The sequence below is a fragment of the Oncorhynchus mykiss genome, chromosome 18 (genome assembly GCF_013265735.2).
Source record: "Oncorhynchus mykiss isolate Arlee chromosome 18, USDA_OmykA_1.1, whole genome shotgun sequence".
NCBI classification, from domain to species: Eukaryota; Metazoa; Chordata; class Actinopteri; order Salmoniformes; family Salmonidae; genus Oncorhynchus; species Oncorhynchus mykiss.
In genome coordinates this window covers 41,613,849-41,674,796 of record NC_048582.1, presented here as the reverse complement: position 1 = coordinate 41,674,796, position 60,948 = coordinate 41,613,849, and the positions used below count along the sequence as shown (strand labels likewise).

The following is a 60,948-nucleotide window of genomic DNA, read 5'->3' as shown; positions in this document are numbered from 1 at the left end:
ACCTAAATGACTAATGATGATAAATACAATCCACCTGTGTGTAATCAAGTCTCCGTATAAATGCACCTGCACTGTGATAGTCTCAGAGGTCCGTTAAAAGCGCAGAGAGCATCATGAAGAACAAGGAACACACCAGGCAGGTCCGAGATACTGTTGTGAAGAAGTTTAAAGCCGGATTTGGATACAAAAAGATTTCCCAAGCTTTAAACATCCCAAGGAGCACTGTGCAAGCGATAATATTGAAATGGAAGGAGTATCAGACCACTGCAAATCTACCAAGACCTGGCCGTCCCTCTAAACTTTCAGCTCATACAAGGAGAAGACTGATCAGAGATGCAGCCAAGAGGCCCATGATCACTCTGGATGAACTGCAGAGATCTACAGCTGAGGTGGGAGACTCTGTCCATAGGACAACAATCAGTCGTATATTGCACAAATCTGGCCTTTATGGAAGAGTGGCAAGAAGAAAGCCATTTCTTAAAGATATCCATGGAGTGTTGTTTAAAGTTTGCCACAAGCCACCTGGGAGACACACCAAACATGTGGAAGAAGGTGCTCTGGTCAGATGAAACCAAAATGTAACTTTTTGGCAACAATGCAAAACGTTATGTTTGGCGTAAAAGCAACACAGTTGAACACACCATCCCCACTGTCAAACATGGTGGTGGCAGCATCATGGTTTGGGCCTGCTTTTCTTCAGCAGGGACAGGGAAGATGGTTAAAATTGATGGGAAGATGGATGGAGCCAAATACAGGACCATTCTGGAAGAAAACCTGATGGAGTCTGCAAAAGACCTGAGACTGGGACGGAGATTTGTCTTCCAACAAGACAATGATCCAAAACATAAAGCAAAATCTACAATGGAATGGTTCAAAAATAAACATATCCAGGTGTTAGAATGGCCAAGTCAAAGTCCAGACCTGAATCCAATCGAGAATCTGTGGAAAGAACTGAAAACTGCTGTTCACAAATGCTCTCCATCCAACCTCACTGAGCTCGAGCTGTTTTGCAAGGAGGAATGGGAAAAAATGTCAGTCTCTCGATGTGCAAAACTGATAGAGACATACCCCAAGCGACTTACAGCTGTAATCGCAGCAAAAGGTGGCGCTACAAAGTATTAACTTAAGGGGGCTGAATAATTTTGCACGCCCAATTTTTCAGTTTTTGATTTGTTAAAAAAGTTTGAAATGTCTAATAAATGTTGTTACACTTCATGATTGTGTCCCACTTGTTGTTGATTCTTCACAAAAAAATACAGTTTTATATCTTTGTTTGAAGCCTGAAATGTGGCAAAAGGTCGCAAAGTTCAAGGGGGCCGAATACTTTCGCAAGGCACTGTATGCGGAGCACTTGTTGGCTGCTTTTCCTTCACTCTGCAGTCCAACTCATCCCAAACCATCTCAATTGGGTTGAGGTTGGGTAATTGTGGAGGACAAGTCATCTGATGCAGCACTCCACCACTCTCCTTCTTGGTCAAATATTCCTTACACAGCCTGGTGGTGTGTTGGGTCATTGTCCTGTTGAAAAACAAATTATAGTTCCACTAAGCGCAGAATGCTGTGCTAGCCATGCTGCTTAAGTGTGCCTTGAATTCTAAATTAACCACTGACAGTGTCACTAACAAAGCACCCCCACACATCACACCTCTTCCTCCATGCTTCACAGTTGGAACCACACCTGTGGAGATCATCCGTTCACCTACTCTGCGTCTCACAAAGACACGGTGGTCGGAACCAAAAATCTCACATTTGGACTAATCAGACCAAAAGACAGATTTCCACTGGTCTAATGTCCATTGCTCATGTTTCTTGGCCCAAGCAAGTCTCTTCTTCTTATTGATGTCCTTTAGTATTTGTTTCTTTGCAGCAATTCGACCCTGAAGGCCTGATTCCCGCAGTCTCCTCTGAACAGTTGATGTTGAGATGTGTCTGTTACTTGAACTATTTGGGCTGCAATTTCTGAAGCTGGTAACTCTAATGATCATCTGCAGCAGAAGTAACTCTGAATCTTACTTTTCTGTGGCGGTCCTCAAGCCAGTTTCATCATAGCGCTTGATGGTTTTGGCGACTGCACTTGAAGAAACTTTAAAAGTTCTTGAAATTTTACGGATCAACTGACCTTCATATCTTAAAGTAATGATAGACTGTCATTTCTCTTTGCTTATTTGAACTGTTCTTGCCATAACATGGATTTGGTCTTTTACCAAATAGGGCTATATTCTGTATGCCACCCATACCTTGTCACAACACAACTGATTGGCTCAAAGGCATTAAGAAGGAAAGAAATTCCACAAATGTACTTTTAACAAGGCATACCTGTTAACTGAAATGCATTCCAGGTGACTACCTCATGAAGCTGGTTTCTAATGCCAAGAGTGTGCAAAGCTGTCATCAAGACAAAGTGTTGCTACTTTGAAGAATCTCAAATATAAAATATATTTTGATTTGATTAACACTTTTTTGGTTACTACATGATTCCATATGTGTTATTTCATAGTTCAGGTGATTTTCTACGATGTAGAAAATAGTATAAATAAATAAAAACCCAGGAATGAGTAGGTGTGTCCAAATGTTTGACTGGTACTGTATATATATATATTTAGCTGGCCCCACCTGCCCTGAATAACGGGTCGCCACTGGTCTTAATTTGTAATCCGTCATGGACTGTAGCCTCTGCCACATCACATGCGGTGGGCGTCGGAGCCTGTTTAAAATGATTCCACTTTATTCCTATATTGTCCTTTTGCTCGTTTGACTCTGCGGAGGTCATAGCTGGCATTCTTGTACTTATTCCTGTCTTCGACCGTAGCATCAAGGTTGTCTATGATAGCTTTGTGTGCGGTAGCCCTGCTCTTTAGTTTAGCGCCAACCTCGGTGTTAATCCAGGGTTTTTGATTGGGGAAGCAGAGAAACCTCACCGTGGGTAAAACGTCACCGATGCATTTTCTAATGAAACAGCCATATGTATTGGACTGAACATGGATCCAAGTTGTGGCTATTTGGGCTATTCATATTAACAGATGATGATATAGCCCAACGTGTTCAGTCGATTGTCGAACTTTATTAGCCTATCATTATATCACATCACAATTTTATTAGTACAATTGTCGTTATAGTCTTGATCTGTATTGGTAGATTATTGCAAAATGTACAGACCTTTCCCATAATTGAATAGAAACTACATTTTTTAATGCACAATAATTAGTTAATAAAACAATAGGCCTATTTGATTTTACATGACAAAAACCCAACGCAGGCGCAGAATTTCGTCACAGAGTGTGGGAGTGGTTGTCCCTGGTGCTGAAAAAACTGGCATGTGCGGGAGGATTTTACAGCATCGCCACATAGCAAGAGCGTGCCATTGTTATTATACCTCAGTGGAGCCGATCCTGCGACAAACAGAGGACCGTGTCAGCCAAGAACTATTTCTCAAGACGTAAGATAATATTTTATTTTCGGAGCACCTTTGCTGGATAGTGGATCCAGAATTACATGTAGCTTAAACTAACAATACTTAACGTTGATGTATTTTTTTTATAGCCTGTAAAAGTAATGTTAGTATTAACCCTTTTAACAATTTCCCAATAGGAATAAGAAAGAAACAACATACAATAGCCTATCACCTAATTTTGTCCATTACGCTGGCAAGGCCAGATAGCTTGTTTACATAAAAATATATAAATGCACACAATTAAAAAACGGGTAACTTCCGAATTGAATGTCAATGCTGTCTATATAATGTTTTGCCATGTTTTATTGTATGTAAATCCTTGGCACATCATCTCAGATATATTTAGGACTGCATGACCCAGTTTCTGGAATAGTCTCCATCGTTCGCACAGATGACATGCCGTCCAAAAAAGGGGATGTCATTAGAGTCTATATTTACACGATTAAAGAATAGATAGATGTCCGAATCGAAATCGCCAGTCATTTCTCAAGCCCCAATGGGCGTCAACCACTGCACCATCATAGGCATCAATGATGCTTTTATAGGTCTACGTCGTATGGTGAATTTTCTCTGTAGCCGAATGGGTGTGGTATTGAAGACCGTTGATGCTCTTAATCAGTATTCGACAGATCTACACAAAAGCATGACCTAATGGATAAGAACGATTGGTTCAAAGGGAATTTTTAAATCAGTTTTGTAGAGCATATTGATACTGTGACCTTTATCCACTGAAGACCGTTGATGCTCTTAATCAGTATTCGACAGATCTACACAAAAGCATGACCTAATGGATAAGAACGATTGGTTCAAAGGGAATTTTTAAATCAGTTTTGTAGAGCATCTTGATACTGTGACCTTTATCCACGGATAGACAATCATTCTTACCCCATTTAATATGTCATAACCTACTGACAGGGTGGGGTCATTTGTACCCTAAATGTTGATTTCATGCTACAGTAATTGCATTTTAACAACAGAATCTTGTCCATTTTCACTATGTGCAATTTACATCATTTTGAGTGTTCCATTTTTTTTTTTTACCACAGCCAGACTTGTGAGAGAAGTGTGTGGCCGTGTTATTATCATTTGGTTTAGGAAATTCACATTCACACATGGGGAACCTATAATTATGTGGTCACAATTAACTTAGTAATGTTCAAAAAAGTATTACGCATATATCACACACACATTTCAAGATTAGATCCAATTACGAGGAATCCCGAATCAGGTTATGTTCACAAATATGCGACTCCACGGTATTGCACTCTAGGCCTAGCATTTCCATGTCAGGTTTTAGAACAAAGAACACAATCACCAGAAAACTTATGTAACGTAGTTTGCTTCAGTTTGCCAACACTTAGGTCCAAATGAGCAACAAGGATTGACCTAAATCTGCATCTCAAGAAAAAGCTACTTAAATCCTGTGCCCATTTGTTCTTATGTAATGGCATAGACTTATCTTAGCCAGTCAAGCCAAAACGTTCAGGTTATCTCCTACCCATGGCGTCTACAGTATAGGGTCCCTTTGGGATTAATGAAAAAATATCAGGGAGCCATTCAAAATTATAGGGACATAGTACTGGGTTACTAAGTGGAGTTGAAATATGTGTAGAGACTAAGATGAGAGCCTTATGTATGTCTAATCTATTTCAAGCTATGACCCAAAATCACATTTTCATTTGGCCTCATTCCTCTTTTACATTCAGATAAAAATGCTGGTGAAATCAAACAGCGAGTATGACTCCTTCCTCTACTGGAGACAGCCCATCTCCGCCCCGGACCTGTCCGAGCTGGAAGACCTGGGTGTGACCAAAAGCAAGCCAACCAAGAAGAGCAAGAAGGCCACCAAGAAACAGAATGCCGCCCTAGCCAAGCAAAGGAAGCAGCAAGAGGCCGAATTGTTAGAGTACACCACCTTCAACTACTGGAGAGAGCCTATCCCCAGCATCGACCTCCTCGACTTCAACCTGCTTCTGTGAGGACCATCCCATCTCAGCCTCCCAGTCATAAGAACCTCCCTCTCCTCACACTCACCTTATCTGAATAACCATGGCTTTTGTCAAGTTTCTGGTCCACCCAAAAAGAAGTACTGAATCTGTATTAGTCTGTACTGTGTTTTTTTTGTGTATAACCTCTTAATAATACTGACAGGATTAGGGGTAGATGTTTTAACTTGCAGGTGACTGGCACTGTGAATGACAGTATAGCCACTTCTGCTTAGGTTTACTCCATACACGGGCTACATGACTCGTTTGGCTAATGTCAACGAACATAACTAGGTAGAAATGGCAACAAGGTCAGCCTTTAAATAAATATAAATAGTTCCATTGCATACTGACTGCAAGGCTTCTGTCTCACATTAAGGACTTACACATTCATAATTTGTGAGGTAACTTGAGTATGCTACATCATATTTTTGAACACTAACAAATGCAAAGTGCTGCCTCATTTGAACTTAGTGAAAATTCTTTCCCTTGACCTAATACAACCTCGAAGGGTAGTGCCAACCTGAGCCTTGGGAGTGTTTGCGTGTAGTATGTATAAGTAAGAGAATGTAAAGCAAAGCACCTCCACACAGAACAGATATTGTACAAGCACTTAGGGAGCCACAAACATGACTGTCTTTTGCGCTTTGTATTGGTTGCCTTGTGATTTGTTTCAGACACTGAACTGACTGACTGAATTTTATTTATTAAGTATGCTGCTTTCAGGCTGCCCTGAGTAGGCCTCAACTGAGTGCAATGGCTGAGGGTAAATGTTAGATTCCACAATGCAAGTTGTGCAAATGCAGAGCTGGCCAACTGTTTTCTTTATTTTCTGCATAGACTACTGCACTGTCCGATGTTTAGTTTGAATGTCAAGGAAAGAATGGAAATGTTTAATGAAAATAGGGAAAATACGTGTTTTTAATTGTCAAGACTGATGTTGCAAAGTGTTCCTGAAAGTACGGAAGCTCTAACTGGACACTTGTAATCATAAAGCTAACTTTTTGTGAGATTGTACAAGGAGCAGTAAATTCCCAAATGTGACTCATCATACTTTGTCTTGACTTTTCTGAAATAAAGGAAGATATCCTGTGCATTCAATCCACTTTGTTTACTGTGAGAAATAATCTCAAACTGAAGGGCTTAAACATGCAGCATTTGTTTGAAGCGATATCTCACCATGAATCACTATTAGCTTCTTTTGAAATAAATGGAGAAATGAACGTCACATTTCACTTACAAAACATGTCGTAGGTTCGAGATGTCTCGTCAAACCGGCTTCAGTGTAGAAACGGCCATGCACCCTGTAGGCATAAAATGTACAGTTTATGTGAATGGGAGGTGTTGTTAAAAAATAAAGTGAGGTCAATCTTCTAGAAGCTTCTTATAAACACCAACAGCCAGAGTAGGCTATGGACTCCTGTTTTGTCCTTCGACACCCAATAAAATATATAGTTTACTTATCCAAAACGAATAGCTTTTCCAGGATTCTTATTGGACTAATCCTTCCAACAGCTTCCTTTGGGGGATTTGGTATACAACAATGCTACAGGTTTCATACAATAGTAGCCTCTGTGAATGAAAAGATCTGCCTATGACAGTACATTACTCTGGGACCATTACACTTTGATTAAAATACCTAGGTGCATTGCACATTAGTATTCATTGTAGCCTATTTACTTACACTGACACATCGGACAGAAATTGGTCAAATATTTAAGGTTTTTATTAATTGGATTTACATTGTTCAGTTTCACAGTAGTTACTGTATAAGCGTAGATATTAACATACCAGTATTTAGTTAATTGCATTGGTTTACTGCATTTGTACAATGAATCATAAAGGAATAGCCGACAGCTATTTCACAGTAGCAATTATTGCGAACAGTGACATTGGAACATCACTTGCATGTCTCGAGTCCAGGTTTCCCAGCCAGTAGACAGACCAGACCTGCTAACCACTGGTCCAATAAGGGTTAACCATTTTGGGGGATCTTAAAAGGCCTACCTAGGCAAGTGTCATTACACCACAGAGTTTCCAAACCCAGATGCACAACATCTAGAGACTTCTGGGAACGCTTGCGAAACAGACCAGACCCTGGTTTGAGAAGTCAATGAGAGAAGTGGAAAAGTATTCCTTCTCAAAATCTAAAGGCAGAACCTAGATTCAAGCCAATGTCTTAAGTAGTTGAACATGTTATTACTCCAACCTCGTGAAGGTGACACTTATTTTTTTAAACAACTTTATATCAAAGGAGTGCCTTTGATTTGACGGCCTGCACACGGCCTGCACAGTTCAGCGCGAGACGACCATTCGACCTGATGACGTGTTTCTACGCATTGCTAGCCAACATCGCCATGGGGGGGGGGGGGAGGCTGACCTCTAGGGGGGCACACCCCACAGTTTGGGGACCACTGACCTAGGCTACTAGCAGCTAGTATAAAAAACAGCCTATTAGATCACAAAATTGGGATATTAATCAGACAGAAACTATGCCAAACATCTGAGTAAGTATCCTGGCAAATAAAACAGAAATCCGTTAGAAATAGGCCTAGCTGCCTGCGAATAAAGAGAGCTGCTCAAAGTGCACAGGACCGAATTTTCCCTCGCAAACATACTTTAAAACACTATGTATTATAGCTTGGTGAAGGGATACAGGTCTCATCATGAGCGCTGATATATACTGAACAAACATAAACGCAACATGCAACAATTTCAAAGATTTTACAGAGTTACAGTTCATATGAGGAAATCAGTCAATTGAAAAAAATAAAAATAAGGCCCTAATCTATGGATTTCACGATTGGGAATAGAGATACGCATCAGTTGGTCACAGATACCTTTTTAAAAAAAATGGGCCTCAGGATCTCATTCTGGTTATTTCTGTGCATTCAACTTGGAATAGACCAAATGCAATTGTGTTCATTGTCCATAGCTTATGCCTGCCCATACCATAACCCAAACTGGTACAGACCTATATCTATCCTACCCTGCCTTTCTAAGGTCTTCGAAAGCTAAGTTAACAAACAGATCACCGACCATTTCGATTCCCACCGTACCTTCTCCGCTATGCAATCTGGTTTCAGAGCTGGTCATGGGTGCACCTCAGCCACGCTCAAGTTCCTAAATGATATCATAACTGCCATCGATAAGAGACAATACTGTGCAGCTGTATTCATCGACCTGGCCAAGGCTTTCGACTCTGTCAATCACCACATTCTTATCGGCAGACTCAACAGTCTTGGTTTCTCAAATGACAGAGTTCAATGTGTCAAATTGGAGGGCCTGTTGTCCAGACCTCTGGCAGTCTCTATGGGGGTGCCACAGGGTTTAATCCTCGGGACGATTATTTTCTCTGTATACATCAATGATGTTGCTCTTGCTGCTGGTGATTCTCTGATCCACCTCTACGCAGACGACACCATTCTGTATACTTCTGGCCCTTCTTTGGACACTGTGTTAACTAACCTCCAGACGAGCTTCAATTCCAAACAACTCTCTTTCAACAGCTCTTAAATGCAAGAAAAACTAAATGCATGCTCTTCAACCGATCGCTGCCCTCACCTGCCCGCCCGTCCAGCAACTCTGGACGGTTCTGACTTAGAATATGTGGACAACTACAAATACCTAGGTGTCTGGTTAGACTGTAAACTCTCCTTCCAGACTCACATTAAGCATCTCCAATTCAAAATTAAATCTAGAATCGGCTTCCTATTTCGCAACAAAGCATCCTTCACTCATGCTGCCAAACATACCCTCGCAAAACTTACTATCCTATCGATCCTTGACTTCTGCGATGTAATTTACAAAATAGCCTCCAACACTCTACTCAGCAAATTGGATGCAGTCTATCACAGTGCCATCTATTTGGTCACCAAAGCCCCTTATACTACCCACCACTGCGACCTGTATGCTCTCGTTGGCTGGGCCTCGCTTCAAACCCACTGGCTCCAGGTCATCTATTCGTTTTTGCTAGGTAAACCCCGCCTTATCTCAGCTTAATGGTCACCATAGCAGCACCCACCCGTAGCACGCGCTCCAGCAGGTATATCTCGCTGGTCACCCCCAATGCCAATTCTTCTTTTGGCTGCTGCCAATGACTGGAACGAACTGTAAAAATCACTGAAGCTGGAGACACATCTCCCTCAATAGCTTTAAGCACCAGCTGTCAGAGCAGCTCACTGCACCTGTACATAGCCCATCCAACTACCATCCCCATACTGTTATTTTGCTCCTTTGCACCCCAGTATCAAATCAAACCCTTCGTACATTTTTTTATTTATTTATTTTACCTTTATTTAACTAGGCAAGTCAGTTAAGAACAAATTCTTATTTTCAATGACGGCCTAGGAACAATGGGTTAACTGCCTGTTCAGGGGCAGAACGACAGATTTGTACCTTGTCAGCTCGGGGGTTTGAACTTGCAACCTTCCGGTTACTAGTCCAACTCTCTAACCACTAGGCTACCCTGCCGCCCCGACAATCAGTACATCAGCTGATATCTCAAAGTGCTGTACAGAAACCCCGCCTAAAACCCCAAACAGCAAGCAATGCAGGTGTAGAAGCACGGTGGCTAGGAAAAACTCTCTAGAAAGGCCAAAACCTAGGAAGAAACCTAGAGAGGAACCAGGCTATGAGGGGTGGCCAGTCCTCTTCTGGCTGTGCCGGGTGAAGATTATAACAGAACATGGCCAAGATGTTCAAATGTTCATAAATGACCAGCATGGTCAAATAATAATAATCACAGGCAGAACAGTTGAAACTGGAGCAGCAGCACGGCCAGGTGGACTGGGGACAGCAAGGAGTCATCATGCCAGGTATTCCTGAGGCATGGTCCTAGGGCTCAGGTCCTCTGAGAGAGGAAGAATTAGAGAGAGCATACTTAAATTCACACAGGACACCAGATAAGACAGGAGAAGTACTCCAAATATAACAAACTGACCCTAGCCCCCCAACACATAAACTACTGCAGCATAAATACTGGAGGCTGAGACAGAAGGGGTCAGGAGACACTCTGGCCCCATCCGATGATACCCCCGGACAGGGCCTAACAGGAAGGATATAACCCCACCCACTTTGCCAAAGCACAGCCCCCACACCACTAGAGGGATATCTTCAACCACCAACTTACCATCCTGAGACAAGGCCGAGTATAGCCCACAAAGATCTCCGCCACGGCACAACCCAATGGGGGACGCAAACCCAGACAGGAAGATCACATCAGTGACTCAACCCACTCAAGTGACGCACCCCTCCTAGGGACGGTATGAAAGAGCCCTAGTAAGCCAGTGACTCAGCCCCTGTAATAGGGTTAGAGGCAGAGAATCCTAGTGGAAAGAGGGGAACCGGCCAGGCAGAGACAGCAAGGGCGGTTCGTTGCTCCAGAGCCTTTCTGTTCACCTTCACACTCCTGGGCCAGACTACACTCAATCATATGACCCACTGAAGAGATGAGTCTTCAGTAAAGACTTAAAGGTTGAGACCGAGTTTGCGTCTCTCACATGGGTAGGCAGACCATTCCATAAAAATTGAGCTCTATAGGAGAAAGCCCTGCCTCCAGCTGTTTGCTTAGAAATTCTAGGGACAATTAGGAGGCCTGCGTCTTGTGACCGTAGCGTCACAGTATCTCTACTTGCACACTCATCTTCTGCACATCTATCACTCCAGTGTTTAATTGCTATTTTGTAATTATTTTGTCACTATGGCTTATTTATTGTCTTACCTCCCTTATCCTACCTCATTTGCACACACTGTATATATACTTTTTCTATTGTATTATTGACTGTATGTTTGTTTATTCCATGTATAACTCTGTATTGTTGTTTGTATTGCACTGCTTTGTTTTATCTTGGCCAGATCGCAGTTGTAAACGAGAATTTGTTCTCAACTAGCCTACCTGGTTAAATAAAGGTGAAATAAAAAAAATAAATAAATAACCCCACCGCCAGCATGGGGCACTCTGTTCACAAGGTTGACATCAAAAAACACGTGGTCCGCAGTTGTGAGAACGGTTGGACATACTGACAAATTCTCTGAAACGACGGAGGCGGCTTATGGTAGAGAAATTAACATTAAATGATCTGGCAACAGTTCTGGCTGACATTTCTGCAGTCAGCATGCCAATTGCACGCTCCCTCAAAATTTGAGACATTGTGGTATTGTTTTGTGTGACAAAACGGAACATTTTAGAGTGGCCTTTTATTGTCCCCAGCACAAGGTGCACATGTGTAATGATCATGCTGTTTAATCAGCTTGTTGATATACCACACTTGTCAGATGGATGGATTATCATGGCAAAGGAGAAAGGCTCACTAACAAGGATCTAAACAAATTTGTGCACAACATTTGAGAGAAATAAGCTGTTTGTGCACATGGAAAATGTCTGGGATCTTTTATTTCAGCTCATGAAACATGGGACAAACACTTCACAAGTTGCGTTCATATTTTTTTACAGCGTAAATTCAATATCGCCTTTTTACCGTAATGGGTTAATTGGCCATTGAAGGGCTTGCTACTTTTTCATTCGCCCGCCCACAAGAGGGTTCAAAAAGCTCGATTTCCACCTCCGGTGTCGAGTTGCCGCCATCTTTGTATCCGTTTTAATACAAAAATATAATTTATTTTCATTATCTAAGGTGAGGAGAACATTCAAAATAATTGGGTAAAGTCAAGGAACTTATGTCTGCAGCCTAAGAGCATTCATTTGAAGCCGTATTGAGGTAAGAACTACACAACGTTAGCTTGCGTCCATTCGGGATTCCGCCTCCAGCTAGCTAGCGTTAGCTGTTATTAAAGTTAGCCAGGCATTAGCTAACTATCTTAGATCTGGCTAGTTACGAGACCGAGTAACACGGCAAGGTGGTAGTTTCGAAGCTGGGACATTGTGCGAAAGTCCACATTAATCACGCGCACTAAACAGTGTGTGGAACTTTCCCATTTCTTAAGTGTGTTCATACTTTAAGTGTCGTTAAAGTAGCTAGTATGTGAAGTTATTGCTTGCGAACCTTAGCTAACTAGCTACATGGTTGGTTAGATAACAAACCTGGCGCCATCAGGCTCATATGATATTGTATAATTACTCGCACGGTAAAGGTGATGGCATATCTTTGACAAAAAGCAATTATGAATTAATCGATCGTTTAAAATCAGAAAAATTGCGCGAAACCATTTGATGAAGCGTGCGAGAAAGAATGCTGTTAACCGGATGTGGAAGTAGTTTTTTTCTCTTCGTGTAAAATAGGAATTTCTCTTGACTTCCCCCGGAAAACCAACAACTTAATATCAAAGAGTTTCCTGTCATGTATTTAAATGTCGTTGTTCGTGGTTGTTAAATAATGTAGGTGAATGATTTAACGGAGAATGTAACACATGGCCGCCTCTTGTTCGTTTTCACCACCGAGGCGTATAAGATGGCTACTCATCGTCTCCATCTCCACGCTTTTGCTATGAAGAGAGCCTCCTGTTATAGTGGGCTTTCACGATGTAGTAATAGTAAACCAACCAGCTAGCTACAATGTAACGACAACCAAAAAAGTGCACATCAAGCTATTCACATTTTACTTTGTGTCCAACAACACACTGCGTGATTGTTTACGGATGCATACCTCCGATCAACGCGATTTTCAACAGTATAACTAGCCCATTCTTCCCTGTTATGAAAAACTACCATCACTCATACCAGCATTGAGCGATACCAAAGGGTTTCGAGTGATGTACGTTTGATCTGTAGCATAACCACTAACTTCGTTACTTTACAACATTAATTGTGTTGTGCTCAAATGGGACATCTGATAAGCATATATCCGGGATTGGCTCGACTCATTCGCCTAAATAGCACGAGTCTGCAGCAACAACAAAAGCCCGTTTCTTCTCCAGAGATGTGTAGCCTAGACACTCTACAGAACGAAAGCGCGCCCCTCTGCTGCCGTGTTTTTTGTTGTTGGTCTATTTCACGATCGATATCTTGCATTACTTGCATTACTAACGCCAAGATGTTAATCAAACCACATTTTATTTGTCACATGCTTTGTTAACAACAGGTGTAGACAAACAGTGAGATGATTAGGGCCCTTCCCAACAACGCAGAGAGAAAAATAGCAACACGATGAATAAATGCACAATGAGTAACGAGATCACTTGGCTATATACATGTGGTACCATGTACATATAGGTAGGGGTAAAGTGACTAGGAAACCGGATAGATGCTAAACAGTAGCCGCAGCATATGTGATGAGTCAAAGTTGTAAGTTCCATTACGATTATAATACTTCCATGGTGATTTCTGTTTAACAAAATTGATCTAGCATAGCTAATAACACAACTTTATGTATGTAATATCTGAAATGGGATTAACACACTTATAGCTATGTTAAGTTGTAAATATATGCTCAGGGCAGAGTCCTCTCATTTGATTAAGTTAGCCAAAAATGCACGAGTACCCTAACCCATTATTGAGTTTCAAAAGTTGGCTTAAAAGTACATACTTTCTTAAGTGGGGCCCTGTGTTTTGGTAAATCATGTCATATGACCTGGATTTTAACCTTTTATTTGAAGTCTTTTTTCAGAAATGAGATTTGGACAAAAAATGATAGCAATTCTCTGAGAATGGTGCTGGACCATCTGACATAAAAATAAACGGGGACAGTTTTATGAGAAAAGGTTCAAATCAAGTTAATGTGACACGATTAACCAAAATACAGGAACCTATTTATGTGTACACTACATGAGCTGTAACAGGTAGGCAGGCCTACATTGTGTGAACGGGTAACTTCACAACCGCCTAATACTGTTTAACAGCAGACATAAGTCAGGCTACCACCTCAGTGAAAACATACTGCAACAGTTGCATACATGTACAGTCACAGGGCCAAATACTGCAACCTTTGTAATTGTGTTGTCTCAGATGTCGCTGGTGGATTTGGGGAAGCGGCTCCTTGAGGCTGCACGGAAAGGCCAGGATGATGAAGTCAGGACACTCATGGCCAATGGGGCTCCCTTCACCACAGACTGGGTAATGATTCCTGTCTTACCTTCTCTGTCTGGGCAATTTTCATTATCTGCTTCAGTTTAACTAGTTTTACCCACCCCAGGGTTTTAGCTGGTTTGTGTGGTCTAAATGTAAAACATTGTCTGAAGTGTCAGTCCGGTTCAACTGTATGGTGTTTTGACTCTTTATCCCTCTTTCTCTTTGGCACTCTGAGCAGCTGGGCACATCTCCGTTGCACCTGGCCGCCCAACACGGGCACTATTCCACTGCCGAGGTGCTGCTCAGGGCAGGCGTCAGCAGGGATGCCCGAACCAAAGTGGACAGGACCCCTCTGCACATGGCTGCTTCAGAGGGCCACAATGTCATCGTGGATCTATTAGTCAGGGTACACGTGTCTCTTTATTTTCTAAGGTTTTAGCTGTTTGTGTCTGTTTGGGGTCTGACCTGGCCAATTCCTAATATAGTGCACTGCTTTTGACCAGAGGCCATTTTCAGATGCAGAGTCCTGCTCTTTCTCTGACCAACATTTCTTAAATTTAACTACACTAGAAAAAGTGGATACATGTGTGAAGAAAGCAGTAAAACTGCCAAGTCTGCCAGCTGTCTTATCCTGTCCCTGTCATTTCTCCTGGGTCACACTCTACAGAGTGGCGCAGACATTAATGCCAAGGACATGCTGAAGATGACTGCTCTCCACTGGGCCGCCCAGAATGGCCACCAAAGGGTAGCGGAGACGCTCGTGAAACATGGCGCCGATGTTCACGCTCTCAGTAAATTTGATAAGACGCCGTTTGACATCGCAGGAGACATCCAGAATGCAGACCTTATGCTCCTACTACAGGTGAGACCTTAAGTTGCATGTGGAGTCTAGTTGAGAGAAGGTTTCCGCGCACTATTCTAGACCAAAAAAGACAAATGAACCTAAGTACTTGCTCCTGGCAGTCTCCCGTGTGTGTGTGTGTGTGTATCTATCGTTCTGTCTCTCTGATAGTGTTGTTGACAATGTTTGTCTATAGGAGGGAATGCAGAACCAGGTGAACATGAACGCAGAGGCTGGCATGACGGGGAGCTCGGCCCAGCCTCAGTTTATCATCCAGGGCATCCCAGGGCTCCCGGGGGGTGTGGTCAACCTGGCAGACCTCCTCAACAACATCAACTCGGGTAGCTACTCGGGTAGCTACTTCTACACACACAGACACCAAACCTCCTTCAGTTAGGCTAGGGTTCATACTATTTGAAATGACTGGTCTTCTGATGAAGGGTTTGTGGATGTTAAAAACACAGGAGGTTGGTGGCACTTAATTGTGCAGGACAGGCTCGCGGTAATGACTGGCGTGGAATGGTATCAAATAAATTCGTGTTTAATACCATTCCATTTGCTCCAGCCATTATTATGAGCCGTCCTACCCTCAGTAGCCTCCGCTGGTTATGGAAAGAAAAGGCCAGCCAGTCAGGTAAAAATGACCTGCTTTCTCCAGTTAACGGCTACATCTTTTCAAGCATCCCCCCGCCTCAGAGAGAAGTGCCCCACTCTTTGTTGTTTCCTCTAGTCTAGTGCCTAGTCCCTGGCCTTTATCACTCTGATCTCATAAACTGATAGGGTCTGTTGATGCTTTGTGGTCCCACACAATGAGGTAGTGACCACAATGTGAGATATGTGGGAATCAAAGGTCATGCAGAAAAGAAACATTGATTCTCACCGATCAGATGGAAATACTTTCTCACAGCTTGAATTCCTTTGTGCTTTACCTTGTTACTTCTGTATGTAATGCTTATTTAAATGAGAAGATTGAGCCCACATGTTGACTGCCACAAAGTACAGTCCAGAATATGTACAGTACCAGTCAAAATTTTGAACACACCTACTCATTCCTTGGTTTTCTTTTACACACACACAAATGGTGTATAGGTATTTTATAGAAAAGACAAGTATGCAATTCTTATATAAACATAAGAGCAGATGGATTCGAAAAGACCCAGAGTTATAGGTACAAACTAAATAATACAAAATAAAACCTACAGAAAGAGGATACCCCCCCCCCCACCCCGGGCAAGCACATGCTGCCCAAGGGTAGATTAAAACATCACAAGTGAGAGTGCATTAAAATGTACACATTCACAGTGCCAAATGGTCCAAGTAAGAGACGAGAGACTGCCAGATTTGATCAAATGTTAATTTATTGCTCAGAATATCTGTAGTGTAGTGTTTGCCAAATCGCTGAGCCATAATTTGGTAGAGGGAACTTCCATCCATAATTATGTCAAATTCTGGCAAATTAGGTGGCCCAAACTGTTGCATATACACTGACTCTGCGTGCAATGAACGCAAGAGAAATTACACAAATTCACCTGGTTAATATTGCCTGCTAACCTGGATTTCTTTTAGCTAACTATGCAGGTTTAAAAATATATACTTCTGTGTATTTATTTTAAGAAAGGCATTGATGTTTATGGTTAGGTACACATTGGCGCAACGATACGCACCGCATCGATTATATGCAACACAGGACACACTAGATAAACTAGTAATATCATCAACCATGTGTAGTTAACTAGTGATTTTGATTGATTGTTAAGTTTAATGCTAGCTAGCAACTTACCTTGGCTTACTGCATTCGCGTAACAGGCAGGCTCCTCGTGGAGTGCAATGTAATCAGGTGGTTAGAGCGTTGGACTAGTTAACTGTAAGGTTGCAAGATTGAATCCCTGAGCTGACAAGGTAAAAATCTGTCATTCTGCCCCTGAACAAGGCAGTTAACCCACTGTTCCTAGGCCGCCATTGAAAATAAGAATGCGTTCTTAACTGACTTGCCTAGTTAAATAAAGATTAAATAAAGGTGTTAAAAAAAAATCTATATTTTTTAATCGGTGTCCAAAAATACTGATTTCCGATTACGAAAACTTGAAATCGGCCCTAATTAATCGGCCATTCCGATTAATCGGTCGACCTCTAGTGTATATACTCCAAGCGATCTTCCCAGTCTGCCACAGAAATGTCAGTCCATAGCTCTTCCTCCCATTTTGCCTTAATGGCATCTGTAGAAGGTGCGCTAACAGATTGAAAAGCATCATAGAGATCAGTTTGCCTGAGGTGAGACACATTTGTATGCATCCGTCAAACATGGAAGGTTTAGCGTTTCCAAATGTCGGAAGATGTTTTCTAACAGTCTCTAATCTGTAAGTATCTGGAAAAAAAGTTACTAGGAAGATTATAGGTTTCCCTCAGCAAATCAAAGGAGGCAACGTTCCCTTCTATATATAGATCCCCTATGGTATTGATCCCGAGCTCTCCCCATCGCTTAAAGGGGTTGTCAAGGTTAGAGGGGGCAAAGGAGGGATTCCTGACAATAGGAAGCAGGAATGATATTGGTTTAAGGTCAAAATGGACCTTTCTTTGCTTCCAGATGCAGACTGTGCTATGTATAATAGGATTGTTACTATAAAGTGACCTCTCCAAATTCACTGGGGACAAAATCGCTGTGCCAATAGAGAAGGGTTGGCAATCCTCATATTCCAGAGTTTAAATTTTTGTACTATTTTCTACATTGTAGAATAATAGTAAAGACATCAAAACTATGAAATAACACATGGAATCATGTAGTAACCAAATGTAGTAAACAAATCAAAATATATTTGAGATTCTTTAAAGTAGTCACCCTTTGCCTTGATGACAGCTTTACACACTTGGCATTCTCTCAACCACCTTCATGAGGTAGTCACCTGGAATTCAATGAACAGTTGTGCCTTGTTAAAAGTTAATTTGTGGAATTTCTTTCCTTGCGATGTGACAAAGTAGGGGAGGGAGGTATACAGAAGATGGCCCTATTTAGCAAAAGACCAATTCCATATTATGGCACGAACGGCTCAAATAAGCAAAGAAATACTACAGTCCATTACTTAGACATGAAGATCAAGTCAATCCGGAAAATTTAATGAACTTCAAGTGCAGTCGCAAAAACATCAAGCGCTATGATGAAACTGGCTCTCATGATGACTGCCATAGGAAAGGAAGACCCTGAGTTACCTCTGCTTCAGAGGATAAGTTCATTAGAGTTACTAGCCTCAGATTACAGCCCAAATAAATGCTTTACAGTAACAGACAAGTAACAAGACACATATCAACATCAACTGTTCAGAGGAGACTGTGAATCAAGCCTTTATGATCAAATTGCTGCAAAGAAACCACTACTAAAGGACACCAATAAGAAGAAAAGACTTGCTTGGGCCAAGAAACACGAGCAATGGACATTAGAGTGATGGAAATCTGTCCTTTTGGTCCGAGTCCAAATGTGAGATTTTTGGTTCCAACCGCTGTGTCTTTGTGAGACGCAGTGTAGGTCAACGCATGATTTACACATGTGTGGTTCTTACTGGGAAGAATGGAGGAGGTGTGGGGGTGCTTTGCTGGTGACACTGTCAGTGATTTATTTAGAAATCAAGGCACACTTAAGCAGCATTACTACCACAGCATTATGCAGTGATACGCCATCTGATCTGGTTTGCGCTTAGTGGGATTATTTGTTTTTCAACAGGACAATGACCCAACACACCTCCAGGCTGTGTACGGGCTATTTGACCAAGAAGGAGAGTGATGGAGTACTGCATCAGATTACCTGGCCTCCACAATCACCTGACCTCAACCCAATTGAGATGGTTTGGGATGAGTTTCACCGCAGAGTGAAGGAAAAGCAACCAACAAGTGCTCAGCATATGTGGGAACTCTTTCAAGACTGTTGGGAAAGCATTCCAATTGAAGCTGGTTTAGAGAATGCCAAGAGTGTGCAAAGCTGTCAAGGCAAATGGTGGCTACTTTGAAGAATCTAAAATATATTTTAATTTGTTTAAACATTTTTTTTATTTTTGGTTACTACATTATTTGATATGGGTTTTTTCATATTTTTGATGTCTACACTATTATTCTACATAAAAATAGTACAAATACAGGAAAAACACTTGACTAGGTAGGTAGGTGTCCAAACTTTTGACTGGTACTGTATATAGGGTTAAACATGAACTATTTCCTAATACAAGAATGACGGTCGACACTAAAAGTGAACCTTTTCCCCCGCTCTCCCTCTGTTTTACCCCTTGTCTGACAGCAGGTGACTCTGAGGAAGCCATAGCAGCCAATTCTTTGGACCCCGGCAGCATCCAGCACATGGTGAACGAGCAAGGTCAAAGGGTTATCACCATAGTGACCGACCAACACGGTAACCTACAGACTGGAGGGCTTGGTCAGCCATTCTTTGTCACCATGCAGCATGGACAACAGAGTAAGAGAACGTCTCACTTTTGGTCACATAACGGTGCTCATTTCAGCCTGTAGCCACTTCCCATAGCCTCTATCCATTTGGGAACAGTTTCTTGGACCCCACTCTCGGACTGAAAAGGCATGCTCAGTGGAGAATCTCAATTGATAGCTGTTTTGAGTCTCGGAGTAGACTTTATCTGGGTCTGGGAAACCAGCACTTGGTGTTCTAATGCTGCATTCATAACCAAGTGGGAAGGTGGTCTTACCACATACTGTACGACTGGGAAAATCCACTATCGCCCCTCCAACTGGTAATTACTAGTAGGAAACTCGTCTGTCATCTCTCAGTTCTGACCTCTCCCACATGCTTACCTCTGACGTCATCTAATAAGGAAATTACCTCTAACAGCATTTTCATCAATTAAATGCAACAACAAAACATTGTGTTTTATAAATCTGTTAATATGGTTGGCACATTCTTGGCCTTTCTCAATGACTTCAAAGAACGCCAATGCATCCAACCGGTATTTGTGACTTCACAACTGGTAATTACCACCTTCTCACTTTATGAACGCAGCATTAAAGCGGTAGGTAACTTTAGCCAGACAGTGGAATGTCCACTTAACCTACAAGCAACCTTATTGTTGTGACAGTGTGCACCTTGTATTTGTAGACAACAGTTTCTAGCTTTCTGGCAGATTGTTTTGTTCTAGTTCCTTTGTCGGACATTGTGTACTACTTCGTCATTAATTTAGTTTATTAATTAACCTAATGGTCCCGTTCGATACTATGTTCCTTCAGGCTCTGAGCTGTTGTCTGTTGATTTGCAGTGTTGGCGATGCCAGCCAATCAGGTGACAGAGGAGGTGGTTGAGGAGGAACCCCAGCCCCCGCCTGCCCGCAAGAGGAAACTAGAGGCCTCTGCCAACCACATGGATTCTGGAGACACGGTCGGCGGGGGGCACATTTTCTCTTGTGCAACACATTGAACTGATATGCTTCTGCCGTTTAACTGGTTTCTGACTCAAGCAAAATGTTTTGTTAATTTATTTTATATTGCATATTTCTAGATTCTGCTGTGAAATGTTTTGGGGGCTTAAGTTAGGAAAACAAACTCTTTAGATTATTTTGGTACTTTGATACTGTGCACTTGGCACAAGTGAAGTGCAAGTGTGTGAACTTTGGTCTGACCTTTCTGTCCCTTTCTCCTCTTCTCCATCCATCTGTCCAGGAGCAGTTACAGAGGCAGCTGCAGGAGGCCAACCGGAAGGCCCAGGAGTACCGGCAGCAGCTGATGTGCAAAGAGCAGGAAGCAGAACAGTACCGTATGAAGCTGGAGGCCATGTCGCACAGCCATACCAACGGCACCTCTGAGCAGGAGGAAGTGGTTGAGGAGGAGGAGGAGGAGGTGGTGGTGCTCCAGGAGGGAGACATCATCATTAAGACGGAGGAGCTGGACTCGGCTGAGGAGCAGGTGACGCTGGTGGAGTCGGTGCCCTCCCACACCGTGGTCATCTCATAACACCAGACAGACTGATGTCACTGATGGAAGGAGAAATGGACACGAACTCAGGCGACGGGGCAGGCTATCAGCTTTTTCCATAGCTCTTTTAAGTTTTTCCCCCCATCTGAGTTTTTTTTAATGTTTTGTTTTGTTTGTACTATATTTACTTACTCTTTCTGCTGTTTCAGTAGTTTTTTTTCTCTCCCTCAAATCATGTTTTTTTTATTTTTTTAACAAGTAGGGAATTGAGGCGCTGAATAGCAGGAGGTGCGTCACAGGTTGGTTGAGGAGCCGGAATGGGACCTGCTCAGCCTGTGGATAAAGTTTCCTGCCTGAAAAACGTGTATGCTATCTGAGAGACGGGTCACTCGGTCTCTGTCTGTGGCGTCTGAGACATGTCAGTGGTGTGGGAAATACATTTTCACGTTGCCAACTACATATCACAAGATGTCCAAGACGAGTCCATCCGTGGTGCCAGAGGACCAGTCTGTGGAGAGAACACTTTTGTTTGTTTTTGTTCAGTTCTTTCAGGTCACAAAAGTCGCCCTCTCCCTCACTCCTACCACCCCCACCATCATGGGCTCCACTGCAATGGGAATTGTATTTAAGAATACCTATTTGAAAATAACCGTCTTACAGGGCATGCAGTTGGCAACAGTCATTCCCTGCATTTATTGGACTCCGCATTCACAATATAGTAATGAATTGTTTCAAAGTCAGGAATTGTTTTGACTTTCATGGCACCACGTTAGCTTTGTCCTCTGTGGGTGTTATGGTCCGTGCCACTTCGAGTGCAGCGGTGATTATAGGTTTACTGTTGCAAACGCCACCCCCCCACCCCCCCCCACCATCTCCCTGCTGATGTCAATACAAAGAATAACGTCCTCCTGTTTAATCACTAGTAGTCCCACTCCCCAAAGCCGGAGACGGACAGGAATAAGGCTTTCAGATTGCTGTGTCCTTCTGACAATGACTATGTCCCGTCACTTGTTTCTGCTACAGTTACTGTGCCGTTTTGTCATCTCCCACCCTGAATGAGAACGTGAACAACGTCTGGGTTAACATTCATCTCTCAGGGTTGAAGGGTGTTAAAGGAAAGTCATCTCTGCCTGCTGTTCAGTAAGGGCCCAATCTAAACTTGAGATGCCAAAGCTGGTTTAAGTTGTGCCTACATTTTGCATTGACGTCAATGGGGGATTTCCACTGAAATTAGAGTTCAGATTTATCGGATGCTCTTGCCCAGGTTTAAAATGACTTTAGTGGGTCTAACTGCAATTTGAGTTGAACCATGTTGAGCGACAGATATAAATACACACACACACCAATTTGAATATTTAAAATGTTTCTGTACACTGATCCTTGGTCAGTTTGAGAGGAGTACATCTTGTATAATTAATTTCCCACCATGGCTAATTGGGTGGATGAAATACACCACAGTTTTTGAGTTTCAGAATTGAACCCCCCCCCCCCCCCCCCCCCCCCCCCCTCCCAGACGACCTCTTTACTTGGCGGAAGAGGTCTGCTGTTTTGCTGGAATACCGTTCCTCCACTCACCCATTGTAAACTTAGACCGCTCTCTTCCTTTGAGAAGTCGACGTTCTCCACGAGTATGATATTTTTTTATAAGCTCTCAGCAATCCTTTTTATTATGTACATATAAAATTGTATTTTTAAGTGTATCTGAATGTTTTGGAATGTAGACTGCTTATATATGATTTCTAAGCACATCGTCCCTTTCTTAGTTTAGCATCTCTTTTCCAGATTGTACAGGCGAACATGTATGCACCAAATGATTAAATAATTCAATTTACCATGATTTGACGGGTTTATAGATCTACCTGTTTCGCTACTGCTCTCACAGTTAATTAAGGGCACTTGACCGAGCCACGAATGACTTTGTGTGGACTTTGCTTGCTTTGATTAAAAAGTATGAAACGCCCTTTTTAAAATGTTACAACTGGTATCTGGAACATGCTTTGAAGTGTTTGCTCAATAACTTCGGTCTTCTCAGAGATTGAGAACCGGTGGCGCTGGACCATTTCCTCCGTTTTGTTTTAGACATTGTTCCATATTGGCCAGCAGGTGGCACTACACTTTAACGGACTGATCTGGTTTGTGAAATGAAATTGAGCGGGGATCTTATCTATATTTCTTACCCTCAAATGAGTCGATTTGCTGCTAATACAGAAAGTGAAACGACTAGAGTATCGCACGGTAACGTTGAAGCTTTATTAATGCATTCCATTTTCTAACTCATTTATGTAAGGTGATATTTCACTTGTACTGCCTACCAGGATAACATAATTGAAAATAAAATACAAGCTCGTACCTGCAAATGATGTGGATCTTGGGTTCAAAGACCGTTTTTAATTCTAGATCCTCACTGTAGTCAAGATCCTTCACTCACTAGTGTCCCTCAGGCACATTTGAAAGGAAAACTACACCCCAAAACTATTTCTGGTATTTCCATCAACAATGGACTGATGAAACAAATACCAATATTTGTTTTGGCTAGAGTTTTTCTTTTAACTTCCCTCATTTGATGCATGCAGGCCAACTGTTTGGGATTTGCATTGTCACACAGCTATTCCTGGCACTGCAGTGAAGTTACATGTGTTGTGAAGCTTTGGATTGTCTGATCGGACTTTTACCATAAAGCATCTGAAAACGTTCTGCTACAAAGACTATAATGGAATAGACCAGATCCAGAATTATAATTCTATCTCTAATGGGATACAGGAGACAGAACACTATCAGGGACTTTCCTCTTGACAGTTTTGAGAAGATAAGGAACGAGAATGAATGTGACAAATAATGTAGGATAGTTTTGTATAGTTTTTTTCAAGAAGTTTATTGACTATTTTTAAGAATCAAATAAATGCAAACTCTTATACGAGGGAGAACTGCTTTTTTTTTGTAGCAATATTCGGGTTACCTGACAACCTGTGTAATAGATGCTTCTAGTATGTTATTTCTGCCTGCTGCTGTAACCCCTGTTTGCGTACGGTTGGAGTCATTAAAACTAGTTTTTCAACCACTCCACAAATTTCTTGTTAACAAACTATAGTTTTGTCAAGTCGGTTAGGACATCTACTTTGTGCATGACAAGTAATTGTTTACAGACATTACTTCACTTACTATTCACTGTATCACAATTCCAGTGGGTCAGAAGTTTACATACACTAAGTTGACTGTGCTTTTAAACAGCTTGGGAAATTCTAGAAAATTATGTAATGGCTTTAGAAGCTTCTGATAGGCTAATTGACATAATTTGAGTCAATTGGAGGTGTACCTGTGGCTGTATTTCAAGGCCTACCTTCAAACTCAGTGCCTCTTTGCTTGACATCATGGGAAAATCAAAAGAAATCAGCCAAGACCTCAGAAAAACTATTATAGACCACAAGTCTGGTTCATCCTTGGGAGCAATTTCCAAACGCCTGTAGGTACCACGTTCATCTGTACAAACAATAGTATGCAAGCATAAACACCATGGGACCACGCGGCCGTCATACCACTCAGGAAGGAGATGCGTTCTGTCTCCTAGAGATGAATGTACTTTGGTGCGAAAAGTGCAAATCAATCCCAGAACAACAGCAAAGGACCTTGTGAAGATGCTGACGGAAACGGATACAAAAGTATCTATATCCACAGTAAAACAAGTCCTATGTCGACATAACCTGAAAGGCCGCTCGGCAAGGAAGAAGCCGCTGCTCCAAAACCGCCATAACAAAAGCCAGACTACGGTTTGCAACTGAAAAGGGGGACACAGATCGTACGTTTTGGAGAAATGTCCTCTGGTCTGATGAAACAGAAATAGAACTTTTTGGCCATAATGACCATCTTTATGTTTTGAGGTAAAAGTGGGAGGCTTACAAGCAGAATAACACCATTACAGCCGTGAAGCAAAGGGGTGACAGCATCATGTTGTGCGTGTGCTTTGCTGCAGGAGGGACTGGTGCACTTCACAAAATAGATGGCATCATGACATCTCAAGACCTCAGTCAGGAAGTTAAAGCTTGGTCGCAAATGGGTCTTCCAAATGAACAATGACCCCAAGCATACTTCCAAAGGTGTGGCAAAATGGCTTAAGGACAACAAAGTCAAGCTATTGGAGTGGCCATCACAAAACCCTGACCGCAATCCCACACCAGTACCTTCACGGTTCGGTTGTGCGTTATTGTTTTTGTTTGGTGAGTTTCGATTTATTAAAATTATGTGGAACTCTACGCACGCTGCGCCTTGGTCCAATCATTATAACGAACGTGACAACCTGACTCAGTTACACCAGCTCTGTCAGGAGGAACGGGCCAAAATTGTGGGAAGCTTGTGGAAGGCTACCCAAAACATTTGACCCAAGTTAAACCATTTAAAGGCAATGCTACCAAATACTAATTGAGTGTATGTAAACTTCTGACCCACTGGGGATGTGATGAAAGAAATACAAGCTGAAGTAAATCATTCTCTCTACTATTATTCTGCCATTTCACATTCTTAAAATCAAGTGGTGATCCTAACCTAAGACAGGGAATTTTTACTAGGATTAAATAGTTACAAAACAAGTGATGGCTAATGTGACCATGTCACGGACCACATTAGCAAGAAAGGATGCTTTCTTCAGGACCTCCATTGAATGTTGGTTTGCAGAGCTCTTCCATAACTCTACAGAACTCCACATTATTGTTTTCCCTATTTCACCCTCACTTCAAGATCTTAATTAAACTAATCCCCTGTGAAGGAGTTAAATGCTTAATTCCCTCCATGGCTCTTAGGCTGCATGTAAATGTTCTCCCAAAGGGGCTTCAGCACAGAAAATAGCATCATTTGATAACGAGGAAGAGAAAATAATTGTGTTCCTCTTGTGCATTGCCCATTCCCCTTTTGTCTGCACATGAAGTGTAAATTGATTTGAACATCTTCGTATCGTACACAAGGAGACTACATGAGAGATTTAATGTGACTCAATGTTGCAGTCATAAACAGACACATTAGTCAGTAATAAGGTCCTCAATCAGCTTTCTGAATTGCCTTAAGTCAAAAGGCACCAAAACATCAAATGTACAGTGCCTTGCGAAAGTATTCGCCCCCCTTGAACTTTGCAACCTTTTGCCACATTTCAGGCTTCAAACATAAAGATATAAAACTGTATTTTTTGTGAAGAATCAACAACAAGTGGGACACAATCATGAAGTGGAACGACATTTATTGGATATTTCAAACTTTTTTAACAAATCAAAAACTGAAAAATTGGGCGTGCAAATTTTTTTTTTTTCGAGGGCCAGCCAACGAGAGCGTACAGGTCGCAGTAGTGGGTAGTATATGGGGCTTTGGTGACAAAATGGATGGCACTGTGATAGACTGCATCCAATTTGTTGAGTAGAGTGTTGGAGGCTATTTTATAAATGACATCGCCTTAGTCGAGGATCAGTAGTATGGTCAGTTTTACGAGGGTATGTTTGGCAGCATGAGTGAAGGATGCTTTGTTGTGAAATATGAAGCCAATTCTAGATTGAATTTTGGATTGGAGATGCTTAATGTGGGTCTGGAAGGAGAGTTTACAGTCTAACCAGACACCTACAGTAGGTATTTGTAGTTGTCCACATATTCTAAGTCAGAGCCGTCCAGAGTAGTGATGCTGGACGGGCGGGCAGGTGTGGGCAGCGATCGGTTGAAGAGCATGCATTTAGTTTTACTTGCATTTAAGAGCAGTTGGCCACGGAAGGAGAGTTGTATGGCATTGAAGCTCGTCTGGAGGTTAGTTAACACAGTGTCCAAAGAAGGGCCAGAAGTATACAGAATGGTGTCGTCTGCGTAGAGGTAGATCAGAGAATCACCAGCAGCAAGAGCGACATCAATGATGTATACAGAGAAGAGAGTCAGCCCTAGAATTTAACCCTGTCGCACCCCCATAGAGACTGGCAGAGGTCCGGACAACAGCCCCTCCGATTTGACATATTGAACTCTATCAGAGAAGTAGTTGGTGAACCAGGCGAGGCAATCATTTGAGAAACCAAGGCTATTGAGTCTGCCGATAAGAATGTGGTGATTGCCAGAGTCGAAAGCCTTGGCCAGGTCGATGAGCACGGCTGCACAGTATTGTCTCTTATCGATGGAGGTTATGATATCGTTTAGGACCTTGAGCGTGGCTGACGTGCACCCATGACCAGCTCTGAAACCAGATTGCATAGCGGAGAAGGTACTGTGGGATTCGAAATGGTCGGTAATCTGTTAACTTGGCTTTCGAAGACCTTAGAAAGGCAGGGTATGATAGATATAGGTCTGTAGCAGTTAGGGTCTAGAGTGTCTCCCCCTTTGAAGAGGGGGATGACCTCGGCTGCTTTCCAATCGTTGGGAATCTCAGACGATACGAAAGAGAGGTTGAACAGGCTAGTAATAGGGGTTGCATCAATTTCGGCAGATCATTTTTAGAAAGAGAGGGTCCAGATTGTCTAGCCCGGCTGATTTGCAGGGGTCCCAATTTTGCAGCTCCTTCAGGACATCAACTATCTGGATTTGGGTGAAGGAGAAATGGGGGAGGCTTGGGCAAGTTGCTGTGGGGGGTGCAGGGCTGTTGACCGAGGTAGGGGTAGCCAGGTGGAAAGCATGTCCAGTCGTAGAAAAATGCTTATTGAAATTCTCAATTATTGTGGATTTATTGGTGGTAACAGCATTTCGTAGCCTCAGTGCAGTGGACAGCTGGGAGGAGGTGCTCTTATTCTCCATGGACTTTACAGTGTCCCATAACTTTGAGTTTGTGCTACAGGATGCAAATTTCTGCTTGAAAAATCTAGCCTTAGTTTTCCTAACTGCCTGTGCATAATGGTTCCTAACTTTCCTGAAAAGTTGCATATCACAGGGGCTATTTGATGCTAATGGTCAAGGGCAGTCAGGTCTGGAGAGAACCAAGGGCTATATCTGTTCCTGGTTCAATTTTTTTGAATGGGGCATGCTTATTTAACATGGTGAGGAAGGCACTTTTAAAGAATAACTAGACATCCTCTACTGACGGGATGAGGTCAGTGTCCTTCCAGGATAACCGGGCCAGGTCGATTAGAAAGGCCTGCTCGCTCAAGTGTTTTAGGGATCCGTTTGACATTGATGAGGGGTGGTCGTTTGACCGCAGACCCATTACGGATGCAGGCAATGAGGCAGTGATCGTTGAGATCTTGGTTGAAAACAGCAGAGGTGTATTTGGAGGACAAGTTGGTTAGGATGATATCTATGAGGGTGCCCGTGTTTACAGCTTTGAGGTTGTACCTGGTAGGTTCATTGATCATTTGTGTGAGATTGAGGGCATCAAGCTTAGATTGTAGGATGGCTGGGGTGTTAAGCATGTCCCAGTTTAGGTCACCTAGCAGCATGAGCTCTGAAGATAGATGGGGGGCAATCAGTTCACATATGGTGTCCAGAGCACAGCTGGGGGCAGAGGGTGGTCTATAGCAAGTGGCAACGGTGAGAGACTTGTTTCTGGAAAGGTGGATTTTTAAAAGTAGAAGCTCGAATTGTTTGGGTACAGACCTGGATTCCTAAGCCAGGATTCATACACGGCTAGGACATCCGGGTTGGCAGAGTGTGCTAAAGCAGTGAATAAAACAAACTTAGGGAGGAGGCTTCTAATGTTAACATGCATGAAACCAAGGCTTTTACGGTTACAGAAGTCAACAAATGAGAGCACCTGGGGAATAGGAGTGGAGCTGGGCACTGCAGGGCCTGGATTAACCTCTACATCACCAGAGGAACAGAGGAGGAGTAGGATAAGGGTACGGCTAAAAGCTATAAGAACTGGTCGTTGAGTACGTCCGGAACAGAGAGTAAAAGGAGCAGGTTTCTGGGTGCGATAGAATAGATTCAAGGCATAATGTACAGACAAAGGTATGGTAGGATGTGGATACAGTGGAGGCAAACCTAGGCATTGAGTGATGATGAGAGATATTGTCTCTAGAAACATCATTTAAACCAGGTGATGTCATCGCATGTGTGGGAGGTGGAACTAAAGGGTTGGATAAGGTATATTGAGCAAGGCTAGAGGCTCTACAGTGAAATAAGACAATAATCACTAACCAGAACAGCAATGGACAGGGAATATTGACATTAATACTAATACTATGTTGATGATTCGGCCCAAAGGACACCATATTTCCTACTACACTACTTTAGCCCAGTGCACTAATTAGGGAACATACAAGGCGGGATTCCCAGGGGGGACGGGGACACACACGATCCCCCCCATCCTGGGAAAAATAAGTAAGTTGTTCAAACAAAGGATATGTTAGACATTTCTTTACTTCTACCACTCAATACAAGAAAACACATTTATAACCGTCACCAGTCTTCATTTTTTTGCTGCATTAAATGACAGGTCACTATGTTAGCTAGCGGTTAACTGATGTTTGCTAGCTGTCTACAGTAACGTCAACCAGTGTTTGCAGCTATTTGAATTTAAGTCAATGAGAGAAGCTAGCAATGCAATGTAGTGTTCCTTAGCTGGCAAGGTGACAGAGTGTTCGTGTCTACCGTCTGAAAGGCACTCAATGCACGTAATCCAGTCAATCGCACCATAGCGATATTGTTTTATGTTGGCAGGGTTCTGTTGATGAATAGTTACATGAGAAACGAGACCAAGTTGAGACTCTTGACAAGGCGGATACGGTATAGTAAAGGCCATTTATTCAAGCGTAATGATATTTGGTAAAGCGTGCTGCACGGCCCCCATTCGTCCAGCTCTTAGGGAGCTTTCGGAAGAAGAGAGCTAAAAACATATTGTGCAGTTCATTTTATGCATTGAAATGACGTAGGTAGATTCTGGTAGTCCTGGCTTCTGGTAGGTTTCTTGTAGGTGATAGACAGTCCTCTCCAGCCTGGTGTCAGTATCCCATTGGTTCTCGACAGAGTTGTTTGTCTTTGGAGCCCCTCCCGAAGGGTTTTGAGTGTGTGCGTGTATTTATGGGTTTCAGTGTGTACGTTATCTTAGTCAGCCACCAGTGCGGGGGGATTCCAGTGCAGTTAGTATATACAGAAAACAGAGAGAGGGGGAAGGTATAACACAGAGTGCAAGCCAAAATTGCATGGTTAGGCCACAGGCAGACAACAGTCAGTGAATGCGTTATTACATGTGTTAATATGTTATTACAGTTCACACACACACAATAGCTGAATTTGCAGAGCTAGCGAGCAAACCAAAGCTAACATTAACTATCAAGCTAGATTGTACCTATTCCATTTATGTGGCGTCGTCAGAGATGGAATCTTTGCTATTGTCAGTTTATTCCAAGATCAGCATGCAGCTGTAGTGCTTCGAAGTCCCTGTGATAAGGTTAGTGACAAACTGAACAGAACTACACTCTCTTCTACCATTGTCTTATATCTTTAATGGTCTCGTTGCAAAAGCTAAATTGTCGATAGGGGACTTTGATGCACCTGTGTGCCGATCTTGGAGTAAACTGACGATAGCAAAGATTATATGCAAATTCAGCTATTGTTGGAAGCCAGCCAATAAAAAAACAAACAATATTCAAATTACAAAAGGTTGCAACTTACGTTGTGTAAATGGTGAAGTCATACAGCTGTCAACCCTTGTCACTGTAACCCGTTTCACATTTGCTAGCCGACTAGCTAGCTACCTTTTAGATCAAAGTCCATCTAGAATGATAGAAGCCCAGCTACTGTAAATAACCTGCACACTGTGTGTGTGTGTGTGTGTGTGTGTGTGTGTGTAGCCAGTCAGGCAGAAAAAAGACGGACATCAGAGTATTTTTTTCAGTACACCAAAATGCAAAGTAAGAACCCTGGTAGCCTAATATCTCAAAGACTAGTTGCTAAAATGTTAATAAGAAAGAAGTGAAATGCTAATGGAAATGTTTCACAATGCTGTCATTAGGCAGAGCAGGCCACATATGGCACACAGACGGAGCTGGGGACAGATGGGCAGGGACAGACTGGCAGAGACAGGGAATCTCAGGTAAGATTGAGTCTTTGTTTGGCAACATTATGAAAGGTTCTCTCTTTTTTTAGACTTGTAAAATAGGGACATAATTGGAAAATGCCATGGATACCCCCACTCTCAACTGAAACTGGTGACTGAACTAAGATTTGTTTAAGGCAATGGTGTTGCTGTTGTGATTAATTGTGTAGTTCTGGGTACCGGTAGTTAGGAGTATGGGAAACACCTTATTTATTTTCTAGGAGACAGACTGTGAGGGTGGTGAAAGAGCCAGGGAGAGATACTTCAGCGGACAGTGTCACAGTTGCCAGCAGCAACAGTATAGGGTACAGTGGCACAGCATTGTCCAGTTACCTCAGTGATGGCACAAAACCATATCAGCCACACCCACAATTTATAGAACCACAAACTCTTGCCAACAGAGTGTTGACAATTCAAGAGAGATGGTTTGGCGACTTCCCCTGGCTACATTATAATCCATCAATAAAAGGATGCCAATGCCAGGGGGATACGAAACCTGTTGAAGAGAAAAGCTTTTTTTTTTTGTGAGGACTGCAACGCAGATCTTGTATTCGTTCAAGGAACACATTCATGCAAAGAGGACTATAATTATTGGAAAAATCAGTGGGGCAAGGTCATTTTTTTGGCCCACGGGACTAATCATTCAGCTGGGGTTGCAATTTTAGCACACAATTTCAAAGGGACATTTTTGTTTTCTCAAATGGACTCCAATGGACATTGGCTAGTAGCGGTCATCAACCACATGGACAGATTATTTGTGTTGTGTAATGTATATGGATACTGTTCTTAGTTCTCCAAATAACTTACTTCTAGAGAAAATTGAAGAAATTCTTAAAAGTCTTGTGAGAAAATATCCATCCAGTCAGATTATAGTTTGTGGAGATTTTAATATGGTTTATTCTAATAAGACTGATATATTCCCCCATAGGCCTAAAATTGGTGTGAACAAGTTGGTGAATTTCTGCCAAAGCCTGGACTCAATTGACAAATGGAGAGTTAAAAACCTTGGAGAGAAACAATACACATGGAGTAAAAGAGATCATTCTTTACAATGAAGAATTGATTTGTGGGTGATAACCTCTATTCTTGAGCCCAACACTGTAGAGGTATAAATACTGCCTGCAGTCCTGACAGATCAAAGTCATATGGTTGACTGTAAGATTGTGCAGTAATGATGGTAGCTACATCTAATGCAGAATATGGGAAATATTGGGAAGTGCTGAAATTTAAAATCCGCTCAGCCTGTATTAATTATGGAAAACGGCTTGCTTTAAGGAGATGTGAGGTAGCTGAAATCTCTTAAGACAATTGCGGATATCACAGAGATTGAGGATCTTGATCTTAATGAGAAAGCTAAATTGAATGATTTACAGAATCAACTAGATACATTGCGTGAGGAAAAGGCTAGAGGAGCTTTCATAAGATCCAGAAAACAATGGCCTGAAAATGCGAAAAGAACAGTAGATACTTTTTTTTATTTGGAAAATAGGAGAGGGGAACTCAACACACTGTAAAATGTAAGAGTAATGGGGTTACCACTGAGGATAGAGAATTGTTATCAGACTTTACCACTAAGTTTTATGAGAATCGTTACTCCTTAGATAATTTGAGTGACTCTAAGGAACACCTTGATTCTATAGAGAATGTTAATTCGGTTTGTGAAGAATTCAATCGGTCTTGTTAAGATTTATCCATTATGGACATCCATTATGGGGTTGCTCAGTTAAAAAATAACAAATCTCCAGGTTGTGATGGATTAACCTCGGAATTTTACAAAACCTTCTCTGAAGAAATAGCACAATTTTAACTTGAAACCTTTAAGGAGGCTATAAAGAAGGGAGAACTACCTGCCTCTCTGAAGCAAGGGGTTATTACTCTTATACCTAAACCACGCAAGGATCTCTTAAATATGGATAATTGGCGTCCAATCACACTCCTAAATAACGACTACAAAATTATAGACTTAATCTTTGCAAAAAGGTTCAAGTCTTGCTTGAATGATCTCATTGACATTCATCAATCAGGGTTTATGAAAGGGCGCCATGTATCTAATAATCTGAGGCTGGTGTTAGACTTGGTTGAGTGTTGTGATCTGTTGGATGACTTCCCTGTTATCCTATTTTTGGAAATTTCAGAAAACATTTGATACAGTAAGTCACAATTTAATCTTTGATTGTCTTAAGCATTTGAAATTTGGTTGTTTTTTTGTTGATGCTATTAGAACTCTGTATAATGGTGGCAATTGCTGTATCAAACTCTGTCATGGAACATCCTCAAGGTTTAACATTTACAAAGGAATACGACAAGGTTGTCCAATTTCACCTTTTTTTTTAAATGTTAGTATCTCAAATTTTATGCTCATTAGTTCATAAAAGTCCATTTGAAGGCATTACATTCCAGGCCAGAGAGATCAAGATATCCCAACTGGCGGATGACACCTCACCTTTTTTGAAAAATGTTTCACAAGCTAGATTAGCATTGGATATCATGAAGCAGTTCTCCAAAATCTCAGGTTCGGCATTAAATCTTTCCAAATGTGAGATGTTTGTTTTGAAAGGAGCTGTCAATCCAGCAGATTGTAACATCTCTGAAAAAGATAGTGTAACCTACCTCGGTGTAAAGATCACCAAAAATCTTAAGGCTGTGAATGATCTTAATTTGAACCCTGTAACTGAATCTGTCAATAAAAGTGATCCTCATGGTTAGGGTTGGATTTAAGTCTTCAACGAAGGGTGCTTTTATCCAAAGCTATCTTATGCATCCTATCTTTTTTCATCTATTGACATTCCCAAATCCACTTGCTGTACCTTAGATAGGCTTTTGTACAACTTCATATGGAAAAACAAGCTCGAGACCCTGGGTCTCGACCCCGCCCTGTGCAACTGGGTCCTGGTGGTGAGAGTAGGAAGCAACATATCCACACTGCTAATCCTCACCACTGCCACAAGGGTGCGTTCTCAGCCCTCTCCTGTACTCCCTGTTCACCCATGACTGGGTGGCCATGCACGCCTCCAACTCAATCATCAAGTTTGCAGACGACACTACAGTGGTAGGCTTGATTACCAACAACGTCGAGACGGCCTACAGGGAGGAGGTGAGGGCCTTCGGAAAGTGGTGTCAGGAAAATATCCTCACACTCAACATCAACCAAACAAAGGAGATGATCGTGGACTTCAGGAAACAGCAGAGGGAGCACCCCCCTATCCACATCGACGGGACACTAGTGGAGATGGTGGAAAATTCTATGTTCTTTGGCGTATACATCATGGACAAACTGAAAGGGTCCACACAGACAGTGTGGTGAAGAAGGCGCAACAGCGCCTCTTCAACCTCAGGAGGCTGAAGAAATTTGGCTTGTCACCAAAAACACTCACAAACTTTTACAGATGCACAATCAAGAGCATCCTGTTGGGCTGTATCACCGCCTGGTACGGCAACTGCTCCGCACACAACCGTAATGCTCACCTGAGGGTAGTGAGGTCTGCTCAATGCATCACCGGGGGGCAAAATACCTGCCCTCCAGGACACCTACACCACCCGATGTCACAGGAAGGCCAAAAAGATCATCCAGAAGGTGAGGTCAGTACAGGTGCATCAAAGCTGGGACTGAGAGACAGAAGCTGTTTTTCAATCTCAAGGCCATCAGACTGTTAAGCAGCCATCACTAACATTGAGTGGCCGCTACCAACATATTGACTCAAATCTCTAGCCACTTTAATAATAAAAAATTGGATGTAATAAATGTATCACTGGTCACTTTAAACAATGGCACTTTATATAATGTTTACATACCCTACATTACTCATCTCATATGTATATACTGACTATACCATCTACTGCATCTTGCCAATGCCGCACGGCCATCGCTCATCCATATATTTACATGTACATATTCTTATTTATTCCTTTACACTTGTGTGTGTATAAGGTAGTTGTTTTGAAATTGTTAGATTACTTTAAAAAAATTACTGCACGGTCGGAACTAGAAGCACAAGCATTTTGCTACACTCGCATTAACATCTGCTAACCATGCTTTTGTGACCAATAAAATGTGCTTTGATTTGATTTGACATGATGTAAAATTAGTTTGAGATTGACAGATAATGTTTAAATGCAAAATACTTTATTTTGTGTTTGGGATCCTCAGCTCAGTTTGGGACCCTTAATCCAGGCTGGACAGGAGGAAGTCAACCGGCATTTCTAGATTCTCCATCACCTGCCACGAGAGCCTCTGTGGGCTTTCATAGATGGACTCATCGAGGTTGAAGATGGAGTCCAACCACGCCTTCATCTGATCCTGACGACAACAGACACATCATCAACAAATAGTTAATGACCAGCTACAAAGATAAGGATGACAAACCATCACACACAGTTCGAGAGAGAGAGAGAGAGAGAGAGAGGGAGGGAGAATAAATAAATAAATATGCACCTTAATGAGGAGGTAGAAGTTCCCAGCAGACTCTGTCCAGGCTCCTCCAGGAGGGTGAATCCTCATCATCACTTCCATGAGCAGATAAAAGAAGGTGCCAGGCCTCTGGAGTAGGAACAGGGGACATGAGTGAGTGTCTACAGACCTGGTATGGCTACAGTGTGGATAGGGTAGATAAACAACAGGATGTTTACATTATTAGGGCCACTTACAGATGTTGGAATAGATTTTTTTCCTTCAAGAAGGCTCAGTAGAACGAATTCATAAAATACATCTGTGAAATTGATGTGGTTGATCTGAAGTCAAACAAATAAGATAATTACATCTTTTTCATTGACAAGCACTTTAGAAAGTCTCATTGAGTAGATGTTGGATGAGCAGACGGTGCCTGCAGCTAACGCTCATGCTTGCATGTAAACCTACTCCTACAAGAGCCATCTCCAGCTCTAGTTGCTCCCTGTTTGCTGGCTCATTAATGAAGTTCACCAGGGTGTCGTAGGCCTGCTGAAACTGCCTCACATCCTCAAAACAAAACCATCATAAAATTCCTTAGAACTTGGATCATAAACTCAAAGATTCAGGTCTGTAATTCAGAGGGCTGTTTGGCTTGTAAGAGATTGGATCTTTTCAACTAAACCTTATGAATCACTATTGCCTAAATGTAAGCCACTGGGTAAAGACTTGAATCAACGTTGTTTCCTTGTCATTTCAACAACAAAAATGTAATGTGATGATGGTGAATCAACATGGAAAACTGATTGGAATTGAAAAAAGTCATCAACATATTTTTTTCACCAAACTTTTAACCTAAGTCCAATGACATGGTAGATTTGTTGTATTGATTTCACATTGAATTCAAATTGGTTGACAACTCAACCAAATGTAACTAAACACGACACGCTGAAATGACGTCTGTGCCCAGTGGGAACTATATATCTGGTCTGATGAATGCTGTACAATTATGTGAACGGTTACCTGCTGGTTGAGCTCAGACAGTCCACTCAACACCATCCTCCCAGCGTGGGTGAGGTAATTAAGGGAGGTACTGTCTGAGGATGTCAGAGCCTGTGAGAACAAGACAGTTCATTTAGAAATAGTACACAAATGTACATCAAATGAAATACAAAAGGTGGTAAATTCACACTTTCTCACCTCCATAGCACGTCGGATACCGGCCAGCCTCAGAGAGAAGTTGCTTGTCCCTTGGTTTCCAAAGTAACTCCTGTAAATAGAAATGTTTAGTAACAAATGTGCAACATATGAAGCTAAAGCATACATTAATGCCATGAGATTAAGATATCCTTTTATGTTAGTCTATGTTAAAACTGCAGGATTTAGAAAAACCATACCAATGTAGGATCTTAATTTGATCACTCGTTTGTTGCTGAGACACTTGTAGTGTATTTTAGTTTTAAAAAGGCTTTTAAAGTTTGTAATTTCCACTTGGAAATGTCAGACTTGATTTGCCCTAACGAAAAATCTATCAACCCCTACAAAAATGTCAATTATAATCCACATAGTAACTAATACTTCCCAAGAGTTTGCCAAACGTGTGCAAAGCTGTTATCAAGGCAAACGGTGGCTATATGAAGAATCTTAAACATTACATTTATTTTGATTTGTTTCACACTTCTTTGGTTACTACATGATTCCATGTGTTCTTTCATAGTTTTGATGTCTTCACTATTATTCTACAACGTAGAAAAGAGTAAAAATATAGAAAAACCCTTGAATGAGTAGGTGTTTGAAAAACATTTGACCGGTAGTGTATATAAAGTGTATCAACTCTGTATCTGAAATGCTAAAAGTGTCTTCTTTTTTAAGACCATATCCATGTGTGTGAGGTGTATACTTTTGTTTCAAAGTAGATTTGTTTAAGACTACAAAGAAACACTGTGTGTGACCCTGATTTAGCCCACTGTAGTAAAAGGTTATTAAGGTCCTACATCTATATAACTACAATATAGGGGCAGATTATTTCAAAGCAAATGTTTTTACTATAGATGAACATATGAAAGCAAACTCACCACAGCTGGGGCACATCTGCAACATTATGTTGCTCCTCCACAAACTCCTAAAACAGACATCACATTAACATCAACTCTGGGCTCCCAAGGTAAGTCAGTTAAGAATATGTTCTTAACTAACTTACCGAGATAAGTAAATAAAATAAATACTAAACTGCATTTCACCTGCAACTGAAGAGGACAAAACATTCAGTGACATCATAACAATACTTTCATCCTGACCTAAAAACTTGACAAACCTGTTGAAACCAAAACACTGTGCTTGGAACACAATGCCTCTGAGACACACACCTGTACACACAAGTACAAATGTCAGGAAAACAAATAAAAAGGGTTATTGACTGTAGAAAGAGTTTTACCTGAGGAGTGCTGTCAGGGGTCTGGTCCTGGGTGAAGTGGTAAGGTGGAGGGGAAGGGAACGGGGGAGGCGGAGGGGGAGGTGGAGAATCCTGGGGGAACTGCTGAGAGGAGCCAGAGGACGGCTCATGAGGGGTGGTGATAATGTCAGAGGTAGAGAACTGATACGTCATCATGTCATCCCCCCTCTCCTGGAACCCCTCCACTGTGGTGGAGATATCCACCTGCTGTTTAACAAACAACACCGTCAGCCCAACCACAATGTTGAAAACCCCTCAACCAAAAACTGAAATAAATCCTACCACAGAGAAACAACAATGCATACCTGGGCGTCCTCATAATAGGTGAACTCTGACCTCATCTTGACGAGGCAAGACCCGAGTCCATAGATCCTTCTACCAAGGTACTAAAAGTGAGGATAGAAATGTAAATGTATCATTTCATTTTGTCAACATTTATTTAAATAGGTAAATGGACATTTGCCACTTTCCATTTTCTTCTATGAGTGTTTGACTGTACCTTAATACCAGTCACCTCCTTGTTGGTGAGGACCACCTGGACATTACCCTTTCAAAGAGACACAGGATAAAATTACATTTCATTCAGGAAATATTAGTAGCCCTATATTTGGTGCATCATTTGACACAAATCAGGTGCATTTGAGATGAAAGATCAGTTGAGAATCTCTCACCCATGGGTCCAGGATTTTTTCCTGAATGACTCTGCTCCACCACAGCTGTTTCTCCACTCCCCTCACAATGCACAGGTGATGCATGTCCTCTTCGTTTTGCTATAAGGAAAAACGGCTTCAGTCTGCACACCTCTCTGTATATTTTAGCTGTAGATTTCTATATAATTTGGCAGGTGATCATCACTGGCAGTAATATAGAGCCCACATGATTTTCGTACAACAACTTTCCTCTAGGTTTCAATTAGGACCAGACATACAAAATAATCTCCAGAGACAAATGGGAGTTAAAACACACAGGTGTGTTCATAAATGTTAAGAATATGTCTGAAGTACCTGCACTCGTCCATAACGGATTATCCAGGTATGGAAATGAAACGAACCCCAGTTCCCAACCAACTGCATCTTCTCAAAGGGAAAACCAGAGTCTTCACTATTTGGCTGCAAAACAAAGACATCCCCTAATTGTAGAGCTTTCTCTGTGATTAATAATAAACAGACCAAGGGATTAAAGCCAGACAGGGCTGCTGCCCAACCTCCTCATCCACATAATAAGGAACAAGACAGGATCCATTTTTGAGTCAGTTTGAATGATAGACTGGTAGCCTATAGGGTTGATAGACTGGTAGCCTATAGGGTTGATAGACTGGTAGCCTATAGGAGTGACAGACTGGTGACAGACAAAAGGAGGCCACTGCATTATAGACTCTAAAAGGGTTGGCAGTTGAACTACACTGGTCTGTGTTCAAATGTTAAGGAAACATCTGAAGTATCTGCATATGAATGGCTACCTGTTCAGTTTGAGAAGTCAGTTCCTCCCACACCAACCTCCCTACAGGAGTGAAACAGATGGAAATCGGCTGCTCCATCATGAAAATCTGCGAGAAAATAAGAAACAGCTTTAAAGACGTCAACGTATGAATCTACTATAGTGGATACTGAAGGTAATTATCCCTATTAGATCACATGAGCATTGGTTAATTTTCAGCATGGTTACCTGTGTATTTAATACTGACAGCTCTCTCACCAGCGTGTTCCCAGCATGGGTAAGGTAATACGTTGGCTGCAGTTTGACAGGCTATAACAAAAGGGAATATGTTGACAGAAATGCATTTCCATACGTTGTTTTCTTCTTCAGAGAACGTTATGTTTATGTTTAAGCCCCCCTAAAGACCAGAGAGTATCAGCATGGATGGACTCACGGCACTTGAAACCCACTGAGGTCCAGACCAAGAGATTAAAGTCAGATCGGGCTGCTGCTGAACCTCCTCATCCACATACTAAGGAACAAGACAGGATCAATTTAAGAGTCCGTTTGAATGATAGACTGGTAGCCTGAAGGAGTGACAGACATATAGGGAGGATCGCAAGTGGTGGCCACTGCATTATAGATACTAAAAGGGTTGGCAGTTGAACTACACTGGTCTGTGTTCAAATGTTAAGGAAACTTCTGAAGTATCTGCATATGAATGGCTACCTGTTCAGTTTGAGAAGTAAGTTCCTCCCACACCATCCTCCCTACAGGAGTGAAACAGATGGAAATAGGCTGCTCCATCATGAAAATCTGTGAGAAAATGAGGGAACGGACAACTAAGTATTTTACCACCATAGTGGATACTGAAGGTAATCATGCCTATTAGATAAGATGATCTTTGTCCAATAATCTGCATGGTTACCTGTGTGTTTAACACTGCCAGCTCTCTCACTATCATCCTCCCAGCAAGGGTAAGGTAATAAGTCAGCTGCAGTTGTAAAAAATATGGAATATGTTTACAGACATGTATTCCCATATTGTTCTTCAGAAAACGTCATGTTTGTGTTTAAGTTACATAAACCAGTCTATAGACCAGAGTGAAGACAAGAGAGTATCAGTACTGTTGGACTTACAGAGCTGGGAACCCACAGAGGTCCAGGCCAAGGGACTAAAGCCAGGCAGGGATGCTGCACAACCTCCTCATCCACAACCTAAGGAATAAATCAGGATCCATTTTCAAGTCAGTAAAAATACAGTTTGAATGTCAGATTGTTATTGAACCAGTCCTGATAATGAAGCAGTATTGTTATAGCCTGGGTGCCAGGCGGTTTCAGCTCTCTGACAACTCCTTATGGGATTGTCATGCAAATATCATTTTTCCACGATGTATTTGGCAAGAGAGCAGAAACCGACCGGTACCCAGACTATTGATAGGCCTACAGTATTCTTACCTGAACAAGGACTGGGTTCTCCTGGTCCAGGGTGGGATCATGATCTTAATGAATAAACAATAAATAATTATTTTCTCTAAGTTGAAGAAATACTACAAGACACCAAACATCTGTCCATGTAGTTAGGCTGATCTTATAATTGAATTGTGTTTATATTGTATGATATCACATTGTATTTATGTGTCTGCATAATGTACCAATATCTTCAATTAAACCTAAAGAAAAGATTTGGTTTCAGAGGAGCATGTTCGTTGGTTGTTGTTAATAGTGGAATTACTAGCCATCATCATGTCATCAAATCAGTCCTAAATTGCACCCTATTCCCTATTTATAGCACTACTATTAACCAGAGCCGTTTGACCATATAACTATGGGCCCTGGTAAAAAAATAAATAGGGAATAGGGTATAGGGTGCCATTTTAGACGACGCCTGAATATAGTTTCAGTCCGGACTATATACAGCATGTCAAAAAGAAAGGAGGACCACGGAACTCTTCATATCATTCATGAAAATGCCTTCATTTGTATGTCATGTTCAATGGAAACAATGTTTAAAAACTTTCCATTAAACATTCCATACAAATAAAGGCATTTTAATTAATTTTATGAAGAGTGCCTTGGTCCTCCTTTCTTTTTGACGGCCAATTTATCCCTTTTACCAAAGAGCACCTTCTGTCTGCCAAAAGCTACCATTGTGTACCTTAGCAGCGCTTCCCTTCCTCCTTTTTTTCTACACGTATATACAGTCAGTATTGCTATTTAGACATTGTAAAATATGTAAATGTACCCTCCTCAACCGTAACAACACGGTCCACGATCTCCACGGTGGCGGGTTCATCCTCACCGATGCCGTAATATTTGTTATAAAAGTAGACTGCCGAACCCGTCCCGATCACCAGGCCAGCTGCACACAGAAGCGGCCGCTCGCGGAGCAATCTCAGCGTGGTCGCTTTCAAAAAACTACTGAACGTAGGCCTACTCATTATCGCCCTTCATACTGCTGTGATTTGACCGAGTTCAAGACCATTTGACACTTTTTTTAGAATTAAAGGGTTTTATAGGGAACCATTAATACGTCAAATTATTCCATTCGGAATGGTTGGCAATGTCACAATGGGAGGAACATGTTTACCAAACTGATTAAAAACACTCAACAGTGACATCAATTAAATTGCATTTTTGGGATGATTTGGGAGTTTATAAAATTGTGAACCATGGTTTAGAGAGCAGTGGGATTAGAGCAGTTTAGCAAATACATATTGCTCTAACACGGAGTAGAAAAAGGGGCTGCGCCACAATACATAATGCGCTCTCCATGGTTCTGAAAAAGAATGTTCTTTCCTGCATTCATCATCTCCCTGTTCAAGGTCGAGCCCACTCACTGAACCACTCTCACTTTCACATTCAATGTGTCAAAGCATTCAACTTCCACACGTGGGACTAAAACATAATTCAAATTAAGATCCTAAATCTGTATCAAAACATCCTGTGTAGAGAGGTGGGGGATTGTGGCAGATATCACAGGTAATCAGCCTTTGTAGATCTGAATATGAAGAAGAGACAGATGAAAGGGGATGAGCCGAAAATATGGACTTGTGGAACTGTCCATGAACAAATTAGGTGCAAAAAACTACATTTAGAGGCTGAGTCCTATGTGTAAAAGCCAAGTTTACACATTTGGGGCTTATCCAAACATTGACAATGCAACTGGGTGTCCATAGGCATGATCTCACCCAAGGTAATAGATACAGTTTGTATAGCATTTGTATAAGTTTCCTTCTTGAGACCTGAAGTATGGTCTACCCATGTGCTGTTGGCTAAACCTATGCCTCATCCAGTCACTTGTTGAAAATCATTAAGCATCAGCCAATCAAGGCAGCCAAACATCTCCCATGTCCATGTCTAGCACAGTCCAAGAATAATTGACTGCTTGTCGTTTTTGGCACTACTTCACATTTAATTGTCAAATATATTTAATGTAAGATTTGATTTCTACTTCGAACACTTTGAAACATTTTTCTCCAGAAGGATGCCAACACATTAGGTCATGTTGCAAATTGAAATGGTCAGCCTTCGTGTTTGAGCTTCTCGGACAGCTAACTATTAGCTCTGTCAGCTTTAGCTTACAGTGACCCACCAGGAAATTTGACCTTCACTGTTTGAAGGAGTGTGTCATCTGAATGTTTGAGGCCAAGCCATTTTGTGCCATGGGAAGACAGTTACAGCATACAGATTACTGGTAGCCAACTTCTTCTATTTCATTTGAATAATGTCTCCTTCATATGGCTGTTTCACACAGGAAGTAAGACTCTGTGCAAGTAGAGATACTGGTGTGTAAAAGAGCAGAAAAGTAAGTAAAAACAGTATGGGGATGAGGTAGGTAGATTGGGTGGGCTATTTACAGATGCACTATGTACAGCCTTCTGTACCTTGCCTTCTGGCGGACAGCGAGGTGAACAGGCAGTGGCTCGGGTGGTTGTTGTCCTTGATGATCTTTTTGACCTTCCTGTGACATCGGGTGGTGTAGGTGTCCTGGAGGGTAGGTAGTTTGCCCCCGGTAATGCGTTGTGCAGACGGTTGTATGCGGAGCCGTTACCGTACCAGGCAGTGAAACAGCCCGACAGGATGCTCTCGATTGTGCATCTGTAAAGGTTTTTGAGTGTTTTCAACCTCCTGAGGTTGAAGAGGCGCTGTTGTGCCTTCTTCACCACACTGCCTATATGGGTGGATCATTTCAGTTTGTCAGTGATGTGCACCCCAAGGAACATAAAACTTTCCACCTTCTCCACTACTGTCCCGTCGATGTGGATAGGGGGATGCTCCCTCTGCTGTTTTCTGAAGTCCACGATCATCTCCTTTGTTTTGTTGAAGTTGTGTGTGAGGTTATTGTCCTGACACCACTCTTCGAGGGCCCTCACCTCCTCCCTGTAGGCCATCTCGTTGGTAATCAAGCCTTCCACTGTAGTGTCATCTGCAAACTTGATGATTGAGTTGGAGGTGTGCATGACCACGCAGTCATGGGTGAACAGGGAGTACAGGAGAGGTCTGAGAAGGCACACTTTTGGGGCCCCAGTGTTGAGGATCAGCGGAGTGGAGATGTTGTTTCCTACCGTCAAAACCTGGGGGAGGCCCGTCAGAAAGTCCAGGACCTAGTTGCACAGGGCGGGGTCTCGAGCTTAATTACGAGTTTAGGGGGTACTATGGTGTTAAATGCTGAGCTGTCATTGATGAACAGCGTTCTTACATAGGTATTCCTCTTGTCCAGATGGGTGTGATTGCGATTGCGTCGTCTGTGGACCTATTGGGGTGGTAATCAAACTGGAGTGGGTCTCAGGTGTCAGGTAGGGTGGAGGTGATATGATCCTTGACTAGTTTCTCGAAGCACTTCATGATGACGAAAGTGAGTGCTATGGGGGGATAGTCGATTAGCTCAGTTACCTTAGCTTTCTTGGGAAGCGGAAAAATGGTGGCCCTCTTGAAGCATGTGGGAACAGCAGAATGGGATAGGGATTGATTGAATATGTCCGTAAACACACCAGCCAGCTGGTCTGCGCATGCTCTGAGGATGCGGCTAGGGATGCCGTCTGGGCTGGCAGCCTTGCGAGGGTTAACGCATTTAAATGTTTTACTCATGTTGGCTGCGGTGAAGCAGAGCATACAGGTTTTGGCATTGTATTGTCCTCAAAGTGAGGAAATACATTTTTTTTGTTTGTCTGGGAGCAAGCAATACATCGGTGTCCTCGACGGGGATGGTTTTCTTTTTATAATCCGTGATTGACTGTAGACCCTGCCACATACAACTTGTGTCTGAGCCGTTGAATTGCAACTCTACATTGTCTCTATACTGAAGCTTAGCTTGTTTAATTTCCTTACGGAGGGAATAGCTACACTGTTCATATATGTTTCTGGTCGTCTTGCCATGATTAAATGCAATGGTTCGCGCATTCAGTTTTGCGTGAATGCTGCCATCAATCCATGGTTTCTGGTTGGGGAAGGTTTAAATAGTCATCGTGGGTACAACATCACTGATGCACTTGCTATTAAACTCGCTCACCGAATCAGCGTATACATCAACACTGTTGACTGAGTCTATCCGGAACATATCCCAGTTCACGTGATTGAAGCAATCTTGAAGTGTGGAATCAGATTGGTCGGACCAGCGTTGAACAGACCTGAGCACAGGCGTTTCCTGTTTTAGTTTCTGTCTATAGGCTGGGAGCAACAAAATGGAGTCGTGGACAGATTTGCCGAAAGGAGGGCGTGTCACGTTCTGACCTTAGTTCCTTTGTTATGTCTTTGTTTTAGGTTGGTCAGGGCGTGAGTTGGGGTGGGTAGTCTATGTTCTTTTTTTCTATGTGTTTGGCCTAGTATGGTTCTCAATCAGAGGCAGGTGTCGTTCGCTGTCTCTGATTGAGAATCATACTTAGGTAGCCTTTTCCCACCTGTGTTTTGTGGGTGATTGTTTTCTGTTTTGTGTCTTCACTAGACAGGACTGTTTCGTTGTCGTTTCTTACTTTCACTTTGTTGTTTTGTTATTCAGTGTTCAGTTGATTTTTAAATGTTAACATGGACACATACCACGCTGCGCATTGGTCCGATCTTGACTACTCTTCCTCAGATGACGAGGAGAATCGTTACAGAATCACCCACCAACCAAGGACCAAGCAGCGTGGTACCTGGCAGCAGCGATCTCCGGACTCATTTACATGGGAGGAGATTTTGGACGGAAAAGGACCCTGGAAACAGGCTGGGGAATATCGCCACCCCAAGGCAGAGCTGGAGGCAGCGAAAGCTGAGTGGTGGCGATATGAGGAGCACGGGAGGCAGTCCCAAAAATGGCACACGGGGTGGCACACGGGGAGTGTGGCAGAGTCAGGTTGGAGACCTGAGCCCACTCCTCGTGCTTACCGTAAGAAGCGCAGTACTGGTCAGGCACCGTGTTATGCGGTCAAGCGCACGGTGTCGCCAGTATGCGCTCATAGCCCGGTGGGCTATAGGCCAGCCCCCCGCAAGTGCCAAGCGAGAGTGGGCATCCAGCCAGGGCGTGTTGTGCCAGCCCAGTGTGTTTGGTCTCCAGTACGCCGTTTCGGCCCAGGGTATCCTGCGCCGGCTCTGCGTGCTGTGTCTCCGAGGCGCTGGGAGGGTGCAGTGCGTCCTATGCCTGCGCTCCGCCCATGCCGGGCGAATGTGGGTATTGAGCCTAAGGGAGAGGTGCGAGTGGTATGCACCAGATCTCCAGTGCTCACCCACAGCCTGGTCCAACCTGTGCCTGCACTCTGGATGGTCGGGGCTAAAATGATGATCCAGCCGGGAGGAGTGGTGCCAAGGCTGCGCACCAGGGCTCCAGTGCTCCCCCACAGCCTAGTCCATCCGATGCCTCCTCCAAGCACCAGGCCTCCTGTAGGTCTCCCCAGCCTGGTGGGTCCTGTGGCAGCCCCACGCACTCGGCTGTCTCTCCCTCCAGGTCCGCCCGTCTGTCCTGAGCTGCCAGAGCCGCCCGTCTGTCCTGAGCTGCCAGAGCCGCCCGTCAGTCAGGAGCTGCCAGAGCCGCCAGTCAGTCAGAAGATGCCAGAGCTGCCCGTCAGTCAGGAGCTGCCAGAGCCGCCCGGAGTCTCCCTTCACTACGGCGCTGCCGGAGTCTCCCTTCACTACGGCGCTGCCGGTGTCTCCTGCCGGTCCGGAGCTGCCGGAATCTGCCGTCCATTTCGGGACCCGCGGCAAGGGTCCCCAGTCTGAGGTCGGCGGCGAGGGTCGCCGCTCCCAAGGCGCCACTTAAGTGGGCCGAGACTATGGTGGAGTGGGGTCCACGTCCCGCGCCAGAGCCGCCACCGTGGACAAACGCCCTCCCAGACCCTCCCCTTAGAGTCAGGTTTGGCGGCCGGAGTCCGCACCTTTGAGGGGGGGTGTACTGTCACGTTCTGACCTTGGTTGGCCAGGGCGTGAGTTGGGGTGGGTATTATAGTATGGTCCTCAATCAGAGGCAGGTGTCGTTCGTTGTCTGAATGAGAATCTAACTTAGGTAGCCTTTTCGCACCTGTGTTTTGTGGGTGGTCGTTCTTTCACTCTGTTGTTTTGTTATTCAGTGTTCAGTTGATTTATTAAATATTAACATGAACACATACCACGCTGCGCATTTGTCCGATCATGACTACTCTTCCTCAGATGACGAGGAGAATCGTTACAGGGCGAGGGAGGGCTTTGTATGCGTCGTGGAATTTAGAGTAGCAATGAGCCAGAATGCTGCCAGCACGGGTCACGCATTCGATATGATGATAAAATTTATGGAGCATTGTTTTCAGATTAGCTTTGTTAAAATCCTGAGCTGCAATAAATACAGCCTCGGGATATGTGGTTTCCAGTGTACATAGATTCCAATGAAGTTCTTTCAGGGTCATCGAGGTGTCTGCATGGGGGGGATTGACAATGCTGTGATTATTATCGAAGAGAATTCTCTTAGTTGATAATGCGATCGGCATTTGATTGTAAGGAATTATAGGTCAGCTGAACAAAAGGACTTGAGTTCCTGTATGTTGTTATGAACGCACCACAACTTGTTAATCATAAGGCATACACCTCCGCGCTTCTTCTTTGCAGAGAGAAGTTTGTTTCTGTCTGCGCAATGTTTGAAGAAACCGGGTGACTGTACCGACTCTGATTACTACCCCGAGTGAGCCATGTTTCTGTGAAACAGAGAATGTTACCATCTCTGATGTCTCTCGGGAAGGCATCCCTTGCTCAAATTTTGTCTACCTCGTTGTCAAGAGACTGGACATTGGCGAGTAGTAATTCAGAATTTGGAATTCATGTAAACCCAAAAAGTAGGTATCTTGGCACTTACACCTGACATGGGGTTAAGCCACCTACACATTTCTGTACTGAATGAAATACTGTATTACCACTACTTTTTTAAAACCATGTCTACCTTTATTTCCCAAACACAATTCAACCTGTTAGATTCTGGGTTAAACTTGGAACATTGTTATAATCAGCAGTTAATGGTTATCTGTAGGAGCCAGATGGCTTTGGAATGTGTAGGGGAGACGGGTGGAGATCTTAGAACCTAACAATGTCACTGATGGAGAGAGGGTAATGTATAATGTTTACATTATGTCAGGATATGTTATTGTTAGCCATCAGGGATCTTATGGGAGGGATCCTCTGGGAGGAGAAGTGACACTGTCTGGTATCAATCACCATGACACCCTTGAGTTGGGTAGGAGTAAGCACTATGGGGTAGAGGTCAGGTCAGATGAAGTGAGGAAGAACAGATATCACTAAGGTTCTGTCAAGCAACAGAGATACATTGGCTGTTTAGATGTGGAGGAGACTCATCCTAGGAGAAAGGGTTAAGTATCAGTGCTTGTTTGAAATGTCGTTGTCTGAATGCAGCTGTATTGACCCTTTGGGAAGAATTAAACTTGGTTAAGCTTTTCTAGTGTCGGTTGAGTTATTTACTCTGAGATTGAGAACCTAACAAACCCAGTCACAATCACTTTTTTTTGTATTTATGCATTTTCTAACACAGGTTTAACACCTAACAAACATATCTATTTCATTATTATTTTGTTTTACCCCTTTTACTCCCCAATTTCATGATATCCAATATTCAGTCTTGTCCCATCGCTGCTACTCCCCTACGGACTCGGGAGAGGTAAAGGTCGAGAGCCATGCATCCTCTGAAACACGAACCCGCCTAGCTTTTTGACACACTGCTTGGATAACCGGAAGCCAGCAGCACCTATGTTTTGGAGGAAACACCGTACAGCTGGCAACTGAAGCCTGTGTGCATGCGCCCGGCCTCCACTAGGAGTCACTAGAGCGCGATGGGACAAGGACATCACAGCCGGCCAAACTCTCCCCTAACCCAGACGACGCTGGGCCAATTGTGCGCCACCTCATGGACCTCCCGATCAAGGCCGTCTGCGACACAGCCCGGGATCGAGCCCAGATCTGAAATGGTTCATTTTGTGTATGGTTTCCTCGAAATGAAGGTGGCTCAACTTACTCCTTTGGCTCAAATTACCCCACTCTCCCTTATGCAGATTTGGAATAAATATGGGGTTCAAATCATCATTGGTCATCTGAGTTTTGATACAAGCCTCTGCTCTAATTCAAACAAGAGGAATTAAATGATCATTATATCTAATGGGTGTTGGATGAATAATTCTGTCCCTCCTGGTACAAGATGAGTAGGGGTCCCACCACACAAGAAGTAGATTATTTTAGGACTTTTATTGTAGCCTTCTATAATATTAATACAGTTGTCTATGTATTAATACTGATTGTATATTCATCAGATTTGAAAGAAGCAACATGAAGTTATGGTCAACTACAAGAGCCAGTAAGTAACCCTCCTGCAGGTGCAATAAGACCTCTAGCCCATTAGAGGACAGAATTGATTTATTTTCACAGTTATTTCTACTAATAGGAAAACCTGTTACATTAATGGCATATGCTGTAACTGGATTGACAAGTTCATCAATGTCAAGAACAATGTCTGCATATCTAGTCTCACAATGCAAGCAGGTGATACATGCTCGCCTCCTTTCCTGCCTGTCATACAGATGACTCATAATAAGTCATCAAGACTGATAGATATAGACTATATTTTGGCCAGTAAGTCCTTTCATTTTAGAATTTCCCTTTCAAATGGTGTACATCTAAGACCGTTATAGGAGACATATAGCTTGTAAAGGGGTAGGGAACACCATTAGAGTTTACTTGCTTAATGATTCTATTTCTCCTGTGGAAAGTGTTATTGTTCATGGCCAATTATTGCCTCATTCTACTACCATTGCACAACATCCACTAAGTGCTACTGCTGAAATATTATAATTTATTTTAGAACGTGTTGTTTACACATACTCTTGCACTGATATCCCCACAACCCCATCGTGCGATCTTAACACACTCATAAAATATCAAATAGAATCTTTGTAGTCAATAGCAAAGCTTCTTCTGGTTCTGACCTTATCTCCTAAATTGGTTCATCTGTGAAACAGCACAGTTAAAAATATATGGCAAATAGAAATCAAACTGGATGGACATCAGACATAGATGAGAGAGGTTGAGGGTAGAGGAAGGACAGGACTAAAATCAAACCAAATATAACTATTGTAAAGTAGTATATAGTATGTATAACCTGGAAGTAGAGGCCTAAGCGTTATTGTTCGCTAGTTTACTCCAATTAGGGAGGGGCGGTAGGGTTAGAAAGTAATAAAGGAAAAAAAATCATATATATATATATGAGTATATATATATGAGTTTGTGTGTATGTATACGTATGTAGTCGAAGTCGGAAGTTTACATAAACTTAGGTTGGAGAGATTAAAACTCCACTCCACAAAATTGTTAATTTTCACAAACTATAGTTTTGGCAAGTCAGTTAGGACATCTACTTTGTGCATGACACAAGACATTTTTCCAACAATAGTTTACATAGAGATTATTTCACTTATAATTCACTGTATTACAATTCCAGTGGATCAGAAGTTTACATACACTAAGTTGACTGTGCCTTTAAACAGCTTGGAAAATTCCAGAAAATTATGTCATGGCTTTAGAAGCTTCTGATAGGCTAATTGACATCATTTGAGTCAATTGGAGGTGTACCTGTGGATGCATTTCAAGGCCTGCCTTCAAACTCAGTGCCTCTTTGCTTGACCTTATGGGAAAATCAAAAGAAATCAGCCAAGACCTCAGAAAAACTATTATAGACCTCCACAAGTCTGGTTCATTCTTGGGAGCAATTTCCAATCGCTTGGAGGTACCACGTTCATCTGTACAAACAATAGTAGAAGTATAAACACCATGGGACCTCGCAGCCATCATACCACTCAGGAAGGAGACCTATTCTGTCTCCTAGAGATGAATGTACTTTGGTGTGAAAAGTGCAAATCAATCCCAGAACAACAGCAAACAACCGTGGGAAGATGCTGGAGGAAACAGGTAGAAAAGTATCTATATCCACAGTTAAAAACGAGTCCTATATCGACAATAACCTGAAAGGCCGCTCAACAAGGAATTTGCCACTGCTTCAAAACCGCCATAGAAGCCAGACTACGGTTTGCAACTGCACATGGGGACACAGATCATACTTTTTGGATAACTGACCTCTGGTCTGATTGGCTATAATGACCATCGTTATGTTTGGAAGAAAAAAGGGGAGGCTTGCATGCCGAAGAATACCATCCCAACCGTGAAGCACGGGGGTGGAAGCGTCATGTTATGTGGGTGCTTTGCTGCAGAGGAACTGGTGCACTTCACAAAATAGATGGCATCATGAGGGAAGGAACATTTTGTGGATATTTTGAAGCAACATCTCAAGACATCAGTCAGGAAGTTAAAGCTTGGTCGCAAATGGGTCTTCCAAATGGACAATGACCCCAATGACGCATACTTCCAAAGTTGTGGCAAAATGGCTTAAGGACAACAAAGTCCAGCTATTGGAGTGGCCATCACAAAGCCCAAACCTCAATCCTATAGAAAATTTGTGGGCAGAACTGAAAAAGCGAGTGTGAGCAAGGAGGCCTTACAACCTGTGTCACGCCTTGACCATAGAGAGCTGTTTATTCTCTATGTTGGTTGGGGCGTGATAGTGACTAGGGTGGGTCATCTAGGTGATTAATGGTTTATGTTGGCCTGGTATGGTTCCCAATCAGAGACAGCTGTTTATCGTTGTCTCTGATTGGGGATCATATTTAGGTAGCCATTTTCCCCATTGTGATTTGTGGGACCTTGTCTTCACGTTTCGTTTGTGCTTTATTTTTTTCGTTTGGTGAATTTCGATTTCTTAAAATTATGTGGAACTCTACGCACGCTGCGCCTTGGTCCAATCATTATAACGAACATGACAACCTGACTCTGTCAGGAAGAATGGGCCAAAATTCACCCAACTTATTGTGGGAAGCTTGTGGAAGGCTACCCAAAACATTTGACCCAAGTTAAACAATTTAAAGTCAATGCTACCAAATACTAATTGAGTGTATGTAAACTTCTGACCCACTGGGAATGTGATGAAAGAAATACAAGCTGAAGTAAATCATTCTCTCTACTATTATTCTGCCATTTCACATTCTTAAAATCAAGAGGTGGTGATCCTAACTGACCTAACACAGGGATATTTTACTAGGATTAAATGTCAGGAATTGTGGAACAACTGAGTTTAAATGTATTTGGCTAAGGTGTATGTAAACTTTCGACTACAACTGTATATGAGAGAAGCCGTAAGTTACAAAACAAGTAATGGCTAATGTGCACATTAGCAAGAAAGGATGCTTTCTTCAGGACCTCCATTGAATGTTGGTTTTCAGAGCTCCTCCATAACTCTACAGAACTCCACATTACTGTTTTCCCTATTTCACCCTCACTTCAAAATCTTAATCTAACTAATCCCTGTGAAGGAGTTAAATGCTTAATTCCCTCCATGGCTCTTAGGCAGCATGTAAATGTTCTCCCAAGGGGCTACAGCACAGAAAATAGCATCATTTGATAACGAAGAGGAGAAAATAATTGTGTTCCTCTTGTGCATTGCTCATTCCCCTTTTGTCTGCACATGAAGTTTAAATTGATTTGAACATGTTCTTATCGTACACAAGGAGACTACGTGAGAGATTTAATGTGACTCAATGTTGCTTCTAATAGCACCTTGAATTCGCTGATGTGGTTGTTTTTATATTTCCAAGAAAATGACTTTATATTTTACTTCAGACATTTGAAATATTTGTAACAGCAACGTGAAAGAGCACTCAGAGATAATGATGACTTATCTTTTAGCCAAAAGATCAATGGCCAAACCCATTGAAGATAACTACTGTATTTTATTCATAAAGATAAATGATATGCACATCCAGTGAGCTCCAATAGTATTGGGACAGCCACAAATGTGTTGTTTTTTTGGCTTTGTACTCCAGGACTTTGGATTTAAATGATACATCGACTATGGGGTTAAAGGGCAGACTGTCAGCTTTAATTTGAGTGTATTTCCATCCATATCGGGTTAAGCCTTTAGAAATTACAGCACTTTTTGTATGTAGTCCCCCCATTTTAGGGGACCAAAAGTATTGGGACAATTCACTTATATGTATTAAAGTAGTAAAAGGTACTTGGTCCCATATTGACAGCACATTAATGACTTCATCAAGCTTGTGACTCTACAAAGTTGTTGGATGAATTTGCTCTTTGTTTTGGTTGTGTTTCAGATTATTTTGTGCCCAACAGAAATGAATGGTAAATAATGTATTGTGTCATTTTGGAGTCACTTTTATTGTAGATAAGAATATAATATGTTTCTAAACACTTCTACATTAATGTGGATGCTACCATGATTAGGGATAATCCTGAATGAATCGTGAATAATGAGCAGTGAGAAAGTTACAGAGGTATAAATATCATACACCCCAGAAATGCTAACCTCCCCTGTTATTGTAATGGTGGGAGGTTAGCATGTCTTGCGCTTATGATATTTGTGTGTCTGTAACTTTCTCACTCATCATTATTCACGATGAATTAGTAGTCACTGGGTGTATTGGTACACCAGCCAAAGTGTAACTAATAACTTCACAATGCTCAAAGGGATATTTAATGTCTGCTTTTTTTTACCCATCTACCAATAGGTGCCCTTCTTTGTGAGGCATTGGAAAACCTCCCTGGTCTTTGTGGTTTAATCTGTGTTTGAAGTTCACTGCTCGACTGGGGGACCTTGCAGATAATAGGGAGGAGGACAGAGGTCAGAGACATGGCAGTGTGGTACCAGGACAACAACCTCTCTCTCAATGTGAGTAAGACAAAGGAGCTGATCGTGGACTACAGGAAATGGCGGGCCGAACAGGCCCCCTATTAACATCGACGGGACTGAACTGGAGCGGGACGAGAGTTTCAAGTTCCTTGGTGTCCACATCACCAACAAACTATCATGATCAAAACACACCAAGACAGATGTGAAGAGGGCACGACAACACGTTTTCCCCCTCAAGAGACTGAAAATATTTGACATGGTTTGATTTGATTTTAGTTGGTTTATTTAGTAAATATTTTATCAACTTTATTTCAACTTTACTGCATTGTTGGTTAAGAGCTTTTAAGTAAGCATTTCACTATAAGGTCTACTACACCTGTTGTTTTCGGCGCATGTGACAAATAAAATTTGATTTGATAATTGTATGTGTAGGGTACAGAGATGAGGTAGTCATTGAAAAAATATGTTAAACACCATTATTGCACACATGGAACTTATTATGTGACTTCTGTGATAGAAAAATTACACATTTACCGGATTTGTTTGATATTAATAGTTAGCAATTAATACTTAACAAATAGTAGGATATTTCTGTTCTGTTAGTGTCTGTGTTTTTATGGTCTCCAGTTCCCTGCAGCTAATCTGGGCGTATGGTGACTGGAGATGGCTTGAGCTGACAAATGAGTGCGTGGCCATGCACGCCTCCAACTCAATCATCAAGGTTGCAGACGACACTACAGTGGCAGGCTTGATTACCAACAATGACGAGACGGCCTACAGGGAGGAGGTGAGGGCCCTCGGAGTGTGGTGTCAGAAAAATAACCTCACACTCAACGTCAACAAAACAAAGGAGACGATCGTGAACTTCAGGAAACAGCAAAGTGAGCACCCCCCTATCCACATCGACGGGACAGAAGTGGAGAAAGTTTTAAGTTTCTCGGGGTATACATCACGGACAAACTGAAATGGTCCACCCACACAGACAGCGTGGTGAAGTAGGCGCAACAGCGCCTCTTCAACCTCTGAAGGATGAAGAAATTCGGCTTGTCACCGAAAACACAAACAAACTTTTACAGATGCGCAATCGAGAGCATCCTGTCGGGCTGTATGACCGCTTGGTACGGCAACTGCTCCACACACAATCGTAATGCTCTCCAGAGGGTAGTGAGGTCTGCACAACATATCACTGGGGGAAAACTACCTGCACTCCAGGACACCTACACCACTCGATATCACAGAAGGCCAAACAGATCATCAAGGACAGCAACCACCCGAGCCACTACCTGTTCACAGTTTCTAAAACTGTTTGAATGATGTCTGTGAGTATAACAGAATGCAAATGGCAGGCAAAAACCTGAGAAAAAATCCAACCAGGAAGTGGGAAATCTTTTTTTTTTTTTTCAAGTCATTGCCTATCGAATATACAGTGTCTATGGGTCATATTGCACTTCCTAAGGCTTCCACTAGATGTCAACAGTCTTTGATGCTTCTACTGTGAAGGAGGGGGGAATGGGAGCTGAATGAGTCAGACATCTGCCAGAGTGGCATGATCTGATCCCGCATGTTCACGTGAGAGTTAGCTTGCGTTCCACTGCATTTCTACAGACAAAGGAATTCTCCGGTTGAAACATTATTGAAGATTTATGTTAAAAACATCCTAAAGATTGATTCTATACATCGTTTGACATGTTTCTACGGACTGTAACGGAACTTTTTGACTTTTCGGCTGCTCGCGCCTCATGAATTTGGATTACTGGGCTAAACACGAGAACAAAAAGGAGGTATTTGGACATAAATGATGGACATGGAACGCTAGCGTCCCACATTCCCTAGTGAGGTTAAGCAGCCATCACTAACATTGAGTGGCTGCTGCCAACATACGGACTCAAATCTCTAGCCACTTTAATAATACAAAATTGGATGTAATAAATGTATCACTAGTCACCTTAAACAATGCCACTTTAAATAATGTTTACATACCCTACATCATCTCATATGTATATACTGTACTATACCATCTACTGCATCTTGCCAATGCCGCACGGCCATCGCTCATCCATATATTTACATGTACATATTCTTATTAATTCATTTACACTTGTGTGTGTATAAGGTAGTTGTTTTGAAATTGTTAGATTACTTGTTAGATATTACTGCACTGTCGGAACTAGAAGCACAAGCATTTCGCTACACTCGCATTAACATCTGCTAACCATGTGTTTGTGACAAATAAAATGGGCTTTGATTTGATTTGACATGATGTAAAATTAGTTTGAGATTGACAGATAATGTTTAAATATAAAAATACTTTATTTTGTGTTTGGGATCCTCAGCTCAGTTTGGGACCCTTAATCCAGGCTGGACAGGAGGAAGTCAACCGGCATTTCTAGATTCTCCATCACCTGCCACGAGAGCCTCTGTGGGCTTTCATAGATGGACTCATCGAGGTTGAAGATGGAGTCCAACCACACCTTCATCTGATCCTGACGACAACAGACACATCATCAACAAATAGTTAATGACCAGCTACAAAGATAAGGATGACAAACCATCACACACAGTTCGAGAGAGAGAGAGAGAGAGAGAGAGAGAGGGAGGGAGAATAAATAAATAAATATGCACCTTAATGAGGAGGTAGAAGTTCCCAGCAGACTCTGTCCAGGCTCCTCCAGGAGGGCGAATCCTCATCATCACTTCCATGAGCAGATAAAAGAAGGTACCAGGCCTCTGGAGTAGGAACAGGGGACATGAGTGAGTGTCTACAGACCTGGTATGGCTACAGTGTGGATAGGGTAGATAAACAACAGGATGTTTACATTATTAGGGTCACTTACAGATGTTGGAAGAGATGTTTTTCCTTCAAGAAGGCTCAGTAGAACGAATTCATAAAATACATCTGTGAAATTGATGTGGTTGATCTGAAGTCAAACAAATAAGATAATTAAATATTTTTCATTGACAAACTTTAGAAAGTCTCATTGAGTAGATGTTGGATGAGCAGACGGTGCCTGCAGCTAACGCTCAAGCTTGCATGTAAACCTACTCCTACAAGAGCCATCTCCAGCTCTAGTTGCTCCCTGTTTGCTGGCTCATTAATGAAGTTCACCAGGATGTCGTAGGCCTGCTGAAACTTCCTCACATCCTCAAAACAAAACAATCATAAAATTCCTTAGAACTTGGATCATAAACTCAAAGATTCAGGTCTGTAATTCAGAGGGCCTCTGATTGTTTGGCTTGTAAGAGATTGGATCTTTTCAACTAAACCTTATGAATCACTATTGCCTAAATGTAAGCCACTGGGCAAAGACTGGTTGAATCAACTTTGTTTCCTTGTCATTTCAACAACAAAAATGTAATGTGATGATGGTGAATCAACATGGAAAACTGATTGGAATTGAAAAAAGTCATCAACATATTTTTTTCACCAAACTTTTAACCTAAGTCCAATGACATGGTAGATTTGTTGTATTGATTTCACATTGAATTCAAATTTGTTGACAACTCAACCAAATGTAACTAAACACGACACGCTGAAATGACGTCTGTGCCCAGTGGGAACTATATATCTGGTCTGATGAATGCTGTACAATTATGTGAACGGTTTACCTGCTGGTTGAGCTCAGACAGTCCACTCAACACCATCCTCCCAGCGTGGGTGAGGTAATTAAGGGAGGTACTGTCTGAGGATGTCAGAGCCTGTGAGAACAAGACAGTACATTTAGAAATAGTACACAAATGTACATAAAATGAAATACAAAAGGTGGTAAATTCACACTTTCTCACCTCCATAGCACGTCGGATACCGGCCAGCCTCAGAGAGAAGTTGCTTGTCCCTTGGTTTCCAAAGTAACTCCTGTAAATAGAAATGTTTAGTAACAAATGTGCAACATATGAAGCTAAAGCATACATTAATGCCATGAGATTAAGATATCATTTTATGTTAGTCTATGTTACAACTGCAGGATTCAGAAAAACCATACCAATGTAGGATCTTAATTTGATCACTCGTTTGTTGCTGAGACACTTGTAGTGTATTTTAGTTTTAAAAAGGCTTTTAAAGTTTGTAATTTCCACTTGGAAATGTCAGACTTGATTTGCCCTAACGAAAAATCTATCAACCCCTACAAAAATGTAAATTATAATCCACATAGTAACTAATACTTCCCAAGAGTGTCCCAAAAGTGTGCAAAGCTGTTATCAAGGCAAACAGTGGCTATATGAAGAATCTTAAACAATACATTTATTTTGATTTGTTTCACACTTCTTTGGTTACTACATGATTCCATGTGTTCTTTCATAGTTTTGATGTCTTCACTATTATTCTACAATGTAGAAAAGAGTAAAAATATAGAAAAACCCTTGAATGAGTAGGTGTTTGAAAAACTTTTGACCGGTAGTGTATATAAAGTGTATCAACTCTGTATCTGAAATGCTAAAAGTGTCTTCTTTTTTAAGACCATATCCATGTGTGTGAGGTGTATACTTTTGTTTCAAAGTAGATTTGTTTAAGACTACAAAGAAACACTGTGTGTGATCCTGATTTAGCCCACTGTAGTAAAAGGTTATTAAGGTCCTACATCTGTATAACTACAATATAGGGGCAGATTATTTCAAAGCAAATGTTTTTACTATAGATGAACACATGAAAGCAAACTCACCACAGCTGGGGCACATCTGCAACATTATGTTGCTCCTCCACAAACTCCTAAAACAGACATCACATGAACATCAACTCTGGGCTCCCAAGGTAAGTCAGTTAAGAATATGTTCTTAACTAACTTACCGAGATAAGTAAATAAAATAAATACTAAACTGCATTTCACCTGCAACTGAAGAGGACAAAACATTCAGTGACATCATAACTATACTTTCATCCTGACCTAAAAACTTGACAAACCTGTTGAAACCAAAACACTGTGCTTGGAACACAATGACACTGAGACACACACCTGTACACACAAGTACAAATGTCAGGAAAACAAATAAAAAGGGTTATTGACTGTAGAAAGAGTTTTACCTGAGGAGTGCTGTCAGGGGTCTGGTCCTGGGTGAAGTGGTAAGGTGGAGGGGAAGGGAACGGGGGAGGCGGAGGGGGAGGTGGAGAATCCTGGGGAACTGCTGAGAGGAGCCAGAGGACGGCTCATGAGGGGTGGTGATAATGTCAGAGGTAGAGAACTGATACGTCATCATGTCATCCCCCCTCTCCTGGAACCCCTCCACTGTGGTGGAGATATCCACCTGCTGTTTAACAAACAACACCGTCAGCCCAACCACAATGTTGAAAACCCCTCAACCAAAAACTGAAATAAATCCTACCACAGAGAAACAACAATGCATACCTGGGCGTCCTCATAATAGGTGAACTCTGACCTCATCTTGACGAGGCAAGACCCGAGTCCATAGATCCTTCTACCAAGGTACTAAAAGTGAGGATAGAAATGTAAATGTATCATTTCATTTTGTCAACATTTATTTAAATAGGTAAATGGACATTTGCCACTTTCCATTTTCTTCTATGAGTGTTTGACTGTACCTTAATACCAGTCACCTCCTTGTTGGTGAGGACCACCTGGACATTACCCTTTCAAAGAGACACAGGATAAAATTACATTTCATTCAGGAAATATTAGTAGCCCTATATTTGGTGCATCATTTGACACAAATCAGGTGCATTTGAGATGAAAGATCAGTTGAGAATCTCTCACCCATGGGTCCAGGATTTTTTCCTGAATGACTCTGCTCCACCACAGCTGTTTCTCCACTCCCCTCACAATGCACAGGTGATGCATGTCCTCTTCGTTTTGCTATAAGGAAAAACGGCTTCAGTCTGCACACCTCTCTGTATATTTTAGCTGTAGATTTCTATATAATTTGGCAGGTGATCATCACTGGCAGTAATATAGAGCCCACATGATTTTCGTACAACAACTTTCCTCTAGGTTTCAATTAGGACCAGACATACAAAAGAAACCCCAGAGACAAATGGGAGTTAAAACACACAGGTGTGTTCATAAATGTTAAGAATATGTCTGAAGTACCTGCGCTCGTCCATAACGGATTATCCAGGTATGGAAATGAAACGAACCCCAGTTCCCAACCAACTGCATCTTCTCAAAGGGAAAACCAGAGTCTTCACTATTTGGCTGCAAAACAAAGACATCCCCTAATTGTAGAGCTTTCTCTGTGATTAATAATAAACAGACCAAGGGATTAAAGCCAGACAGGGCTGCTGCCCAACCTCCTCATCCACATAATAAGGAACAAGACAGGATCCATTTTTGAGTCAGTTTGAATGATAGACTGGTAGCCTATAGGGTTGATAGACTGGTAGCCTATAGGGTTGATAGACTGGTAGCCTATAGGAGTGACAGACTGGTGACAGACAAAAGGAGGCCACTGCATTATAGATTCTAAAAGGGTTGGCAGTTGAACTACACTGGTCTGTGTTCAAATGTTAAGGAAACATCTGAAGTATCTGCATATGAATGGCTACCTGTTCAGTTTGAGAAGTCAGTTCCTCCCACACCATCCTCCCTACAGGAGTGAAACAGATGGAAATAGGCTGCTCCATCATGAAAATCTGTGAGAAAATAAGAAACAGCTTTAAAGACGTAAAAGTATGAATCTACTATAGTGGATACTGAAGGTAATTATCCCTATTAGATCACATGAGCATTGGTTAATTTTCAGCATGGTTACCTGTGTATTTAATACTGACAGCTCTCTCACCAGCGTGTTCCCAGCATGGGTAAGGTAATACGTTGGCTGCAGTTTGACAGGCTATAACAAAAGGGAATATGTTGACAGAAATGCATTTCCATACGTTGTTTTCTTCTTCAGAGAACGTTATGTTTATGTTTAAGCCCCCCTAAAGACCAGAGAGTATCAGCATGGATGGACTCACGGCACTTGAAACCCACTGAGGTCCAGACCAAGAGATTAAAGTCAGATCGGGCTGCTGCTGAACCTCCTCATCCACATACTAAGGAACAAGACAGGATCAATTTAAGAGTCCGTTTGAATGATAGACTGGTAGCCTGAAGGAGTGACAGACATATAGGGAGGATCGCAAGTGGAGGCCACTGCATTATAGATACTAAAAGGGTTGGCAGTTGAACTACACAGGTCTGTGTTCAAATGATAAGGAAACATCTGAAGTATCTGCATATGAATGGCTACCTGTTCAGTTTGAGAAGTCAGTTCCTCCCACACCATCCTCCCTACAGGAGTGAAACAGATGGAAATAGGCTGCTCCATCATGAAAATCTGTGAGAAAATGAGGGAACGGACAACTAAGTATTTTACCACCATAGTGGATACTGAAGGTAATCATGCCTATTAGATAAGATGATCTTTGTCCAATAATCTG

General features: G+C 42.2%; 2 protein-coding genes and 2 long non-coding RNA genes across 9 annotated transcripts; 3 read left to right on the top strand and 1 right to left on the bottom strand.

Moving 5' to 3' along the window:
- Positions 1–3,280: 3,280 nt before the first annotated feature.
- LOC110496277 (protein AF1q) lies at positions 3,281–6,537 on the top strand. The gene is made up of 2 exons (XM_021572078.2): positions 3,281–3,436; positions 5,158–6,537. Exon 2 carries the CDS (start codon positions 5,164–5,166, stop codon positions 5,428–5,430), a length of 267 nt encoding a protein of 88 aa, XP_021427753.1. The 5' UTR covers positions 3,281–3,436; positions 5,158–5,163; the 3' UTR covers positions 5,431–6,537.
- A 5,383-nt stretch (positions 6,538–11,920) lies between these two features.
- On the top strand, positions 11,921–24,220 carry LOC110496275 (GA-binding protein subunit beta-2). Of its 6 annotated transcripts, none has more exons than XM_036952843.1 (8): positions 11,921–12,071; positions 14,339–14,446; positions 14,640–14,807; positions 15,069–15,263; positions 15,439–15,595; positions 19,522–19,695; positions 20,504–20,622; positions 20,904–24,220. In XM_036952843.1, the coding sequence occupies exons 2-8, from the start codon at positions 14,339–14,341 to the stop codon at positions 21,192–21,194; spliced, it is 1,212 nt and encodes a 403-aa protein (XP_036808738.1). In that variant the 5' UTR covers positions 11,921–12,071; the 3' UTR covers positions 21,195–24,220. The 6 variants fall into 6 exon arrangements, with proteins under 6 accessions (XP_036808738.1, XP_021427752.2, XP_036808740.1 ...); XM_021572077.2 differs by having other exon boundaries at positions 11,948–12,155; positions 15,439–15,583; positions 19,525–19,695; XM_036952845.1 differs by having other exon boundaries at positions 11,948–12,155; positions 19,525–19,695.
- A 4,963-nt stretch (positions 24,221–29,183) lies between these two features.
- Positions 29,184–36,543, top strand: LOC110496274. The gene is made up of 3 exons (XR_005037483.1): positions 29,184–30,949; positions 31,051–31,131; positions 35,282–36,543. It is a non-coding gene; the product is annotated as an uncharacterized LOC110496274 (long non-coding RNA).
- A 1,941-nt stretch (positions 36,544–38,484) lies between these two features.
- On the bottom strand, positions 38,485–39,258 carry LOC118941166. Its single transcript, XR_005037484.1, has 3 exons — positions 38,975–39,258; positions 38,642–38,740; positions 38,485–38,517 (listed from the first exon to the last, which is right to left on the bottom strand). It is a non-coding gene; the product is annotated as an uncharacterized LOC118941166 (long non-coding RNA).
- Between the last annotated feature and the right edge of the window lie 21,690 nt (positions 39,259–60,948).

What these genes read in the sequence shown, in the direction of transcription:
- LOC110496277 (XM_021572078.2), top strand. Translation starts at nt 5,164, where the DNA reads ATGCTGGTGAAATCAAACAGCGAGTATGACTCCTTCCTCTACTGGAGA.
- LOC110496275 (XM_036952843.1), top strand. Translation starts at nt 14,339, where the DNA reads ATGTCGCTGGTGGATTTGGGGAAGCGGCTCCTTGAGGCTGCACGGAAA. An exon ending in CTCCCTTCACCACAGACTGG is followed by an intron (nt 14,447 to 14,639) that starts GTAATGATTCCT and finishes CACTCTGAGCAG; the next exon opens with CTGGGCACATCTCCGTTGCA. An exon ending in CAACTCGGGTAGCTACTCGG is followed by an intron (nt 15,596 to 19,521) that starts GTAGCTACTTCT and finishes CTTGTCTGACAG; the next exon opens with CAGGTGACTCTGAGGAAGCC.